This window comes from Tachypleus tridentatus, chromosome 1, assembly GCF_004210375.1.
Source record: "Tachypleus tridentatus isolate NWPU-2018 chromosome 1, ASM421037v1, whole genome shotgun sequence".
In the NCBI taxonomy this organism is placed as follows: domain Eukaryota; kingdom Metazoa; phylum Arthropoda; class Merostomata; order Xiphosura; family Limulidae; genus Tachypleus; species Tachypleus tridentatus.
In genome coordinates, this window is record NC_134825.1 from 111,574,809 (window position 1) to 111,646,897 (window position 72,089).

The following is a 72,089-nucleotide window of genomic DNA, read 5'->3' on the forward strand; positions in this document are numbered from 1 at the left end:
TTGGCTTTTAACATTTTGTTGTTGTTGTTGTGCTCAACACAGGGATCGAACCCCGAATTGTATCCGAACAATAGGCACAACCTCTGGTTGCAAATAAATAAACATAGCTGTAATTACTAATAATCACCAACACAACATTCTAGGGTACTATCACTCTTTGCCCCCCAGTGGCTCAGCGGTATGTCTGCGGACTTACAACGCTAAAAACCGGATTCGATACCCGTGGTTTGCAGAGCACAGATAGCCCATTGTGTAGCTTTGTGCTTAATTCAAAACAAATACAATCACGTCTTTGTGTTCAATAACTTTTTTTTACTCAGCGGATGTACTTGTATGGTGACCCTAGAAATGTTTGTCCTTTCTCGTGTGCCCCTTATTTCAGATATAAACTGGAAAACTTGTAACACTAAAACCTGTGGTTTGATTCCTGTATTGGGCGTAGCATAAACAACCCACTGTACGACTTTGTGATTCAGAACAAACAAATAAAACCTTTGATCTGTGAAAGAACAAAGTAATGTTTAGTTTATGAGTTGAAAGTGAACAAACATATAAACATTAAGTCTGTTTAACGAACATTATCAATACCAAAATAAAATATTATATTATACACCGAACTTTGCAGGGTTTCCTTATTCATAACTCATTTCAAACAAACACGGGTTCGAATCCCGGTCACACCAAACATGTTCGCCCTTTCAACCGTGGGGGCATTATAATGTGACAGTCAATCCTACTATTCGTTGGTAAAAGAGTAGTCCAAGAGTTGGCGGTGAGTGGTGATGACTAGCTACCTTCCCTCTAGTCTTACACTGCTAAATTAGGGACGGCTAGCGCAGATAGCCCTCGAGTAGCTTTGTGCAAAATTCAAAACAAACAAACAATCAAACAAACATAAATATATAGTGAGTTGACGGATTGGCCTACAGATGGCGAGCTTGTACACTACCAAGTAATAGAGATTTCACAAGCACGTGTCCGCGCGGTTTGGTTAGGCTTAGTATATGTATTTACACATATCGTAATATTCTCTTTAGAAAAACAAAAACAATTTTCCGGACACCAGACAAATCATTATTTTCGGCGATAGACTTATTATATTCAGTATTATTCCACTATAACGCAACGTTATGTTTCTTTCGAATTTCGCGCAAAACTACATGAGGATTATCCACGCTAGCAATAAAAGACGAGAGGGAAGGTAAGTGGTTATTACTACTAACTCTTGAACCAACGAATAGTGGAACTGACCACCACTTATAACGCTCCCATCACCTAAAGAACAAACCCGATGGTGCGACGGGGATTCGAACACACGACCCTAAGAGGATGAGGTAAGCGCTCTAACCACCCGGGCACAACCGTTATTCATATACATCTTACATATATAACTTATATATATATATATATAACATTTATTTTTCCAACGAACAAACGAAATGAAATTTATCTCAGAGTGACTACGATTTGAAATTTATATAAAATCATTCAGTTCGTGCATTCAAAAAGTGTATCACAGGCCTCGAAAAGTTCTAAATACCTTCTAATGTACCCTGTGAATCTATAAAATGCTCTAAAAATTTGTTAATTAGGTCTGATACATGACGGTTGTATAGAAATGTCACTTATAATATTTTGTTCATTTCTATGATACATGTTTTTTTACATTTTTACATATATATATGTATTCGTAATTAAAGCCACTTGTAATAACGGACTAACAAAACATGGCTGTATATAAAAGTTTTAACTTTCGATTTTGATGCAAAGCAACAGAAAACATTAGATGCGCGTAACTAAGCCTAGTTTTGAACTGTAATGAATGTAATTACTGAACTCGCTCAAAATCGAGTACTCAGCTGCAGACTCCTCCTTCACAATTTCTGTTTTTGTGCGTTGTTTTGTTTGTTTATTGTCGTTGTTGTTTTTTGGTTAATATAATTTATTTTCCTGAATGCGACCGCATTACGCATACACGAATGAAGTTTCAGACGACAATGCGTTCCAACTCAAATTCACTTTCCTCGAGCTCCGCTCGTGTCGCTTCATGAGTTACCATGACAACATACACTATTTCTCTGGCAATCCTCCGCAGCCACAGAGCTTGGGGCACCGCCGACTACCGCACTTGTTTAGCGCACGTTCGTGGTATTTATCGGTTCGATTACGCGAACACCTGAGGCCCGTTCCTAATTCATCTCGAGCTTTGTGTTACCCCAAAGGCCTCTTTTTTCTTTTCTTTTTTTCTCTCAGGTGGATGTCAGAAGACAGGTGTACTCTGGTTTATCCAAGTCTGAGAAACTCACGAACGAAATCAGCTCGTGTAAGCGACATCTGGAAATAAATGACGTATCAGTACTGCGTACAGAGAAGCTTAGGACAGCCAACCGACATAAAAACTCTGAAACAACTGGTGCTTTGAAGCACGTGCACTGCGAGAAACTAAATATATTGGAGCATAACCCAAGAACTGGTAATGCTGGCAGGTAGGGTATTCTATATTAAACATTTTATGTTAATTTACTGGTCTTTTGAATCTTGTTTCGCTCCTCTACATACAATTTTCTCAATACATACCAGCAGTTTTTACATATATATTTTTCTCTACGAGTGGGTTTTCTCGTCATCATGAAGTGTTGTTGTTTTTTGCGCATTGTAGAAAGAACCTCCAAGTGAACAAAAGTGATGTTTTTACTGCACATATGAAAGAAGTCTTGGATTGGGTTCATAGCTTAAAAGCAACTCAGATAATGTTTATAAATAATTATGTTTAATGTTCACTACGTGTAAGCTGATATTTAATACAGTCGCAGAAAAAAGTCACTTGGAAGTAAAAGTAAATGATGTTCGTACATGGAGGCACACTGTGTTCTCCAAGATAAAAACGGTCCACTACATTTGTAAATAGTCATCTGTTCGTTTACTACTGATGAAACAATATATTTAAAAATTGTTTAATTTTTAATTCGAGAAACAAGAACAAAACAGCTACTAAAAGTTTTTCTTAAAGTAAAACCACATCGAGTTCTCTGCTTTGTCCACCGAGGGAAATCGAACCCTTAATCTTAGCGTTGTAAATCTGTAGACTTACCGCTGCCAAAGAGACGGACCTCTTATACTGAAGAGAAATAGCCCCCCCCCCGCTAGTACAGCGGTATGTCTACGGATTTACAACGCTAAAATCAGGGTTTCGATTCCCCTCGGTGGGCTCAGCAGATAGCCCGATGTGGTTTTGCAATAAGAAAACACACACACAAGTACACCTGAAGGAAACCCCTGGAGGCTTTAGCGGTAACTATGAGGGATTTTCATGATAAACATCAGGTTTCGATAACCGCGAAGGACAGATCGGATAGCTTTCCACTTAAGCAACAAATAGATGTATAATGGATTGAATTTTTTTTTAAATCAACCCACAACAAACATACTGATACATCGGCATTAGAAATAACATAATCACACTGTTAGCTCCACAATCGGTTGTTTTCCTTTTCCTTTTTTTTTTGGCTGCACTCAATATTTGAAGACGTAATGCCTAGATATATGTATAACAAGTTTGTTTTTGAATTTCGCGCAAAGCTACGCGAGAGCTATCTGCGCTAGCCGTTCCTAATTTTGCAATGTAAGACTACAGGGAAGGCAGCTAGTCATCACCACCAACCCTTGAGCTACTCTTTTATCAACGAATAGTGGGATTGACTGACGCATTATAACACCCCCACGGCTGGAAAGGCGAGCATGTTTGGTGTGACGGGATTCGAACCTGCGACTCTCAGATTATGAGTTGAGTGCCTAAACCACCTGGCCATGCCGAGCTTCCGGTAGGATTCGCGTAGTCTATCATATTGAGAGTTGGATGTTTGCGCTTATTACAACTCAGCATTCAAAACTAACGAAACAAAACGGGTGAAACCACTCAATTTTTATGACCTAATTAATATTAACTGAATTAGTTAATCGGTTACATTATTGCAGCTTTGTTTGTGTTTGGACTAATTTGCTACTAGGAATCCTGCATTTAACAAAGTCGTGTACCAAATAGTTTATAAGAATGTAATTCAAAACTGGTAGGAAGCTGGTACCCTATGATGATCCATTGTAGCCGCAACCTGTTGCTTGATTTAACCCTTTTGTACCGTATTTTTTATATTTGAATAGTAAACACCTTAATGGAAGTTCAAAACAGGTATTAAATTTACGAAGTTATAAATTCGATATATTATTGATGGTTAATGGTTAAATGCAAGCCTGCGAATCGGAAAATTTAAGATTCGAGCCGTAATATTCCGCTAGATGCAGTCCACACTTCATCTATGAGAGCCAATATTTCTATTGAATTAAGAGTAGCCTTATAGGCGTTAGGTGTTTCTGACTGGTTGCCCTTCCTATGATAAATTTTACAAAAGGGGTGGCTGTGCCAGAATCTTTGGTCTCTATCTGTTTGAATTGATATTAAAGCAAAACTACTCGAAGGTTATATGCTCCAGCCGTCTCTAATTTTGAAGTGATAGACTAGAGTAAATGTAAGTAGTCAACACCACCAACCGTCAACTGTTGGACTACTCTTTGGATAATGGAATTAATCGTCACCCCAGAACGCCCCCATGACTGAAAAGGCGAGCATGTTCGGGTGCAGGATTCGAATCCGTAACCCTCAGATCGCGAGTTTAGGGCTCTAGCCACCAGGATCCTGGGTCTCTTGAGCTGGCTGTTTCGATGTCGTTCAAGTTAAATAGCAATAGTAAACTTTGTTGGCCCCGAAAACAAGAAACACCCACGTGCCTCAGTCCACGTGGCTAGATTTAATTTTCAACTTTTATTACTGGAGAAAAACATGTTTGATCTCAATAGGGTGGGTCTGATTATGTTATAAATGTATAAAACAAGGGTGGAAATAGAATTACGTGTAACGTTAGTTTCAAATAGATTTTCCAGAACCTTCGAACACCAATGACAGAGCACTGAAGTTTCTGAAATGATATTCGCTCCCTTCCTGTTTCTTTGTAAAACTGAAACTGATTTGATTATGAGTAAACCACGTGTCGCGTTTGTACACCGTTCTCTAGTACATTGCCTGATGTTATTTACAGGTGCAATTTAGCAAAAATACATAATCCATTTTGTTCTTTCAAGGGCCCTCAAAAGTGAAATTGACAGCTCTTCCATATTTCAGTTGGATGGTACACTACAGGCCCAAACTGAAGACAAGAAAAATGATTGACACCTATTAAAGTGGCCTCAACTTTGGTGGATTAACAATTTCGTACGATTAAAGCCCGTTAGTTGGATTTGTCTCACAATTCATCCACCAATCTGTTAGGGTTAGCAACTGATAGGTGTTTGAAAGGTCTGGCTGTTTTATATATATATATATAATTGAACCTGCATTGTTATCACATTAAATGATGGTACCTACAGCTAAAATATTCTGTTCAAATTACTTCAGTGTTTCTACTTCGCCAGTTTAAAACTATAACCGATACAAAATATATCTGTTGTGTTTGAGGTTCAGAATATGCTGCTGTTATAGTACGTTAGTATGGTGTGTTATCATGCACATCTGAAACAGTCCGTCAGTTCACTGATTAAAGTGAGGAATGCCATCTGGTGGTTAGGAGGGTAGTGAATATAAAAGATCTTGGGATTAAACACCTGTTTCTAGGATTTTCAACCATAGTTTCATGTTTTCTGTCCAAGACTAGTTTAAAACTATACTTAAAGGGAGTTAATAATAATATGGTGTTTCACTTTTACCACCACCAGGGTGCAAACCATAAATGTGGCCGTTTTTGAAGAGGTCGCTCTGTAAACATCCTGTACTTCACCAGAGATTTCTAGGGAACACTTTTCTTCACCAGTTGTTAATATTTGAACCGACTAGTCCCTCAGAATACAAGTAATTATATGCGACCAGAATCTCTGAATTTTTCAGGCACGTGCTTTATTAGTTTTTGTTTTAATAGCGTTTTTGCTTTTACTTCTTGTCGGATTCAGAGGAAAACCTTTTGTAACAAGAAATTCAATTATTCTCTGAGGAAGAAAAGACACCCGAAACGACAACAAAAGCCCTACAGAATCTCAAAAGCCTGATTAATCGGATTTGAGGATTAGTTTGTTATATGTAGGACCTCAAACCAAGGTTTAATAAAGCAGAACATGGCGTAAAAAAATGATAAAACACGAGAAGAACAATTAACGAAACCAACCAATTAGAGTGAAGCTTCATAATGACATCGGCCTGATTGGTTAGATTTCACACACACACACACCCCTATCCGCTACTGCCACTGTGGCTCACTGTAGCTCCAACTTTGGGGTTGATTAAACCAAAGAAAACAACAGAAAACCGAAAACCTTAAATACGCCCAATTAACCAGATCACTTGGTCAGTATCGTAGAGTCGGCGGATTTCTGCAACTAGAGATGCCTGATTGTAAATCAGAAGATTTAACGCTGAACCACCAGAGTACGTGTAGGTAAAGAAATAGGAACTTCTCAAACCATTTTGATAGCATAAAAATAAAGATATTTGTAAAAATTACGATACACTCTTTAAAACCAAAAACTACATTTAGATATCGGTATTTATGTATTTATGGCAAAGGAATCTGCCCCGGTCAGTAACTCTGAATTACTGACCACAGGTGAGGCACCCAGCAACGCCCTACACCCAGCCATCCACGCGAAGGTACTGAATGTCACTGTTCTAACTCACCTACAGCTTAAGGTAGTGTGAGATTCATCACTTAGAGTTGGACCGCGAGGTCTATTCTCAACATTTTCTGTCAAGATGTGCGTACGAATACTTCTATTATTCAATATGGTTACAGTTATTTTACAAGATTTATACTGATACAGTTACAAATGGTCGCGGCAAGCGTAGAAAATAATATTTTTATACTGTTACAGGTTGGGTTTGAATTTCGAGCAAACCTACACGAGAGAAACCTGCGCTAGCCGACCCTAATTTAACAATAAAATACCAGAGATAAAACAGCTGGTCACCACCACCACTCGCCAACTCTCGTGCTGCCTGCTCTTTCACCAACAAATGACCCGGCATGGCGAGGTGGTTAAGGCACTCGACTCATAATCGGGTTCGAATCCCGTCACACCACACATGGCCAGAGCGCTTGACTCGTAATCTGAGGGTCACGGGTTCGAATCCCGTCACACCAAACATGTTCATCCTTTCAGCCGTGGGGGCGTTAAATAAACTACACTAAATTATACCGCAAGATGTCATCAATGGATTAATTCTTCATTTACTCAGATATTTAACTTACATCCGCTACGGGGCAGCACTACTGTACGATCATAAAATAGCAATCACACGAAATAGAGTGAACGCTGGTTTTCAGTCCGGCATGGCCATGTGGTTAAAGCAATTGATTTCTAATTTGAGTATGGCTGATTCGGATCCCCATCACACCAAACATGCTCGCCCTTTCAGCCGTGGGGGTGTTATTACGGTCAATCCCACTATTAGTTGATAAAAGAGTAGCCCAGAGTTGGCGGCAGGTGGTGATGACTAGCTGCCTTCCATCTTGTCTTACGCTGCTAAATTAGAGACGGTTAGCGCAGATAACCCTGGTGCAGCTTTGCACCAAATTCAAAAACAAACAAACACCATAGCAGATATTAAAATAAACCAAAATGGTTCGATATAATATTTTACTGACAGACCGGCTCTATTTATATATTTATTTTGGAAACTTGTATTGTCGTTGGTTAAGACTTGCACGTGGGAATATACGTTGCTCAATAGGAAACTAAACAGTATCCAACATGCACGTGGGTTTCAAAGTACAGACTGTACACTGTCTCCGCTGCAACAATCGAACCTCGAGCTTTTGGTATTATAAACCCTTAAGATTGCTACTAAGCAACTTTGCTCAGCATGGCTTAGTGATTAGAACGTTATACTCAAGGGCTGGGTATTCCCACCACGAAACATACCTTCGCTGTCTGCCACGATGATGTTATAATGTTATGGCCAATCCACATATTTGGTATGACAGGGATTCGAACCCGCGGCCCTGAGATTAGGAGTCGAGCACCCTAACTACTTGGCCATGCCGGGCTTCTTTATTCCTCGGTAATAGAGTAACTCAAAAGTTGGCGGTGGATGATGCTAACTATTTGCCGTCCCTCTAGTATATAACTGCTAAAGTAGGGACGACTGTAGGAGATATCTTTCGAGTAGCTTTGCGCGAAAGTCAAAAACAAGCAAACTGAACCACCTTGGTGGAGATTACGAATAAACACATAACCTGGACTCTGTATAAAAATATAAGTTCATGGATTTTTTTTCCACATTTAAAATGACACCCAGTGCTTATTGATCTTTATAGATCTCAGAGTCCGCAATTCACGTTCCATTAATGAAAAAAAAAACAGCAACTGAGCTCCGCAATTTGAAGCCATAGGTGCGTTATAAGAGTGGCTGTCATATATCCTAGTATTCAGTAAGACAGGAGTTGGTGGTGAATGGTGTTAAGTAGCAGCCTTTCTACTAGTATACTGTGCTGATAAACACTGTGTAGCTATACATGAATGCCGTAAAACAAACCAATAAACAATGCAACTGAACAACATGGTAATAATACGGTTTTCGAAATCTGCATAACCGTTAAACAGTTGGTCGCCCTATAACATCTAATAATAAATTAGGCGCAATGCCATAATATTATTCATACACCTAAATTAACTTAGGTCACTATATGATTATTTAAATAAAGGGCTAAAAAACCCTAAAATATTATGTACATTTCACCATTATAAGAGGCCTAGCCGTATTTATTTGTTTGATGAAACAAGCTATGCTACATCCACAGCAAAGGGTGCGGTCAATCTATTGATGTATTCGGCCTTTACGTTACAGATTTTCTTTTAAATTTTATGTTTGATGAAAAATAAAATAAATCTTGAACATTTATATACATATATATATATAAGAGTTATGGGATTTCCCGAGTAAAAACTGGAACTATTTTTCGTCCATGCGGAGTAACACAGTAATAAACACTAAAAAAGAATACATTGCAGTATCACATTTTTACGCCTGCTAAATAATCTCGTATTTATTGTATTGCGTTTTATGACCACAGAGAAAGAACATTTGTTAAAAGCATCGTATATTTGGACCAATTCTGCATTGTTAAACACGCGTAACAATAAAAAAAAACTTTCTTTACAACAGTTTATTAACCTTGTGAAAGACTTGCCGTATTCCGCTGTTTCAAATAGTCTGTAAAAAATAGCTGAGGAAAGCTGTAAAATGAAACGCCCATCAATTCGTTTCGCTCGCACCCTTTTTTTCTGGGTGGTGAAAGTGTCGTGGAAAATCTAATCACTCCAACGAGTCCAATATTGTGTGAAACTTTGCAACGTGTTTGACTTTTGAAGGCGCATTTGTCAAAACCGTGTACAAAAAGAAATCCCCCTTTTCTTTCATTGCCAAATCGTATGTAGATTGAATGGTAGGAGATCCGAATAGTTTTAGACGTTCACATAAACCTGAGGTTCGTTTAACGTAAGAAAAATAGCTAAAACTAGATCTCATTGTGTAGATGTTTTATGATTTGGAAATACGTTAATAAAATGTACGAAGAGAAATTAATACCAAACATAACGAAGGTAGTCTTGTTAATTAGGACGAAAGTATTCGTGTTACTTAAAACGAACACATTTGTTTTAATGACGACGAGGATATTGTATTTAGTTTGGATAAAAGTATTTGTGTTGAATAAGACAGAATTATCTGTGTTAATTAGGAAGAAAATGTTCGTTTTAACTAGAAATATTAGTGTTAAAGGTTAATCACGTTAAAGTTGACTACAATAAAGATGTTAGTGTTAAGGTTAATGTTTAATCATATTAAAGGTTGGTTACAATAAAAATATTTGTGTTAATGGTTGCCCATGTTAAAGGTTCGTTACAACAGAAATATTAGTGTCAAGGGTTAACCATGATAAAGGTTGGTTACAATACAAATATTAAAGTTAAGAGTTAATTATGTTAATAGCTAACTACAACTCTACAGATTCTGTATATTTTCTAATATATTTAACTAAAAGGGAACGGTGACTCTTTAGATTCTGTATACGTTCCTCTGATATCTTCAGCTAAAAACATAATTATATAAACGCCAACGTGAGTAGAATGGTCAGTAAAAACCCAACATTTTCAAAAGCTACTGTTCAAATTTAATAACTGTGTAGATAGGAATGTGAAAAGTGATGTATTATCCCCTCCAAAAAACAAACAAGGATAGTGGGTACAATGTTATCCTATCACTTCTGTTTCCCTCAGGTATTTCAGACTGACATTTTTCTAGTGCTGTGTTTCAACAAGACCACTTTTCTAGACGTCTTGTCATTGGATAGCGGTACATTTTCATGGTTGGGAGAATTTAACAAACGAGTCACGTCACTATGATACTATTCCACAAATATTTATTCTTATGCTTTATATGTTTGTATGTACAAAAAACCGACACGCTCGGTTTTATAGACCAGATCTTAAGTGCAAAGAAATCAGTTGTTCTGTTGGTCCACGAACTATGAAACACACACACACAAAAAGGAACACCACCTTCTGTCCTTCTTGGCCAAAAGATTTCAGGAAGTCGAAGACTCGTGCAACAAACAAAAATAGAACAACTGTTAAACATAGATTATTCATCACCTGAATTAGAAAACTATTCCATGTAAGGTCGACATTAAACGTCATATTAAAAAAAGCATGCTAATACTTAATATAAAGACGCTGTCACGAGATAGTTATTTTTTAAAACAAAATTTTATTAAAGTATCAAACCGTTCTTACCTTTATTTAGCAGTGATTGAGGATTTGTCTTAAATTGTTTGTTTTTAGAAAACGTAACAATGGTCACGCGAGCGTACACGATTATTTTATCAGAAAACACGTCAACAATTTCAATTAATTTGTTCATCACTGATGCAGATTAAACGAGACATAAGACGAATATAGTTTTTACAGTAACAATATTTAAACAATATTGTTGTCATATAAGTACAATTTACAAAATAAAAGTAGGATAAGCATATATTATGGGAATATTTCGTTATATATTAACTTCTTTTTGTGAATCTGTTTGCATTTGTTAACAACGTTTGATCAAAAACAGTTTAACTATATTAACCAGATAGGTCAACACTTTAAAAGAAACTTGCAAGAACTACATTATGGCTTAATCAATGCACAATAAAGTCAAAATCTATAAACCTATAAGCAGGTGGCAGCACTTACAGCTTTAATATTGTATGCTATAATAATAAACAAATATCAAACGTTTCGACTCATCAGCTCAGAGATTAAGGTTAGGCCTAAATAAATTTATTAAGCCTAACACTGCAAAACAATCTACTTGCGTGTAATAATTTATATTCGAAAGCATTTTAAACACTGTAACCGATATCATTAACGAAAACAACCTTAAGAAGAGTGGGGGGGGAGGTAATTATGACATTTTATTTACAGACTGTGTTGAAATCCAGCATCACGTAAAAACAATACAGGCAAAATACCAATGTCAGATTAGGCTTGAGAAACATTTACCTTCAAGTGTTAGATTGTCCAAAAATTACACTAGGGTGCAGCTCTTGTGCTTACCTTTGATAAAGCACAGAGAAAAACTGGCGAGCGTACAAAAGGAAACGTCTTTGGTGAAAAAAAAAAAACAACACTTCGCAATTGTGTGGCACGTGACCCTACTTCTCCCAAGGTTGGATGGAGTCCCTGGACTGCACACATATTTTCTTCATTATTCTTTTAAGTCTATTACAGATGTCATGTAACAGAATTTTGTTAGGCCTCTTAGTTTTGTTGTTTCGTCAGTCCAGAAACGTTTAACACGAACAAAGAAACATTATTTTATGGAGTCATAGCTTCATACTAAACAAGTGTTACAAGCATGAGCTAATTACATCACCGGGAATTTTTTTTATAATGTAAAAAAAATGTTTAAAGCAGATTTAAAAAACGTTTTTATATTTGTGACTATAGATAAAAAGTGCAACAATTTTTGTTTTATTTTTTTTAATTTCACGCAAAGCTACTCGAGAGCTATCTACACTAGCCGTCCCTAATTTAGCAGTGTAAGACTAGAGGGAAGGCAGCTAGTCATCACCACCCATCGCCAACTCTTGGGCTACTCTTTTACCAACGAATAGTGGGATTGACTGTATCATTATAACACCCCCACGGCTGAAAGGGCGAGCATGTTTGGTGTGATCAGGATGCGAACCCGCGATCCCCAAATTACGAGTCGCACGCCTTCCCCCACCTGGCCATGCCGGGCCCAGTGCAACAAAGAATACTAATTAGAAAAACAACAAATGTACTGAACCACGACACTAGAAGTTACAAATACGATTTATTTATGTTTCTGAAACAAACCCGAATATTTCGAAATAACAAGACATGATGCTTATGTAATTAACATTTCTATACAACAATCACAAAATTAGTTAGTACTTTCAAATTAATTTGAATTAACGATTTTCGTGTTGTTGGCTTAGAATGGTCTTGTGGTTAGGGCGCTCAATCGTCTCTCAATGGGTCGTGGGTTCGAATCCCAGTTATCGAACATGTCGGTAAACGAGTAGACCAAGAGTTGGTGATGTTCACAATCGAGCGTCATTGCTAAATTAGGGATAGCAGAGAGCGCTCTAGTAGCTTTTCACGAAATTCAAAACAAACCAAGCCAGGCATGGCCAGGTGGTTTGGGCGATCGACTCGCAAACTGTGGATTTCGGGTTCGAATCCCTGTTCCACCAAATAAGCTCGCCCTTTCAGCCGTGGGGGCGTTATAAAGTTACAGTTAACCCAATATTCGTTGGTAAAAGAGTAGCCCAAACGTTGGAGGAAGGTAGTGATGACTAGCTCTGCCTTGTATCTAGTCTTACACTTCTAAATTAGGAACGGATAGCATAGATAGCCCTCGTGTAGCTTTGCGTGAAGTTCAAAACAAAACTATGTATTGTATTGATAGATAATCACTTCTGCTGCTCATTGTACAACAGTAAGTCTATGGCTTTACAACGCTAAAATCAGGGGTTTGAGTTCCCTCGATAGACACAGCAGATAGTTCGACGTGACTTTGCTATAAGAAAACACACATACTCATTGTTTGGATTATGGTTTTATAGTCTAGGAAAGGTCAGGCTCACTGGACATTTTCCTCCTGTCTGTGCTATTGTTTTGCTTTCTGTTTAATGTTCATCATACTATAACGAAACTCTTGCTTATATGATACTTGAAAAACGTTCTTATTACGCGATCTAAAATCTCCATTTTCGCGAATTTTTTATCTTTTGTGCATGTAGATTTGCATTAGGGGTCGCAAGATTCCAATTACTTGGAGAACTTTAATTTTTCCGTTCTTAAGGTGCAGACATGACGTCATAAATACGTAATACATACACGGATCTAATGCACTGGCGCCTCGGGAAATCGGCTACTGATTGTAATACACGATAGTTGAAGTAAACCGCTCTGACCTTTGTTTATTTTTGTTTTTAAATAATCACCCCATCACACTCCAATCAAAATAACTTTGAGGTTTGTAGATGTTGTCACGTGATGTAAAGAAGCTACTCAACTTCCCTAATCATTACTAAATTAAACCTACCGACGAGACCATGCTCATTTAACAAAACCTGTTTTTACCAATACTTGACTCAGTAATGACAAACGGCCCACCACGTGTGAAAAGCACGTATATCAAAGAGAATAAATCAATCCGTTTTCAAGCAAAGATGTCAACGACGATCGTATCCACTTGTTACCATAGTGAAAGCTCATGGATCATGTAATCCTGAAGGTTTGGTTTTGAATTTCGCGCAAAGATACATGAGGGCTATCTGCGCTAGCCGTCTGCAATTCAGCAGCGTAAGATTAGAGGGAAGGCAGCTAGTCATCAGCACCCACCGCCAATGTTTGGGCTACTCTTTTACCAACAAATATTGGGATTAACAATCACATTATAACGCCTCCACGGCTGAAAAGGCGAGCATGTTTGGCGTGACGGGGATTCGAACCTGCTACCCTCAGATTATGAGTCGAGTGCCTTAACCACCTGACCGTGACGAGCCAATCATGAAGGAACAAATGCAGCATGAACTAATTTTTATTCTAATCTCGTTCCAATCCAGCTAGTAACGACGTCACACAACATTATGTTGCTCTCTGGTACATTAATAGTAATATAAACAAAACAAGAACACGATAAAACTGGAAAAGAACACATTCGCACAGTGTACTTCAATCGTATTTCAGGGTGGAAAAATAAAGCATTTATTTGACAACGCGTGGCCTACTAGTTACTTTGCCGCACTGTTGGCCCGTGGTTCGAGTCCCGTTACCACACATACACATAAAACTCACGCTTCGTAATTCATATGTATTGTAAAAAAGATGCCTAAAACCCAGAATACGGTCTAAGAGTTGGTAGACGGTGCTGTTAACTAACTGTCTCAGTCTTATCTATTTCTTCACAATTAAAGACTATTAGCGCAGGTGGCTTTTCTATAGGTCAGTGCAAAAAAAAAGAAATCCTTAGAAATCACCAAATTAATTTTCTTTTATTAAAATTTCTAAACTTATTTAAACCTAGCATGACCAGGTAGTTAGGGCTCACGAATCGTAATCTGAGGATCGCGGGTTCGAATCCCCGTCACATCAAATATGCTCGCCCTTTCAGCAGTGGGGGCGTTATAATCTATGGTCAATCCCACTATTCGTTTGTAAAAGAGTAACCCAAGAATTGGTCGTGGGTGGTGATAACTATCTGCCTTCCCTCTAGTGAGTCTAGTCTAACACTGCTTAATTAGGGACGGCTAGCACAGACAGCCCTCGTGTAGCTTTGCGCGAAATTCAAAAAAACAAACACTCTACACTTTTTCTATTACTATTATATTTTTATAAGAATCTGAGTGAGAAATAATTTGTTTGTAATTAAACACAAAATGGGCTATCTGTGCTCTGCCCACTACGGGTATTGAAAACTGGATTCTAACGTTATAAGTCCACAGACATAACTCTGTACTACTGTGGGGGCCTTGGAAACTGATCAACCATTTGAATTGATTGCGTTACATTACAAGTGATGCTATTTCAATAAAACCCAAACTGTTGGTGATAATCCTTGAAGGGTTTCGATACTTGTCATAAGTTTAGTTGGTTTGTAGTATTACTGTGTTTTTAGTTATTTGAGTGCTTGGTATCACTAAACGTTAATTTCAGTATACTGTTCATGGTAGCCATTGTAACTGTGACATATCTAACAATGCATGGTGAGATACTTATTGAAAGTAAACATTCAATATAATATACTAAAAAAACCAAACACATTAATTAGCGACCACCGAACTCGGCATTTAGCGATTGAACAAATTGGACCGATTTGGAAGGTTAAATAAACCTTATTCTCAAAAACTGTGTCGAAATATTTGCCAGTTTTGGATGACTAAGTCTTATTTAAACAAAGCAGCCAATAACTTTGTCTAGACAGCGTTATCGGGCTTGGCGTTTCTATTACAAAAACTGGTCAACTAGTTTCTTATAATAGCCACTAGTTGTAACTAGTTGTAAATATTACATTATGGATAACACTGTCATTAGACTGAGTGAATATTACATTGTAGACAACACAGTTGTTAGCTTGAGTGAATATTACATTGTAGACAACACAGTTGTTAGCTTGAGTGAATATTAGGTTGTAGACAAAACAGTTGTTAGCTTGAGTGAATATTACATTGCAGACAACACAGTTGTTAGCTTGAGTGAATATTACATTGTAGACAACACAGTTGTTAGCTTGAGTGAATATTACATTGTTGACAACACAGTTGTTAAATTGCGTGAATATTACATTGTAGACAACACAGTTATTAGCTTGAGTGAATATTACATTGTTGACAACACAGTTGTTAGCTTGTGTGAATATTACATTGTAGACAACACAGTTATTAGCTTGAGTGAATATTACATTGTAGACAACACAGTTGTTAGCTTGAGTGAATACTACATTGGATACAACACAGTTGTTAGCTTGAGTGAATATTACATTGTAGACAACACAGTTGTTAGCTTAAGTGAATATTACATTGGATCAACACAGTTGTTAGCTTAAGTGAATATTACATTGTAGACTACACAGTTGTTATCTTGAGTAAATATTACATTGTAGACAACATAATAATGATGAAAAACTGTGCAATTCGACTCTCCTTAACAACCCAATAACACCCTTTATCTGAGATCATTGAACGTATACAAGTAAAACGAAGTAAGACAATTATGGAAGAAGAGACATGTGTCTTCATCGATTGTTGTTTATTTTTTAGATGACAGCTGGTAATTTAATGCATTGTTTTATGAAAGTGTTTTTGTTGTTTTTTGACCCGTCCCTCATCTCTCTTACTAATTTCTTCAGTACCAGATGGGTTGACTTGGATAAGAAACCTGACCATCAGTGTCTACCACCCTCATATAAAAATAAATAAATATCTGAACATTTTCTTGGTCTAACGTCAAAAACCTACAATATTTATCATCATATATAGCATTTCCGTCTGTGCAAAGTTGCACGTGGTGGTGGTAATCACTTTCTCGCTCAGGGGAAATCTCTTCCTGTATCATCTTCTGATAACATCTTCATCATATCTCGACTCAGTTTTCCTCATCTGTATAGCCTGCCATCGCAGTGTATTTGTGTAACGATCATTGAACCACAGTAAAACCTCTCATCCATGATGCTTCACTTGCCGAGTAAGGGATCAACTTCACTACAGCCACTTTGATAAATCACTTGTTTAGTCAGTATATTTAACGTGTAGTTTTCTTCGATTAATTAATTAAATAAATATGGCGATAGATGGAGACTGCAATGCGGAAGCTTTGAATTTTGTTTTTTCTTTGGTTGGTTTTTTTATGTTTATTTACTAATTGAAGAAGCGATGTAAAACGTTTGTCTGTACGTTTTAGAGCAAAGCTATAATTTAGCTATACGTTCTGTCCATCATTGGAAATCGAGCTTCGGATTTTAGCCTTTTAACTCCGTAAATTTACCAATGTCTCTGCGAATGGTGCATTATTAATCGGGGGAGTGTGTGTTTTTCTTATCGCAAAGCCACATCGGGCTATCTGCTCAGCCCACCGAGGGGAATCGAACCCCTTATTTAACAGTGTAAGAATACGGGGAAGGCAGCTAGTCATCATCATTCATCTCCAACTCTTGGGCTACTCTTTTACCAACGAACAGTGGGACTAACTGAAACATTAAATCTCCACCACGGCTGAAAGGGGATTCGAACCCGCGGCCGTCAGATTGCGGTAGAGCGTCTTAGCCACCTGACCATGTCGGGCTTTGTTACGAATCCTTTAATTTAGAGATATTGGCTCCCAATATTTTCTTTTTATTATTAGTGGTCCATCTAATTACAAAGAAAAAAATCTTCGGACCACAATGGGATATATATACTGTATGTTGCCGTTTTGCTTCTATAATTTCAGAACTGTTTCATCCACTGACCACAAGAAAACCTCTGCTAACGCTGTGGGAATCTCACAGTCTGTCTTTACATCTTTACATGTATTATTACTCTACTAATTACAAGGAAATTAATGTTATTTACGTATTACTTAAGTTTTGTTTAACGTTTACCATGTTCACAGGAATGTCTACGGTTTCTGCAACTATCTCACCTCTAACTCATTATCAGTATCTTTATCTTCTAAATCATTGTTAGAATGTTCTACTTCTAAATCATTGTTAGAATGTTTCACTTCTAAATCATTGTTTGAATGTTCTACTTCTAAATCATTGTTAGAATGTTCTACTTCTAAATCATTGTTAGAATGTTTTACTTCTAAATCATTGTTAGAATGTTCTACTTCTAAATCATTGTTTGAATGTTCTACTTTTAAATCATTGTTTGAATGTTCCACTTCCAAATCATTGTTAGAATGTTTTACTTCTAAATCATTGTTTGAATGATCTACTTCTAAATCATTGTTAGAATGTTCTACTTCTAAATCATTGTTAGAATGTTCTACTACTTAGTTGTTGTTAGTTTAACAGTGGAAAACTTCTTTTTACATTATCTCTGCCTCTTGAACCAATACTGTGTTATTTCATGGGTATTATTACATTGATAGCATGTTCGACAGTTCATTTAGTTGGATATTACTATAAACGTGTTCTGTTGTATTCTATTACCAATACTAGTCTATGTTATTCTATACTGCTGTTAACTTATTTTCTTCTGTTATCATTTTGAGATATTTCAAATTATTTTAACATTCACATAATATTGACAAAAACTGTTAATAATATAGAAACAGAATGCTCTCATTAAAACCTGGAATGCTATAGTCGCATCACACGCTGATATTCGTTCAGTGAGGTAATTGTGGACAGTGAATGAAATTCGCGGACAGTGTAGCCAAGCGGTTAGAACGGTGAACTATATTCACGTCCACTTACGACCAAAAAACAAAACCAATCACGCTCAGCATTTTGAGGTTATGGGTGTGTTATAATAAAGACAATCAAACCCCACTATTTAGTAGCCCAAGTGTAGGCGGAAAGAGCTGTTGATTAATTGTTTTCGCTCTGATCTGTCAGTTCAAACCAGAGTGTGCGGCTGGCGTAAATAGATCTCGAGTTACAATTCGCAAGTATTTAAAAACAAGTCATAAAATCTGCTACGATAAACGTTCTGAACCGAAACTGCATCGTTCATAGACGAAACGATCAGTTACTGTCAACCATAACAGCAGTATTATGGCTCAAGGATATTGATTTTTGTAGTACAACAGTTTCATCCCGCTGTTCATGTTCTCGAAGTATCTCAATAACATAAACAACAGCTAAAGTAACGCTTGAAACAGAAGAGTTTATAATCCACATAAAAATCGTTACTGTTGAAGGACCCGGGTTTGACTTTGTGTTTATCATGTACCAGACTTTGAGTGCGTTACAAGAATAACAATCAAATCCTACTATTCGAACAGACCAAGAGATGGCAGTTGTCGCTGACAACTAACTGCCCTCCTTCTAAACTATCCGGTCAAAATCAAAAAAGAGTTTGTGCAGATAGCCATTTGTGTATTTTGGGCAATGTGGGCAAAGTGTTTGCACAGTTCTGTCTTTAATGGGCTGTTCTTTCTGTTTCAAGAGCCTCGCTAACTAAAAAACAATATAAGAAAACTTTGAGCTTCGACCTGATGATTTCAGAAGCCTCGTAGTTCGATACAGATGGTTATCTTTCTAAACTTCTACCTTTATACAGAAGAAAAATAAAACAAAACAAATAAGGTTTTCCAAAACTAGTAACGTCTTCTTGAAGTTAGTCCGAGATAAAAAATAGCACACTTTTGAATTTATACAAAATAGTTGATATTAGCCATGCAGAAGTCGAGAATCGAGATCCAAGTAGTGTGATAATATATTGTAAATCGTTTCAAAAACAGTAAAATCTGAAATTAACTGGTTTCAAAGTCACAAGCTTCTATCTCTTGTCGATAAACACTGGAAGTTTAAAAGGTGTATTTTATTTTAATATCCTTTAACCCTAGAAACGAGGAGAACTTGTGGATTCTATTGGCTTTTTAAGCTTTTTTAGTTTTTAAATATTTATATGAAAAATTGCCCTGTTACAATATTATATAGGTCACATTGTTGGTTATAGCATTGTTACAATAGTATACGGACCACATTGTTGGTTATAGCATTGCTACAATAGTATACGGATCACATTGTTGGTTATAGCATTGCTACAATAGTATACGGATCACATTGTTGGTTATAGCATTGTTACAATAGTATACGGATCACATTGTTGGTTATAGCATTGTTACAGTAGTATACGGATCACATTGTTGGTTATAGCATTGTTACAATATTATATAGTTCACATTGTTGGTTATAGCATTGTTACAATATTATATAGGTCACATTGTTAGTTATAACATTGCTACAATAGTATACGGGTCACATTGTTGGTTATAGCATTGTTACAATATTATACAGATCACATTGTTGACTATCGCACTGTTACAGTAATATACGGATCACATTGTTGGTTATAGCATTGTAACAGTAGTATACACAGACACATTAAATAATTAACCAACAATACCACCAATATTTCTGCTAATACTGTTTAGGACTCCTTGTGTAATTTCTTCACACTGAGTGTTGTAACACACAAACACATTAATATTAACCAACACGTGGTCTCTGTTGACAATAAATTGTATGTAAACAAACAAATGTACGTGAAGCCTAATTTATCATTCGATTTATACCGGTTTCAGGGAATTCAAAACCTAATTAGCAACTCTTACCATCAATGTTATATATTCTCGAAATATTGTATAAATATAAGTTCACTGTGTTGAGTAAAAGACAGATACGTAACCCCCTGAATATGGTAACTTGAGGGTTGACGCCTAGCTAAACTTCTCTCCAGATGTCAGATTTTTGGGCCCTCTCTAAAAACCTATAAGAAACACAAACAGTATTTTTTTCTGACCACGACAATTTGTTGGTTCTGATGATTTCTCGAGACCTCCACCGTTTGATTCAGAGCTCTGTGTGGATTGTTTACTGTTCACACCACTAGCATCAGTTTCTTTTTATGGTCAGTTTGTTTCACAGTTTTGTTCACCAACCACATGACAGTGTGAGGTCTGTAACATTTTCTTTTTTCTAAGGCATCAAGGTATTCACCACCCACGTGACAGTGTGACGTATATTTCCCTATTCATCTTCGAAGTGACATTGCTTCACGATTACCAAATCATCAGTCTTATAATAAGACGACCATCGATCAAAGAAAAGTTAGGAGAGTGTAGGCTTGGTTCACTTTGCCACATACACATCACCAGCAGCTACATTAGGCGATACATTTACTCACGTGCTAATGTTCCTTCAGGTGTGTTTAGAGGACTCGAGTGATTATTATCCTTTCTTGTGTACTAATTGTACGCCCACAGTTACAGATTACCGTCTTTACCGTCCATGTATTCTGTTGAGTATTGTTATGGTGTAATCCGTCCTACCAGGTATCTCTGAGAAAACGTCAGCACAAAGTAACCTTTTCAGTAGATAAAAAGAAAACAGGCTGAAAGTGGATTAAAACATAGCACGTGGATATGCTTCACTGAATATGGAAGCATTATAAAGCAAAATAAAATGCAAATAAAATAGAGGTCCATCAACACATAGTATACCAGTATTAAGGTAGAATGTATGGTATAGAGTTATGGCAAGTAGTATACTGAGCCTTCGACAACCACATATAATTGATAATTAACTTTATCCATTGATTTTAAATCACGGCTTCTTTGTTTTAATACGTGATACCAGATATTTCTTCATGTGGTTGTTCTTACTTTTAGTGAAAAAAACTGACGACAAGCTATTTGTGATGAGTCCACCCTGGGGATAGAACTCTAAATCAGAGTAATTCAAGCCTTCAGATTTACCGTTAAACCACCCGCTGTTTCGTCACGTTCAAATTTCTGTGTAACTAGCTAACCTTTTAACGTGCCCCACCCTCTAAACAAATTCAAACTCATGCACGTTCCAAAACATCCACAAACACTTTTTTTTCCTCATTAAGAATTAATAGCCAACTTTGGAAATACACTTGTGTTAGGTTAATAATCCTTTGTGAAAATTCTTTCATAATGGCTGATATTACACGAATGGACCACAGACCCGACGTTTCTAGAAACAAATCACCTCTTCCTTCATCGTGCCACCAGTCTTTATAAATTATAAAAGATCTAGCTAGATTTGACAAATTTATCTTGAAATGTTACAATGTGATTTAAAGAAATGAAAACTTAGAGAACATGCGTGGCTGGAATACACTTGATAGATCTCAAGGATGCTGGTTTGGTTTGGTTTTGAATTTCGCGCAAAGCTACTCGAGGGCTATCTGCACTAGCCGTCCCTAATTATGCAATGTAGGACTAGACGGAAGGCAGCTAGTCATCACCACCCACCGCAAACTCTTGGGCTACTCTTTTTACGAACGAAAAGTGGGATTGACCGTCCCACATTATAGCGCCCCCACGGCTGAAAGGGCGAGCATGTTTGGTTCTATCAGGATTCGAACCCGCGACCCTCGGATTACGAGTCGAGTGCTTTAACCACCTGGCCATGCCGGGCCCAAGGAGATTGTTCAAGATTTTAACAGGTATTGGTTACTGTTTGACAAACAACCTTAAGGCTATAACTCAAGACAGGATCATTCGGACAACCCAACCAGTCTCTCTAATGGACCATATTACTTTTACGTAACTTACTGCAACTATTACTGTTGGACTACAAAGTATGAAATTACTGAAAGGATTTTTCGTTTTGTTTTTTAACTCCAAGTTCTCGGCAATCCTGTCCAATAAAGTTGCTGTTTTTTGCGATAAACTCTATTATTGATTTTCTAATTTGAGTTAAAGCATCACGTGATGATGACTGGCGTTTTTTTTTAATATTCTGAATCGAAGATAATATTGGTTTCTCAATGGGAGTTGTGTGTTTCTCAGTTTCTTGCTAACACCATCGTGCAGTCCACTATGATCAATCAATAATTCCGAGTGTAGGTTTTTGGTTATTGTTAACTTGCTTTATGTGCCATAAATTAACAGCCAGATAACTAAGAATTATAAAATGTGGTACTTTGTATTTATCATTAGCTACTTTTAAAGGGTTCTTTTATTGTGATTATTTTTTAATAGTGTTGGCGGATTATTCTTGTCGTGTTAGAAACTCTTTAACAGGATTAAACATGTTTCATTTCTGACGTGAGAAAACAAAAATACACAACTTTAGCTCTTACAAAGAGGTTTAAAGTGTTAAAGTTTGTTCAACCAAGGTTTGTTAGCTGTATTCTGATTGGCCCAGTGGGTAATGTTACGTGAAAACTTTTTCAGAAGTTTAGCTGTTACAAGAAAGATTAAAGGGCCAAAGTTTGTTCTGCTCAACCAAAGTCTATTTATTCTGTGATTTTATTGGCCCCAACGCTGGCCTGGAGTTCGAAAGATCCGGGATTCCAGACAAGGTGCTACTGAATACGTTTCTCACTTTGAGCTGCGAACACATTATAAAAGTGGCACTGAATTACGTTATTCGGCTTAAAAAACCAGATAAAGCCTTGGTGATAAAGCTATTAACTAACTGCCTTCCCTCTAGTACCAGTCAAATAGAAATTCCCATACAATGTAAAAACAGGTTAAATAAAAGTAACAAATGAAGGAGCCATGACGTGGCCTGGTGGTTAAGAGGCGTTATAAGGTTGGGTGTGTTTTTGAACTTATGATATTTCAAAACATTAAAGTCCATGGTCAGAATCTCCGCTGTGACCAGAGACCATTAAGTAGTTTTGTGTTAAAAACACCAGCAACAAACTTTTAAATGCAATAAAAGTTTATGCCTGGCATAGCCAGGGGGTTAATGCACTAGACTCGTAATCCGGGGGTCACGGGTTCGAATCCCCATCACCCCATACCTGCTCGCCCTTTCAGCCATGGGGGCGTTATAATGTGACGTTCAATCCCACTATTCGTTGGTAAAAGAGTAGTCCAAGAGTTGGCGGTGGGTGGTGATGACTAACTGCCTTACACTGCTAAATCAGGGACGGCTAGCGCAGATAGCCCTCGAGTAGCTTTGCGCGAAATTCAGAAACAAACAATAACACTTTGTAGGCTTGGTTGGCATACCTTGTATATGATACTACACCTACACTAAAACAGAATGCTTTTGCGCGTGAATTACTGCCAATATTTTGCTTTTAAATTTTTAGATTCTCGCAAAAAATAACTTAAAGTCAGCTTTAAAAGTTTTTTGTTTTGTTTTTTTAGTTGCAAAAACTGTTTCTGGAAAGCGAATCTGAGAACTAAATAAAACCGTTCACGTGTTTCAGACCAACAGGTGTCACTACAAACGTAATCCCTCTTTATTAATCACTTTATAAGACACTAATCCGTCTGTGACACCTTCTGTGACCAGTATCTGGTGTGAATCCCCTTTCTCTATCCGTTATTATTTCAACCTCAGTATCAAAACAGCGAAATAAAAATCAGTAAACCATTCTTTTTCCGAAATCAAATCGAATCTGTTTTATTTAACTTTATCGTTTAGGTGAGCTCAAACAGCGAACTTAAAACATTCATCACGTAATCTATTATAAATGTGTTTTTCAGGGTGGGTCGTTGCCATGACGACAAAACACTGATGATAGTCCGGCTGCCTGTTTGATCAGTGTGTCGCTAATGTCAGTTCAACAGTAAATCTGTCCAACGCACAGGTTTCTAGATTTCACTGGTGTCTATTCACGTATAGATTAGGGGTTCTCTAAACCTCAACAGAAGAGTTTTTTTTTTTTTCAGTCATTCTACTGAGCGTTCATTGCGTTTTGCAAGAAGACATCCAGTTCCCATGATGCCTTTGGAGCATCGATCACAATTCGTTTGATAATTGGGCATCATTCTCTCCCAGATCTCAAGTTTTGTGGTCACAAAACTTAGGAGTCACGAACAGACTTCATACCATAACAAACTTAAGTAGAGGTGTCGCTGACAACCTATCAGTCTCCGTTCACTTCGAGTTCTCATACTATCTTGTTAGCGATACCTCAACATATACTTACTTGTGTTTGTTTGTTTTGAAATTTCGCACAAAACTACAAGAGGGCTATCTGCGCTAGCCGTCCCTAATTTAACAGTGTAAGACTAGAGGGAAGGCAGCTAGTCATCACCACCCACCACCAGCTCTTGGGCTATTCTTTTACCAACGAATAGTGAGATTGACAATCACGTAGTAACGCCCCTCAGCTAAGCATGTATGGTGCGACGGGGATTCAAACTCGCGACCTTCAGATTACGAGTCGAACGCCTTAACCCACCTCGCCCTGCCGGGCCACATATACTTACTTTTACCTTCGTCTTTTGTATTGTTTTGTTTGTTTGCTTGAGTTAGAGGATTCTATTTCGAAACTATACCCTCATCTTTGTGATTTTATTCATTGATTGGTTCAAGGTACGATTTCGGAGACTACTGATTTTCTAACTATTGCTGTATACGTTTTGCACTACGTATTTTTATAATTATTTATTTGAGTTAAAAGATTCTTTTTCGTAACTCTACTATCCGTTTTTACTGAATTTGATCACTGCTCAGGTTTGGTTTAGGAGCCTGCTTATGTTCTAAACACTGCTGTATAAGGTTCTATTTCAACCATTTATTTATAATTATTTATTTGAGTTAAAAGATTCTCATTCGTAGCTGTACCCTCATCTTTGTGATTTTAGTCACTATTTTGGAATGGTTTAGGGTATGGTTTTGGTTTGTTTGTTTGTTTGTTTTTTGAATTTCGCAATAAGCTACTCGAGGGCTATCTGCGCTAGCCATCCCTAATTTAGCAGTGTAAGACTAGAGGGAAGGCAGCTAGTCATCACCACCCACCGCTAACTCTTGGGCTACTCTTTTCCAACGAATACTGGGATTGACCGTAACATTATAACATCCCCACGGCTGGGAGGGCGAGCATGTTTGGTGCGACCGGGATTCGAACCCGCGACCCTAAAATTACGAGTTGCACGCCTTAACACGTTTGGCCATGCCGGGCCGGTATGGTTTTGGAGGCTACTGATGTATTGTACATTGCTATGCGAGATTTTGTGCTTTTTTAAACACCATTCAAGGGGTCCTTCACAGAAACGTTATATTATTTTAATATATATCATTCAACAAATACGCTACATAAATACACTTCCTCAGAAAAGGCTGTGACATAGTCCACCTGGTGGTACGACACTGTCAAGTAGTTAAGCTTTTTTTTTTTCTGGAATATATACATATGGGTATCAAACATTTCACAAGACACTCAACTGAAATTATTCGAACGAAATGAGATTACTTAAGTTCATTATAACTTTGAGGAAACAGGTGCCATAAGCATCCTGTTCAGTCCTGAGGTCAAACCTGAGATAAATGACCCAGCACCACTTCTTCATCTTGACTTCCCTTTAACCTCTGGTCAGTAACAATGTTACAAGACGGATGAGGAATGAATAGCACGTTCATTACAAATCATACGACACAGTGTTCATTAACTTAGTGTCTTTATCAGTGTGGTTCTTTATTCACCGAACACTGTGTATCATACTTCAGAAAGAACACGCGCTTGTTCTGATAACGCATTTCGACATATCGTACGAAATTACATCGCGTGAAATGTTACCATGACGACCATCTTCAGGAACCTGTAAAGTGCTCCCTGGTAACTACTTCTTTAAATTATTTGTTTTAATCAAATCCATTCGGGTCACGAGATTTACGTGATTAGAGAATGTAATATTTTTCTAAATACGTCATGACTTCTCCCTTAAAACGACATAAACATAAAAAATAATGGCGCTATCTTGTTTTATTTTCTTTCTTTTTTACTTATTTGAGATCGCACTCTTGTCTGTCAGACAGAGAACTTCACTAGATCGCCGGAAGCACTTTGAACCACCTGTGCGATATTGTGCTTTCATGTAAATTCTTGGCATGAGTGTCGAATAGAAAATGTTCTTCCTTTGCACGGCACTTGGCTTTTCTTACTCTCGACAACAATGGTCACTCGGTATGCTGTTATTGAGCTAAACTCGTGATTGGTGTGCTGAGTTTCCAAAGCGAGGAAGCCGAATTTATGAGAAGAAATCGAACACGCGAACTGAATAGTAATACCCTATCACCTCACCCAAAAAAGAATACTAAGAAATACAACAGTCTAGTGGACTGTGCCGAACTATGGATCCAAGAGTTTACTGTTGCCAAAGGTGTGTGATAAGAATAAAAGTTAAATCTCGCTATTTGATGGTGTTAACAGCGGATATTATTCATGAATATTTAGGGGTCTAGCATAAGTAGTTCTTGTGTATCTTTGGGGAAATATCAGAATATAATTCATAAGCATCTAAAGCATTACAACAAAATTCAATTACAGCTTCTCTTATCAGTTTCCAGAGGGCGATAATATGAAAAGGTAAACACGACTGACGAAATTGAAACATGTTGATTTGCTTCCGAGAATTATGGGTATTTATTGGTTAACAGTATAATATAAAGAATGTTAACAGGTTCTGTCTAGAGCGATAGTATATGTGAAAATGTATATATATTATTTAACAGGGTAAGTAGTTTACCACCGTATATGCATTACGTATAGCACACCATTTTGAATGAACACACACACACACACACACACATATATATATGGCCCGGCATGGCCAAGTGTGTTAAGGCGTTCGACTCGTAATCCGAGGGTCGCAGGTTCGAATCCCAGTCGCACCAAAAATGCTCGCCCTTTCAGCTGTGGGGGCGTTATAATGTGACGGTCAATCCCACTATTCGTTGATAAAAGAGTAGCCCAAGAGTTAGCGGTGAGTGGTGATGAGTAGCTGCCTTCCCTCTAGTCTTACACTGCTAAATTAGGGACGGCTAGTGCAGATAGCCCTCGAGTAGCTTTGCGCGAAATTCAAAATCTTCTCGGTTGTAGTTGTATTTTTAAGTTATATTATATATAACACTGCATTTTAAATGTCAACTTCGCAATTTTAGGGTCCATAAACCTTGTTCTGGATTTCCAAACTGCCACTCCATCACTTTCGGAAGCCGAGTTATTGCCCTTTACTTAAAAAGTTTTGGCAGCCATTTTGGACGCCATCTTGAATACTTCAAAACCTTCTGGGATGCCATGGTGGGATCCTCAGAATTCGAAACCAACGCCCTCTAATTACGTAAAAAACTATTTTAAAAAACATTACACACGCATGCGCGTGCCGTAAGGTTCACTTCAAAATTTGACTGGAAACCCTTTTTTACTTCCTTCTCTTTTGTTATTTATCACCAGGGGGAGTTACTTGACCACTTGGCAAACTCCTCCCAATCACCGCCTTAATTAAAATGTAGACAACTCATCTTTATGCCTTAATTAAAATGCAAAGAACTCACCTTTATAAAATATGTTTTTTTCTTAAAAATTGATTTGTTTGTTGAAAAGGTTAGCTATAACATAATTTACTTTGTAACCTGAGTTTTTTCGGAAATCTTAAAAACATAAAATTTGAAAAATAAATCGAACATTTAGATGCATATCGTACGTACAGTTTAAACTTAAACTTATTACTTTAAAAAAAGTTTATTTATTTTCTGTTTGCACACCATTTATACTGACGAGTTGTCTACGATGGTATGAAACCAGTTAAATTAAAAAGTATAAACAAAAGGAGAGAACCTAATTTTCATAGCCCCCCAGTGGCACAGCGGAATATATATCTGCGAAAATAAGACGCTGTGTACTAAGCAACAAATACAATTCCTAGACGGATATTTGTATATATTGTTTTGATACCGTGAAAAATTCTAGACATCAACACATTCTTTGACCAACTGATAAGAATACCAAAGCATTACCATAATAAAATGTTGTGAGGTCAAAGTTCGGGAAACGACCCTGTCTTTGAAAAATTTAACAGTACAAATGCAAGTATGCTGTAACAGTAAGTTTGTGTTAAAACTGTTGGTTTCCTTCGGAATTTTCGCGCAAAGTTACACAAGAGGGCTGTTTGCACCTAGCCGTCCATAATTTTAGAATGATATATCAGAGAGAAGAGAGACGGTCAATAGCGCCCACCGTCAATTCTTGGGCTACTACTGACTATTTATTTGTTTGTTTTTGGACTTCGCGCAAAGCCACACGAGGGATATCTGCGCTAGGCGTCCATAATTTAGCAGTTCAAGACTAGATGGAAGACAGAGAGCTTAATGCTTGTGGCATATAGAGGGCAGCACTGTACGAGAATAGCAATGGCTTTAGTAGGACAGAAAAGGCTATCGTTAAGTATGGTGATGAAACAAAACATAATTCCAGAGTAAACGAAGCTAGCTTTTTTATATTAGCTGATTGTAACTCAATGCTTTGTACACTATACAGTGTGGGTTTTTAGGGATCTAGCCCTACGTAATAAGTGAAAGAATACAAAAAAAAATAAATACACGTAGTATTAACTTTCGTTACACACATTCACAGAATACACTAACTTTCAGTCAGGGGTTGGAGGGTTGGGGGGAAAATGTCACTAAACAAGTATTTAGTGTGTGTTTTCTTATAGCAAAGCCACATCAGGCTATCTGCTGAGTCCACCGAGGGAAATCTAACCCCTGATTTTAGCGTTTTAAGCCTGTAGACTTACCGCTGTAACAGCGGGGGACTACTAAACAAATAAGAAAGAGCATTTTGGAAATGTAACATGATGTAGAGATGGCAGTGCCAGAGAAAATGTAAACTTAAACACATGGATGATACACTTTTTCCATAGGTTCTGTCCCTATTATAGGTTTCTCAACACTGACTCCTGAGAAGTTATAACCAGTGATAATAACTTTATTTCAACCAACTTTAAGATGTAATATCAGTATCTCAGGTCATTCTACAAATGCAATAAATAATTTGTTTGTTTTTGAATTTCGCACAAAGCTACTCGAGGGCTATCTGTGCTTGTTTGTTTGTTTGTTTTTTACTTTCACACAAAGCTACTCGAGGGCTATCTGTGATAGCCGTCCCTAATTTAGCAGTGTAAGAGTAGAGGGAAGGCAGCTAGTCATCATCACCCACCGCCAACTCTTGGGCTACTCTTTTACCAACGAATAGTGGGGTTGACCGTAACTTTATAACGCCCCCACTGCTGAAAGGGCGAGCAATAAAGAAACCGACCAAACTGATATAATATTAACAACACATGTTATCACTGTGTTATGAAAACAAAACAAACGTTGTTTTTTTGTTGTTGTTATTTTTAATACAAAATTACAAAAAAAATATGTATAACGTACAGATGGCAGAAATTACAGGAACAAAGGGGTAGTGATGAATACACAAATATCACTATATAAGCTGCCGAACTTTTCCAGGAATCGCTTTTCTATACAACTATTTTTTTTTTAAATTTCTGATCGATGTATAAATTCAGGTTTAGTCAAAGCATTAAAAATGAATAGTGCTGTACAGTCTTACAATGGCTAATTACCATAAACGTGTAAGACTTAATCAGTAACTAGTGGCTACGTAAGGTTTGTATGGTTTCGTGTTGTTGTGATTTCTGGCGCCATCGTTATTAATTTTATTAGTTACTTGTAGTTTGTAAACCGGTCGTAGAGATGTCTTAGTGCCAAATATCGAATGATAAAGATACATTAGTGATGCACAATTTATTGGTTTATCGGTTTTTCAAGTTCGTTTTTGTCATATTATGTGTCTATTGACAGGAGTCCCCATGAAAGGTTCCTCAGTCCTCCAGTTTATCTCCATGCGAGAAATGTAACAGACAGGAAAAGCCTCAACACTGAACGTTAAAGACACCATGACATCTGACATCAACGAAGAATACCATATCTGCCGTTCTGAGCTCGTGTTCACTCCTTCCTCAATCAAGTCACGCAGACAAGACATTCTCGCGCATCGCGAGCCTAGCACGTGGGAACTTCCCAGACTCGCAGTCGATGCATGCTAAGCGCTTCAACACGTAAAACAGAGCCACAGAACCTTAATCTCATGGAAACGCCCCTAATTTTAGAAATTTCCTTCCCAGTTCTCTCTGTTGAAATGGTTTCTTCATTTCTGCCACTAAGTGAATATTTTCTGCTTACATCTATGTGGCTGAGACGAATATTTCAGGGTAAGTTTAACTTTTAGAATTTCAGTTGTTTGTATCATTTAATTAAACTTTTTTTTTTTTCATTACTTATAGAATCCACTTCGGTTGGCAAAATTTCCAACAATTTAAATGACCACTACAGTTGTTACGTTGTCTATAGTCCGAGAAATCCACCTGGGCTACTAAAATTTCTAAAAACCCAGAAATCCACTTAGTTTGGTAACATTTGTATAAACTCAGAAATCCACTTAGTTTGGTAATATTTTTATAAACTCAGAAATGCACTTAGGTTAATAACGACACTTCTACAAATCCATGAATTCATTTGGACTGGTAAAATTTCTATAGATCCAGAAATTAATTTGGCCTCGAAAGGTTTTTATAAATTCAGCCAATTGTGAAAACTATGACAATATTTTAAAGTAATAAAACTGGTGTGATACCGACACAATAAACTACTAAAATACATAGAAAAATGCTACTAAAATACATAGAAAAAAACTACTAAAATACATAGAAATATTACACAACAAACAAGAAACTGGGCCATTCGCAACATGATGGTTCTTTAAGCTTCCTGCTCCCCATTGGCACAGCGGCATGTCTGCGGGATCACATTGCTAGAAACGGGGTTTTGATACCTGAGGTGGGCAGAGCACAGATAGCCCATTGTGTAGTTTTGTACTTAATTCTAAACAAACAAAATATTTAAACTTCCTAAGTCAGTCTGTTTCAAATATCTCAGTATGGGCTTTTTAGGTTTATCTGTTTATTAAACAGAAAGCTACACAAAGGGCGGCTATCTGTGTTCGGTGTCATATAATAGGATTTTTTGGTGTTGTAAGACCCCGGACTTGCCACTGAGTCACCGAGAATAGGCAGGTATGCTTTTCTACGGTTGTTGTTTAACACAAAGCTACACAATGGGTCATCTGTGTTCTGCCAACCTCGGATATAGAAAACCGATTTTTGGGGTTGTTAAGCCTGTAGGCTTACCGCTGAGCTACTCGGGTGGGCAGTAATAAAGTACAGATCGTATGTTTCAATAATTATTATTTATTGCACTTGTTTTGAAATTTTTGTTCATGTTGGTATGTATATATAGCGGTACGTTTGTTATAAAATATAATTTAAAATGGCCACACCTCCCTTTTATTTTTTCCCCAAAGTTTTGTTTATTTTTAAATTTTACGTAACTTATACAAAAAAGGGCTTTTTTCGCGTTCTGTCTCTAGTTTTAAAGTGATAAAATAGCAGAAAGGTAGCTGGTCAATAGCACCTACCGCCAACTCATGACCTACTCTTTCGAATAATTGTATGTGATTGTCCCTCTTATAAATGTATCCAAGGTCACAAGAAATGAAACGTTTTATGTGTGTTTCTCTCTTTCGGTAGCATGGAGTCAACCATAAATACTCGGATTCACAGTTCGGGGACGCTGAACCTTGAACCACGAAACAAAATGAACAAACTAAGCTGAACGCGCTTTTATTGTACTTCTTAAGTTCATTCAAAAATTAGGCTTAAGTAAAAACACTGTGTAACTGAATTACGTTGTCACGTCGGGTTGGATGACTGGTCTTAGATAAACTACTGAATTACGTTGTCACGTCGGGTTGGATGACTAGTCTTAGATAAACTGATAATGTTATTTTACCCAAGAGCATGACCCATCACTGTGTCTCCTTGGTAGGGCTGGGGGCTTAGAACATTTAGAATCTGAGGCCCGATCCCCATAGTTTGCACGGCGCCAAAAGTCCACTGTGCAGTTCTACGCTAAACGAAATAAATACAGCCAACAGTTTCTGATGTAAAATAACCAAACCAAAGATAAGCAAGGTTAACCTGAAGATGACCCAAGAAGGACGAAACGTTGTTCTCTGCCTTATTAATAAAAGTGTTAATACCCATACCAGCCATTATGAGATATATTTTTACTTCAAGTAGGTTTCTCGTCATCACAAAACTGTTTCGATTTTTCTGAGGGTCATCTTCAGGTTAACCTTGTTAATTTTTGTTGACCTGAAGATGTCCTAAAAGTGTTAACACCCATACCAGCCGTCCTGAGATGCAATTTTACTTCAAGTGGGTTTCTCACCGTCACAAACCTGTTTCGGTTGACTGACCTCTGACCTTACGTCATTTGTCTTGCAGCAAGAAGAAACCACTGAATAATGTTTTAACGGTTAACGTTAAAGATTTGTTTGGAAAACAGAATTAAGTCAGTGTTAACAAAAAATTGATGCAAACATTTAAAAAAATGCCTCGATAATTTTCACACGTAAATCCCATTGGGAAGGAATTCTGGGTTGAAAATCCAGTTCAACTTGAACGTAACCCAGTGGCTAATGTGCTGGGTGTTGGAGTTGGAAAGTTCCAAGGATGACTGGTTGTCCTCTTCTGATTGGCTGTTCCCAAATCTTGAAGTTCCTGACCTGGTGTCGAATCAGACATCTTTTAAACCGAACACACCGAAAAACAGACAATCTAGTTATGAAATGTTAGTTTTAAAGACCACGATCCTAGAATTTGCTTATTGTCACGATGTCAAAACATACTGTAAGGATTCCTAAACACGCTTATGGCCATGATCCCAAACTTGTTTACTGTCATCATGTCAAAACTTGCTTACTGTCACGATCCCAAAACGTTGCCACAACCAGGATCGTAAAACTTGTTTACCGTCATCATGTCAAAACTTGCTTACTGTCATGATCCCAAAACGTTGTCACAGCCAGGATCGTAAAACTTGTTTACTGTCATCATGTCAAAACTTGCAACTTACTAACAGCTAAAACAATACATTTTTCAAAATGTACTAATAAGTAAAACTGCTAATTCGTTGAAGTTTCACTTATCGTAAACAGTACTATATGAAATTTACCTAACCCTAAAATGTGGTCCAATAGGGTTCTGAAAGTCTTAAACGCCATCTACCGTCACGACTTAATACTCACATAAGCCTTTTCTTTCGTTCAGTTTAATATCGTCTTCAAACACAATTTAATTACATGAAACCTTTCTCGACTAATACTGCTTAAAGGTGAATTTTACAGAATAAGTAAAACTTTGCAGTAAAAAGAACTACTCATACTAATTAATTTTGCAGGTTCACATTTTTTTATAAAAAAAAATATGCTAATAAATGAAACATAGAACTTGGTGCAGAAAGAGCTCTTTCCGAGCGGCAATCCGAACGTTTTAGATTTTAAGTTTGCCGCTAGGATAAGTAGTGTGACGTAATAGTTGCCAAACAAACCACCAACGCCAGCGCGTTGAATACAAATAAACATGGCCAGTGCATACGGAGAAACAGAGGCGGAGTCTGTTTTGACTTTGTGTTCTGAACAGTGTTGAGTAGCGCCATATCAATTCGAACCTACTCTGAACGAACCTAGAACAGTTACTTTTGACACAGATCTGATAAGTTCTAATGATGAGGACAGTTCCACGAGAGTAGCGGCACTGTGAGTGATACTGATAGCGCCCAGGCCGGTTGCGAGTCGGTCATACCTCCAGTGGAAGAATAGTAAGCCTACGTCATGACAACAAATATGGTCTGTTTTATTTCACGTGCAATTTTAAGCATCTCGAAACCTGTCTGGTGTTTATACATTATTGGTATCACAGACTGGGTTTTTATTTGTACTTTGCTGATAATGGTAACTAATACTCGGGCCTTCCACAATCATTGTACCAGGTATTTATGTCTCGTAACAAAATGAATTTCAATTATACGTCATAATTCTGTCTATAAAATCAAACTAGAAGTAGCAGTCTGAATAGTTAATTTATCTTGAAATGTTAAATTTGAAAAATGGAATTCTTCAAACTTTTCCATATTTAAAAATGATACAAAAACCAGCTTTTAAACTTGAAATATACTCTATTTGGGATAGATTTGTCTACTGTCTAGACTAGGAAATCAAGGTTTCACTGACTTTCAGGTGCCACAAATGCAAAACACGCTCATGAATGTGAAATGTGTATGTCTAGTTACATTCTTCAAAAACTTGTACTTTTTAAATTATTATATTATACCAGTTATTGTTTATCGCTTTATACTGCACATATACCTTTAAGTTTGTTCTTTTCGTGATGGCAACGGATGGCTTCAGAGGGGTGGAACCTGTACGCTGCAGTCTAAGATAAGTCCTCAGCTCTACATGAGGAAAGATGGTGGGGACGATCCTGTCTACTGCCGATGGTTTTTTCGGTCTCAACCAGCCTGGCTTGAAACCCACGGAATCCAAAACAGTGGGATCTGACACAAAACATGAGCGTTCAAAGTGATCTTGACGAAGTTTTGCATGGTGTGAAGGAGTCCAGTTCTTCCTATTGACCATCCGCACCCACTGTCGCTACCTTGCCGGTTCCTTCTCCTTGTACGGAAACGAAAAGAAACTTTTGCCCGATGCCGAACCGTTTTTACAACCGTAAGCAACACAGTAAACCATGTTATCATAAAACAAACATAAAGTAGCAATATCAAGACAAACAATGGTCTCACAAAGTATGTAATCTGAAAAAAAAGCACCGATAGACTTACATAAAACATACGCAACGAAGCGTATTTGGCAACTGTTACGCCATAGTTGTAATGTGTCACGGAAACAGCCGAACGACCGAGAGGAACTTGAGTTCGAAGACCCGCATATTTTGTTCCATCCTTTACTCAAAAACTAAAGTGTTTAAATATGGTAACCACACAGGAATTATACCTAACCAAAGTACAGTTTCTAAGGCAATTATTAAATTTGTTGAAAATTCACCTTTAAAGTATTTATTGTCTACGTTACTCAGTCGAAGAGATATAAGTCTAAAAAGTAGGAAACAAAGTTTATTTTGATAACCTCTTGCGTGAGTTTTCCTGTAAAACACGTGCTTCACAACCAGTAATAAAATATCGTGAAATGGCTTCAAAAGGTAGACTTTTATCTCATTAAATTTTGAAGCTTATCTAATTCACTTTAAGATAATTTTTCAAGTAGAAATATCGATGTTAGATCCCTGTGGCGACTTCAACGAAGATAGTTCGTTCTGCATATTTCCAAAACGGAATTTAAGCATATTTAATCTTTATACATTTAAAACACCAAAGTTGAAATAAATACGCCCTCAGTAAATCAGGCTTATAATGGTAAGATTCGGTACTCAATACCAGTAAGTAATAGAGTGAAGATAACTTCACCGTGTACCCTTGCGTTTCAACAAACTAAATTAAAGCTTTACACACGGTAAGCACCCTAGTCAGAACAATGAGGTCAGGCTTATGAGTTTATAATTCATAATCCTAGATCGATCCCTGCGGTGAGCATTGTACAACGTATATCACTACTAGTTAGTTTCAACTGCAAAACTCGTGCTATCATACGTATGTTTATTCACGTAATCTGAGGGTCGCGGGTTCGAATCCCCGTCGCGCCAAACATGCTCGCCCTTTCAGCCGTGGGGGCGTTGTAATGTGATCGTCAATCCCACTATTCGTTAGTAAAAGAGTAGCCCAAGAGTTGGCGGTGGGTGGTGATGACTAGCTACCTTCCCTCTAGTCTTACACTGCTACATTAGCGACGGCTAGCGCTGATAGCCCTCGAGTAGCTTTGCGCGAAATTCAAAAACGAAAACAAATGTTTATTCACAACTCAACTCCGAGCCTCTACTTGGCCAATGCCAAACAAAATATGAATGCAAACGCTGTGAATTTTGGGGAATATTCTGAAGGAGTCAAAATTACACTTAACACTATTTTGCAAACTCTGGTGGTTAATTACAATAAGCCTACTGAGTTAATACCAAACAGTCATGGGAAGTTGACGCTTTAAACAATCTGGAATGTTCTAAAGGCATTCAGGGTCAAAGTATGAAGGTTGTTGGATTGTCTCTCAAACAACCATTTTTTTCTCATGGTCAATGAGAGGTCATGTGATATCACCATAAAATCTTTATTTGAGGTAGATGAAAAATAAACAGGGCTATCTGCGCTAGCTGTCCCTAATTTAGCAGTGTAAGACTAGAAGGAAGGCAGCTAGTCATTACCATCCACCGCCTACTCTTTTATCAACGAAAAGTGGGATTAAACGTCACATTATAACGCCACCACGGCTGAAAGGGCGAACATGTTTGGTGCGATGGGGATTGGAACCGCGACTCTCAGATTACGAGTCGAACGCCTTAACCCACCTGGTCATGCCGGGACCAGAACGTTCTCTATAACTTTGATTATAATATGTCGAATTCTATCACATTCTGCAAAGTTGGGGTTCGGAGGCAAACCAGAGTCTGGTACAATATTGCTCCATATAAAATAAAATCCGTGATACGTTCGTTCGTTTGTTTGAAGTTACACAACGGGCTATCCGTGCTCTGCCAACTACGGGTATCGAAACGCGATTCCTAGCGTTGTAAGTTCGCGGACGTGCCGCTAAACCACTGTGGGTCTAGTGATATTTTCACGTCTACTTGTTGAGTATAGCACGTGCTTTGTTGAAATGTTCTTCATCAACTTGCCTATTTTCAACTATTTTATAGATTTACAAGTGCATGCAATGTGTCAGTTCTAGAAACGATACAATTAGTATTGTAATTCTAAGTCAAAAATGTGTTGATACAAAATAAGCCACATTTATACGAAACAGGTTATAGGATCTTACCATTGTATGGAATGTCTACAAAGGTTCTGATGAAAAGACGTAACGAAAAAGACCAGAAGTTTCACGATACATGGTAAACCAATAAAAGAGTTTATATTACCCACCTAACTCTCCCACAAAAACTTCTAAGAAATTTATAAAACTTAAACAATAAAATAAAATCGTGAAGTGATTGTTGATTGTAAAACATGTAAACCGATCTCGTGCATATTTAGTTTAACTACCAAGAATACAGTGTGCACAATTTTATTTGTAGATGATCACAGAATTACACAATGGGCTGTCTTTGATCTGCCCATCAAGGCTATCGGAACATCTTTTCTAGCGTTGTAAGTCAACGGACACAGCGCTGTATCGCTGAAGTTCGTAAAGTTTAGAGAATTTGACACAACTATTAACACTACATGTGTGTACAGTTTTAAAACATTCATTTAACTGTTAATAATACGACTTAAGTAGTTTGGTGAGTTTAGGTCGAACTGTTGATAATATGGTGTGTAAATCTCAAAGCATGGAGTACACACACATAATTTGGTTTGGTTTGTTTTGAATTTCGCACAAAGCTACTCGAGGGCTATCGGTGCTAGCCGTCCCTAATTTAGCAGTGTAAGACTAGAGGGAAGGCAGCTAGTCATCACCACTCACACACACAGAACAAAGAAGTAATAAATTATCATAGTCCACTCCATGTGTGTGTGTGTGACTTCGATGGCATTTTAAATAAAAACTAGTGTTACTGACAGAAAATTCTTTTAACATTACCGGCTGTTAAGTTTAGTACAGGCCAGCTACAACTTTACCGTACATACAGAGATTTACACACCATATCATCAACATTTTCCACATTAATATAAAAATTTTAATACAGTATTATCAACAGATTCACAGCAATATAAAAACTACACACCGTATTATCAACAGTTTCCACAGTAATATAAAAACTTTAATACCGTATTATCAACAGTTTCACAGCAATATAAAAATTTTACACACCGTATTATCAACAGTTTCCGCAGCAACACAAAACTTTAATACCGTATTATCAAGTTTCACAGCAATATAAAAACTACACACCGTATTATCAACAGTTTTCACAGCAATATAAAACTTTAATACCGTATTATCAACAGTTTCCACAGCAACACAAAACTTTAATACCGTATTATCAAGTTTCACAGCAATATAAAACTTTAACACCGTATTATCAACAGTTTCCACAGCAATATAAAACTTTAATACCGTATTATCAACAGTTTCCACAGCAATATAAAACTTTAATACCGTATTATCAACAGTTTCCACAGCAATATAAAACTTTAATACCGTATTATCAACAGTTTCACACAGCAATATAAAAGCAATTTTAATACCGTATTATCAACAGTTTCCACAGCAATATAAAAACTTTAATACCATATTATCAACAGTTTCCACAGCAACACAAAACTTTAATACCGTATTATCAAGTTTCACAGCAATATAAAACTACACACCGTATTATCAACAGTTTCCACAGCAATATAAAACTTTAATACCGTATTATCAACAGTTTCACAGCAACACAAAACTTTAATACCGTATTATCAAGTTTCACAGCAATATAAAAAATTTAATACCGTATTATCAACAGTTTCCACAGCAATATAAAAACTTTAATACCGTATTATCAACAGTTTCCACAGCAATATAAAAACTTTAATACCGTATTATCAACAGTTTCCACAGCAATATAAAACTTTAATACCGTATTATCAACAGTTTCCACAGCAATATAAAACTTTAATACCGTATTATCAACCGTATTATCAACAGTTTCCACAGCAATATATAAAACTTTAATACCGTATTATCAACAGTTTCCACAGCAATACAAAACTTTAATACCGTATTATCAAGGTACACAGCAATATAAAAACTTTAATACCGTATTATCAACAGTTTCCACAGCAATATAAAAACTTTAATACCGTATTATCAACAGTTTCCACAGCAATATAAAAACTTTAATACCGTATTATCAACAGTTTCACAGCAATATAAAACTTTAATACCGTATTATCAACAGTTTCCACAGCAACACAAAACTTTAATACCGTATTATCAAGTTTCACAGCAATATAAAAGCTTTAATACCGTATTATCAACAGTTTCCACAGCAATATAAAACTTTAATACCGTATTATCAACAGTTTCCACAGCAACACAAAACTTTAATACCGTATTATCAAGTTTCACAGCAATATAAAACTTTAATACCGTATTATCAACAGTTTCCACAGCAATATAAAACTTTAATACCGTATTATCAACAGTTTCCACAGCAATATAAAACTTTAATACCGTATTATCAAGTTTCACAGCAATATAAAAACTTTAATACCGTATTATCAACAGTTTCCACAGCAATATAAAACTTTAATACCGTATTATCAAGTTTCACAGCAATATAAAAACTTTAATACCGTATTATCAACAGTTTCCACAGCAACACAAAACTTTAATACCGTATTATCAAGTTTCACAGCAATATAAAAACTTTAATACCGTATTATCAACAGTTTCCACAGCAATATAAAAACTTTAATACCGTATTATCAACAGTTTCACAGCAATATAAAACTTTAATACCGTATTATCAACAGTTTCCACAGCAATATAAAACTTTAATACCGTATTATCAACAGTTTCCACAGCAATATAAAACTTTAATACCGTATTATCAACAGTTTCACAGCAATATAAAATTTTAATACCGTATTATCAACAGTTTCCACAGCAACACAAAACTTTAATACCGTATTATCAAGTTTCACAGCAATATAAAAACTTTAATACCGTATTATCAACAGTTTCCACAGCAATATAAAACTTTAATACCGTATTATCAACAGTTTCCACAGCAATATAAAACTTTAATACCGTATTATCAACAGTTTCACAGCAATATAAAACTTTAATACCGTATTATCAACAGTTTCCACAGCAATATAAAAACTTTAATACCGTATTATCAACAGTTTCCACAGCAATATAAAAACTTTAATACCGTATTATCAACAGTTTCACAGCAATATTAATATTTTACACACCGTATTATCAAAAGTTTCCGCAGCAACACAAAACTTTAATACCGTATTATCAAGTTTCACAGCAATATAAAAACTACACACCGTATTATCAACAGTTTCCACAGCAATATAAAAACTTTAATACCGTATTATCAACAGTTTCCACAGCAACACAAAACTTTAATACCGTATTATCAAGGTACACAGCAATATAAAACTTTAATACCGTATTATCAACAGTTTCCACAGCAATATAAAACTTTAATACCGTATTATCAACAGTTTCACAGCAATATAAAACTTTACCGTACCGTATTATCAACAGTTTCCACAGCAATATTCCACACCGTATTATCAACAGTTTCCACAGCAATAAAAACTTTAATACCGTATTATCAACAGTTTCACAGCAATATAAAAACTATAAAAACTTTAAATACCGTATTATCAACAGTTTCCACAGCAATATAAAACTTTAATACCGTATTATCAACAGTTTCACAGCAATATAAAACTTTAATACCGTATTATCAACAGTTTCCACAGCAATTTTAATACCGTATTATCAACAGTTTCACAGCAATAAAAACTTTAATACCGTATTATCAACAGTTTCACAATATAAAACTTTAATACCGTATTATCAACAGTTTCACAGCAATATAAAACTTTAATACCGTATTATCAACAGTTTCCACAGCAATATAAAACTTTCCACAGCAATACCGTATTATCAACAGTTTCCACAGCAATATAAAACTTTAATACCGTATTATCAACAGTTTCACAGCAATATAAAACTTTAATACCGTATTATCAACAGTTTCCACAGCAATTAAAACTTTAATACCGTATTATCAAGTTTCACAGCAATATAAAACTTTAATACCGTATTATCAACAGTTTCCACAGCAATATAAAACTTTAATACCGTATTATCAACAGTTTCCACAGCAATATAAAACTTTAATACCGTATTATCAACAGTTTCCACAGCAATATAAAACTTTAATACCGTATTATCAACAGTTTCACAGCAATATAAAACTTTAATACCGTATTATCAAGCAACACAAAACTTTAATACCGTAGTTTATAAAACTTTACACCGTATTATCAACAGTTTCCACAGCAATATAAAAAACTTTAATACCGTATTATCAACAGTTTCCACAGCAATACAAAACTTTAATACCGTATTATCAACAGTTTCACAGCAATATAAAAACTTTACAATACCGTATTATCAACAGTTTCCACAGCAATATAAAAACTTTAATACCGTATTATCAACAGTTTCACAGCAATATAAAAACTTTAATACCGTATTATCAATCAACAGTTCCACAGCAATATAAAACTTTAATACCGTATTATCAACAGTTTCACAGCAATATAAAACTTTAATACCGTATTATCAACAGTTTCCACAGCAATATAAAACTTTAATACCGTATTATCAACAGTTTCAGCAATATAAAACTTTAATACCGTATTATCAACAGTTTCCACAGCAATATAAAACTTTAATACCCGTATTATCAAGTTTCCACAGCAATATAAAACTTTAATACCGTATTATCAACAGTTTCCACAGCAATATAAAAACTTTAATACCGTATTATCAACAGTTTCCACAGCAATATAAAACTTTAATACCGTATTATCAACAGTTTCACAGCAATATAAAACTTTAATACCGTATTATCAACAGTTTCCACAGCAATATAAAACTTTAATACCGTATTATCAACAGTTTCCACAGCAATATAAAACTTTAATACCGTATTATCAACAGTTTCACAGCAATATAAAAACTTTAATACCGTATTATCAACAGTTTCCACAGCAATATAAAACTTTAATACCGTATTATCAACAGTTTCACAGCAATATAAAACTTCAATAATACCGTATTATCAACAGTTTCCACAGCAATATAAAACTTTAATACCGTATTATCAACAGTTTCACAGCAATATAAAACTTTAATACCGTATTATCAACAGTTTCACAGCAATATAAAAACTTTAATACCGTATTATCAACAGTTTCACAGCAATATAAAACTTTAATACCGTATTATCAACAGTTTCACAGCAATATAAAACTTTAATACCGTATTATCAACAGTTTCCACAGCAACACAAAACTTTAATACCGTATTATCAAGTTTCACAGCAATATAAAACTTTAATACCGTATTATCAACAGTTTCCACAGCAATATAAAAACTTTAATACCGTATTATCAACAGTTTCACAGCAATATAAAACTTTAATACCGTATTATCAACAGTTTCACAGCAATATAAAACTTTAATACCGTATTATCAACAGTTTCCACAGCAATATAAAACTTTAATACCGTATTATCAACAGTTTCACAGCAATATAAAACTTTAATACCGTATTATCAACAGTTTCCACAGCAATATAAAACTTTAATACCGTATTATCAACAGTTTCCACAGCAATATAAAAACTTTAATACCGTATTATCAAGTTTCACAGCAATATAAAAACTTTAATACCGTATTATCAACAGTTTCCACAGCAATATAAAACTTTAATACCGTATTATCAACAGTTTCACAGTTTCACAGCAATATAAAACTTTAATACCGTATTATCAACAGTTTCCACAGCAATATAAAAACTTTAATACCGTATTATCAAGTTTCACAGCAATATAAAACTTTAATACCGTATTATCAACAGTTTCCACAGCAATATAAAACTTTAATACCGTATTATCAACAGTTTCCACAGCAATATAAAACTTTAATACCGTATTATCAACAGTTTCCACAGCAATATAAAACTTTAATACCGTATTATCAACAGTTTCCACAGCAATATAAAACTTTAATACCGTATTATCAACAGTTTCACAGCAATATAAAAACTTTAATACCGTATTATCAACAGTTTCACAGCAATATAAAACTTTAATACCGTATTATCAACAGTTTCACAGCAATATAAAACTTTAATACCGTATTATCAACAATATAAAACTTTAATACCGTATTATCAGCACAGCAATATAAAATCTTTAATACCGTATTATCAACAGTTTCCACAGCAATATAAAACTTTAATACCGTATTATCAACAGTTTCACAGCAATATAAAACTTTAATACCGTATTATCAACAGTTTCCACAGCAATATAAAACTTTAATACCGTATTATCAAGTTTCACAGCAATATAAAACTTTAATACCGTATTATCAACAGTTTCCACAGCAATATAAAACTTTAATACCGTATTATCAACAGTTTCACAGCAATATAAAACTTTAATACCGTATTATCAACAGTTTCCACAGCAATATAAAACTTTAATACCGTATTATCAACAGTTTCCACAGCAATATAAAAACTTTAATACCGTATTATCAACAGTTTCCACAGCAATTTATAAAAAGTTTCACAGCAATATAAAACTTTACCGTATTATCAACAGTTTCCACAGCAATATAAAACTTTAATACCGTATTATCAACAGTTTCACAGCAATATAAAACTTTAATACCGTATTATCAACAGTTTCACAGCAATATAAAACTTTAATACCGTATTATCAACAGTTTCACAGCAATATAAAACTTTTAATACCGTATTATCAACAGTTTCACAGCAATATTTAAAACCGTATTATCAACAGTTTTCACAGCAATATAAAACTTTAACCGTATTATCAACAGTTTCCACAGCAATATAAAACTTTAATACCGTATTATCAACAGTTTCACAGCAATATAAAACTTTAATACCGTATTATCAACAGTTTCCACAGCAATATAAAACTTTAATACCGTATTATCAACAGTTTCACAGCAATATAAAACTTTAATACCGTATTATCAACAGTTTCCACAGCAATATAAAACTTTAATACCGTATTATCAACAGTTTCACAGCAATATAAAAACTTTAATACCGTATTATCAACAGTTTCCACAGCAATATAAAACCGTATTATCAACAGTTTCCACAGCAATATAAAACTTTAATACCGTATTATCAACAGTTTCCACAGCAATATAAAACTTTAATACCGTATTATCAACAGTTTCCACAGCAATATAAAACTTTAATACCGTATTATCAACAGTTTCACAGCAATATAAAACTTTAATACCGTATTATCAACAGTTTCCACAGCAATATAAAACTTTAATACCGTAAAACTTTCACAGCAATATAAAAAACTTTAATACCGTATTATCAACAGTTTCCACAGCAATATAAAACTTTAATACCGTATTATCAACAGTTTCCACAGCAATATAAAACTTTAATACCGTATTATCAACAGTTTCACAGCAATATAAAACTTTAATACCGTATTATCAACAGTTTCACAGCAATATAAAACTTTAATACCGTATTATCAACAGTTTCACAGCAATATAAAACTTTAATACCGTATTATCAACAGTTTCACAGCAATATAAAAACTTTAATACCGTATTATCAACAGTTTCCACAGCAATATAAAACTTTAATACCGTATTATCAACAGTTTCACAGCAATATAAAACTTTAATACCGTATTATCAACAGTTTCCACAGCAATATAAAAACTTTAAAACTTTAATACCGTATTATCAACAGTTTCACAGCAATATAAAAACTTTAATACCGTATTATCAACAGTTTCCACAGCAATATAAAACTTTAATACCGTATTATCAACAGTTTCCACAGCAATATAAAACTTTAATACCGTATTATCAACAGTTTCCACAGCAATATAAAAACTTTAATACCGTATTATCAACAGTTTCCACAGCAACACAAAACTTTAATACCGTATTATCAAGTTACACAGCAATATAAAAACTTTAATACCGTATTATCAACAGTTTCCACAGCAATATAAAACTTTAATACCGTATTATCAACAGTTTCCACAGCAACACAAAACTTTAATACCGTATTATCAACAGTTTCACAGCAATATAAAACTTTAATACCGTATTATCAACAGTTTCCATTATAAAACTTTAATACCGTATTATCAACAGTTTCACAGCAATATAAAACTTTAATACCGTATTATCAACAGTTTCACAGCAATATAAAACTTTAATACCGTATTATCAACAGTTTCCACAGCAATATAAAACTTTAATACCGTATTATCAACAGTTTCACAGCAATATAAAACTTTAATACCGTATTATCAACAGTTTCCACAGCAATATAAAACTTTAATACCGTATTATCAACAGTTTCACAGCAATATAAAAACTTTAATACCGTATTATCAACAGTTTCCACAGCAATATAAAACTTTAATACCGTATTATCAACAGTTTCCACAGCAATATAAAACTTTAATACCGTATTATCAACAGTTTCACAGCAATATAATACCCGTATTATCAACAGTTTCCACAGCAATATAAAACTTTAATACCGTATTATCAACAGTTTCCACAGCAATATAAAACTTTAATACCGTATTATCAACACAGCGTATTATCAAAAGCAATATAAAACTTTAATACCGTATTATCAACAGTTTCCACAGCAATATAAAACTTTAATACCGTATTATCAACAGTTTCCACAGCAATATAAAACTTTAATACCGTATTATCAACAGTTTCCACAGCAATATAAAAACTTTAATACCGTATTATCAACAGTTTCCACAGCAATATAAAACTTTAATACCGTATTATCAACAGTTTCACAGCAATATAAAACTTTAATACCGTATTATCAACAGTTTCACAGCAATATAAAAACTTTAATACCGTATTATCAACAGTTTCCACAGCAATATAAAAAAAACTTTAATACCGTATTATCAACAGTTTCACAGCAATATAAAACTTTAATACCGTATTATCAACAGTTTCACAGCAATATAAAACTTTAATACCGTATTATCAACAGTTTCCACAGCAATATAAAACTTTAATACCGTATTATCAACAGTTTCACAGCAATATAAAACTTTAATACCGTATTATCAACAGTTTCCACAGCAATATAAAACTTTAATACCGTATTATCAAGTTTCAGTTTTATCACAGCAATATAAAACTTTAATACCGTATTATCAACAGTTTCCACAGCAATATAAAAACTTTAATACCGTATTATCAACAGTTTCACAGCAATATAAAACTTTAATACCGTATTATCAACAGTTTCCACAGCAATATAAAAACTTTAATACCGTATTATCAACAGTTTCCACAGCAATATAAAACTTTAATACCGTATTATCAACAGTTTCACAGCAATATAAAACTTTAATACCGTATTATCAACAGTTTCCACAGCAATATAAAACTTTAATACCGTATTATCAACAGTTTCCACAGCAATATAAAACTTTAATACCGTATTATCAACAGTTTCACAGCAATATAAAACTTTAATACCGTATTATCAACAGTTTCCACAGCAATATAAAACTTTAATACCGTATTATCAACAGTTTCCACAGCAATATAAAACTTTAATACCGTATTATCAAGTTTCACAGCAATATAAAAACTTTAATACCGTATTATCAACAGTTTCCACAGCAATATAAAACTTTAATACCGTATTATCAACAGTTTCACAGCAATATAAAAACTTTAATACCGTATTATCAACAGTTTCCACAGCAATATAAAACTTTAATACCGTATTATCAACAGTTTCACAGCAATATAAAACTTTAATACCGTATTATCAACAGTTTCACAGCAATATAAAACTTTAATACCGTATTATCAACAGTTTCACAGCAATATAAAACTTTAATACCGTATTATCAACAGTTTCACAGCAATATAAAACTTTAATACCGTATTATCAACAGTTTCCACAGCAATATAAAACTTTAATACCGTATTATCAACAGTTTCACAGCAATATAAAACTTTAATACCGTATTATCAACAGTTTCACAGCAATATAAAACTTTAATACCGTATTATCAACAGTTTCACAGCAATATAAAAACTTTAATACCGTATTATCAACAGTTTCCACAGCAATAAAAAATTATCAACAGTTTCACAGCAATACCGTATTATCAACAGTTTCCACAGCAATATAAAACTTTAATACCGTATTATCAACAGTTTCACAGCAATATAAAACTTTAATACCGTATTATCAACAGTTTCCACAGCAATATAAAACTTTAATACCGTATTATCAAGTTTCACAGCACAGCAACATAAAACTTTAATACCGTATTATCAACAGTTTCCACAGCAATACAAAACTTTAATACCGTATTATCAACAGTTTCCACAGCAATATAAAACTTTAATACCGTATTATCAACAGTTTCCACAGCAATATAAAACTTTAATACCGTATTATCAACAGTTTCCACAGCAATATAAAACTTTAATACCGTATTATCAACAGTTTCACAGCAATATAAAAACTTAATACCGTATTATCAACAGTTTCCACAGCAATATAAAACTTTAATACCGTATTATCAACAGTTTCACAGCAATATAAAACAATTTAATACCGTATTATCAAAGTTTCCACAGCAATATAAAACTTTAATACCGTATTATCAAGTTTCACAGCAATATAAAACTTAATACCGTATTATCAACAGTTTCCACAGCAATATAAAACTTTAATACCGTATTATCAACAGTTTCCACAGCAATATAAAACTTTAATACCGTATTATCAACAGTTTCCACAGCAATATAAAACTTTAATACCGTATTATCAACAGTTTCACAGCAATATAAAAACTTTAATACCGTATTATCAACAGTTTCCACAGCAATATAAAACTTTAATACCGTATTATCAACAGTTTCCACAGCAATATAAAACTTTAATACCGTATTATCAACAGTTTCACAGCAATATTAAACTTTAATACCGTATTATCAACAGTTTCCACAGCAATATAAAAACTTTAATACCGTATTATCAACAGTTTCCACAGCAATATAAAACTTTAATACCGTATTATCAACAGTTTCCACAGCAATATAAAAACTTTAATACCGTATTATCAACAGTTTCACAGCAACCGTATTATCAAAATATAAAACTTTAATACCGTATTATCAACAGTTTCACAGCAATATAAAACTTTAATACCGTATTATCAACAGTTTCCACAGCAATAAAAACTTTAATACCGTATTATCAACAGTTTCCACAGCAACATAAAACTTTAATACCGTATTATCAAGTTTCACAGCAATATAAAACTTTAATACCGTATTATCAACAGTTTCCACAGCAATATAAAAACTTTAATACCGTATTATCAACAGTTTCCACAGCAATATAAAAACTTTAATACCGTATTATCAACAGTTTCACAGCAATATAAAACTTTACACACCGTATTATCAACAGTTTCCACAGCAATATAAAACTTTAATACCGTATTATCAACAGTTTCACAGCAATATAAAACTTTTAATACCGTATTATCAACAGTTTCACAGCAATATAAAAACTTTAATACCGTATTATCAACAGTTTCCACAGCAATATAAAACTTTAATACCGTATTATCAACAGTTTCACAGCAATATAAAACTTTAATACCGTATTATCAACAGTTTCCACAGCAATATAAAACTTTAATACCGTATTATCAACAGTTTCACAGCAATATAAAACTTTAATACCGTATTATCAACAGTTTCCACAGCAATATAAAAACTTTAATACCGTATTATCAACAGTTTCACAGCAATATAAAACTTTAATACCGTATTATCAACAGTTTCACAGCAATATAAAAAACTAATACCGTATTATCAACAGTTTCCACAGCAACACAAAACTTTAATACCGTATTATCAAGGTTCACAGCAATATAAAACTTTAATACCGTATTATCAACAGTTTCCACAGCAATATAAAACTTTAATACCGTATTATCAACAGTTTCCACAGCAATATAAAACTTTAATACCGTATTATCAACAGTTTCACAGCAATATAAAAAACTTTAATACCGTATTATCAACAGTTTCACAGCAATATAAAACTTTAATACCGTATTATCAAGTTTCACAGCAATATAAAACTTTAATACCGTATTATCAACAGTTTCCACAGCAATATAAAACTTTAATACCGTATTATCAACTTTCACAGCAATATAAAACTTTAATACCGTATTATCAACAGTTTCCACAGCAATATAAAACTTTAATACCGTATTATCAAGTTTCACAGCAATATAAAAACTTTAATACCGTATTATCAACAGTTTCACAGCAATATAAAAACTTTAATACCGTATTATCAACAGTTTCCACAGCAACACAAAACTTTAATACCGTATTATCAAGTTTCACAGCAATATAAAACTTTAATACCGTATTATCAACAGTTTCCACAGCAATATAAAACTTTAATACCGTATTATCAACAGTTTCCACAGCAATATAAAACTTTAATACCGTATTATCAACAGTTTCCACAGCAATATAAAACTTTAATACCGTATTATCAACAGCACAGCAATATAAAACTTTAATACCGTATTATCAACAGTTTCCACAGCAATATAAAACTTTAATACCGTATTATCAACAGTTTCACAGCAATATAAAAAAACTTTAATACCGTATTATCAACAGTTTCCACAGCAATATAAAACTTTAATACCGTATTATCAACAGTTTCACAGCAATATAAAACTTTAATACCGTATTATCAACAGTTTCACAGCAATATAAAACTTTAATACCGTATTATCAACAGTTTCACAGCAATATAAAACTTTAATACCGTATTATCAACAGTTTCCACAGCAATATAAAAACTTTAATACCGTATTATCAACAGTTTCACAGCAATATAAAAACTTTAATACCGTATTATCAACAGTTTCACAGCAACACAAAACTTTAATACCGTATTATCAAGTTTCACAGCAATATAAAAACTTTAATACCGTATTATCAACAGTTTCCACAGCAATATAAAACTTTAATACCGTATTATCAACAGTTTCACAGCAATATAAAACTTTAATACCGTATTATCAACAGTTTCACAGCAATATAAAACTTTAATACCGTATTATCAACAGTTTCACAGCAATATAAAACTTTAATACCGTATTATCAACAGTTTCACAGCAATATAAAACTTTAATACCGTATTATCAACAGTTTCCACAGCAATATAAAACTTTAATACCGTATTATCAACAGTTTCCACAGCAATATAAAAACTTTAATACCGTATTATCAACAGTTTCACAGCAATATAAAACTTTAATACCGTATTATCAACAGTTTCACAGCAATATAAAACTTTAATACCGTATTATCAACAGTTTCACACAATATAAAACTTTAATACCGTATTATCAACAGTATAAAAAAAACTTTAATACCGTATTATCAACAGTTTCACAGCAATATAAAACTTTAATACCGTATTATCAACAGTTTCCACAGCAATATAAAACTTTAATACCGTATTATCAACAGTTTCCACAGCAATACAAAACTTTAATACCGTATTATCAACAGCAATATAAAAAACTTTAATACCGTATTATCAACAGTTTCCACAGCAATAAAAACTTTAATACCGTATTATCAACAGTTTCACAGCAATATAAAACTTTAATACCGTATTATCAACAGTTTCACAGCAATATAAAAACTTTAATTATTATCAACAGTTTCCACAGCAACATTATCATTATCAAGTTTCACAGCAATATAAAACTTTAATACCGTATTATCAACAGTTTCCACAGCAATACAAAACTTTAATACTTTATCATACCGTATTATCAACAGTTTCCACAGCAATATAAAACTTTAATACCGTAAAACAGTTTCACAGCTTTAATACCGTATTATCAACAGTTTCCACAGCAATATAAAACTTTAATACCGTATTATCAACAGTTTCACAGCAATATAAAACTTTAATACCGTATTATCAACAGTTTCCACAGCAATATAAAACTTTAATACCGTATTATCAACAGTTTCCACAGCAATATAAAACTTTAATACCGTATTATCAACAGTTTCACAGCAATATAAAACTTTAATACCGTATTATCAACAGTTTCACAGCAATATAAAAACTTTAATACCGTATTATCAACAGTTTCCACAGCAATATAAAACTTTAATACCGTATTATCAACCGTATTATCAATCAACAGTTTCCACAGCAATATAAAACTTTAATACCGTATTATCAACAGTTTCCACAGCAATATAAAAACTTTAATACCGTATTATCAACAGTTTCCACAGCAATATAAAAACTTTAATACCGTATTATCAACAGTTTCCACAGCAATATAAAAACTTTAATACCGTATTATCAAGGTTTCACAGCAATATAAAACTTTAATACCGTATTATCAACAGTTTCACAGCAATATAAAAACTTTAATACCGTATTATCAACAGTTTCCACAGCAATATAAAACTTTAATACCGTATTAAAACAGCTTTAATACCGTATTATCAACAGTTTCCACAGCAATATAAAACTTTAATACCGTATTATCAACAGTACAGCAATATAAAACTTTAATACCGTATTATCAACACAGCAATATAAAAACTTTAATACCGTATTATCAACAGTTTCCACAGCAATATAAAACTTTAATACCGTATTATCAACAGTTTCACAGCAATATAAAACTTTAATACCGTATTATCAACAGTTTCCACAGCAATATAAAACTTTAATACCGTATTATCAAGTTTCACAGCAATATAAAACTTTAATACCGTATTATCAACAGTTTCCACAGCAATATAAAACTTTAATACCGTATTATCAACAGTTTCACAGCAATATAAAACTTTAATACCGTATTATCAACAGTTTCACAGCAATATAAAACTTTAATACCGTATTATCAACAGTTTCACAGCAATTTAATACCGTATTATCAAGTTTCACAGCAATATAAAACTACCGTATTATCAACAGTTTCCACAGCAATATAAAACTTTAATACCGTATTATCAACAGTTTCCACAGCAATATAAAAACAGTTTCTTTAATACCGTATTATCAACAGTTTCACAGCAATATAAAAACTTTAATACCGTATTATCAACAGTTTCCACAGCAATATAAAACTTTAATACCGTATTATCAACAGTTTCACAGCAATATAAAACTTTAATACCGTATTATCAACAGTTTCCACAGCAATATAAAACTTTAATACCGTATTATCAACAGTTTCCACAGCAATATAAAACTTTAATACCGTATTATCAACAGTTTCACAGCAATATAAAACTTTAATACCGTATTATCAACAGTTTCCACAGCAATTCTTTAATACCGTATTATCAAGTTTCACAGCAATATAAAAACTTAATACCGTATTATACCGTATTATCAACAGTTTCACAGCAATATAAAAACTTTAATACCGTATTATCAACAATATAAAACTTTAATACCGTATTATCAACAGTTTCCACAGCAATATAAAACTTTAATACCGTATTATCAACAGTTTCACAGCAATATAAAACTTTAATACCGTATTATCAACAGTTTCCACAGCAATATAAAACTTTAATACCGTATTATCAACACAGTTTCACAGCAATATAAAAACTTTAATACCGTATTATCAACAGTTTCCACAGCAATATAAAACTTTAATACCGTATTATCAACAGTTTCACAGCAATATAAAACTTTAATACCGTATTATCAACAGTTTCCACAGCAATATAAAACTTTAATACCGTATTATCAACAGTTTCCACAGCAATATAAAACTTTAATACCGTATTATCAAGTTTCACAGCAATATAAAAACTTTAATACCGTATTATCAACAGTTTCCACAGCAATATAAAACTTTAATACCGTATTATCAACAGTTTCACAGCAATATAAAACTTTAATACCGTATTATCAACAGTTTCCACAGCAATATAAAACTTTAATACCGTATTATCAACAGTTTCACAGCAATATAAAAAATACCGTTTAATACCGTATTATCAACAGTTTCCAGCAGCAATATATTATCAACAGTTTCAAAACTTTAATACCGTATTATCAACAGTTTCCACAGCAATATAAAACTTTAATACCGTATTATCAACAGTTTCACAGCAATATAAAAACTTTAATACCGTATTATCAACAGTTTCCACAGCAATATAAAACTTTAATACCGTATTATCAACAGTTTCACAGCAATATAAAACTTTAATACCGTATTATCAACAGTTTCCACAGCAATATAAAACTTTAATACCGTATTATCAACAGTTTCCACAGCAATATAAAACTTTAATACCGTATTATCAACAGTTTCACAGCAATATAAAAACTTTAATACCGTATTATCAACAGTTTCCACAGCAACACAAAACTTTAATACCGTATTATCAACAGTTTCACAGCAATATAAAACTTTAATACCGTATTATCAACAGTTTCCACAGCAATATAAAACTTTAATACCGTATTATCAAGTTTCACAGCAATATAAAACTTTAATACCGTATTATCAACAGTTTCCACAGCAATATAAAAACTTTAATACCGTATTATCAACAGTTTCACAGCAATATAAAACTTTAATACCGTATTATCAACAGTTTCACAGCAATATAAAACTTTAATACCGTATTATCAACAGTTTCACAGCAATATAAAACTTTAATACCGTATTATCAACAGTTTCACAGCAATATAAAACTTTAATACCGTATTATCAACAGTTTCACAGCAATATAAAACTTTAATACCGTATTATCAACAGTTTCCACAGCAAGATAAAAACTTTAATACCGTATTATCAACAGTTTCCACAGCAATATAAAAACTACACACCGTATTATCAACAGTTTCTACAGCAATATAAAAACTTTAATACCGTATTATCAACAGTTTCCACAGCAACACAAAACTTTAATACCGTATTATCAAGTTTCACAGCAATATAACTTTAATACCGTATTATCAACAGTTTCACAGCAATATAAAACTTTAATACCGTATTATCAACAGTTTCCACAGCAATATAAAACTTTAATACCGTATTATCAACAGTTTCCACAGCAATATAAAACTTTAATACCGTATTATCAACAGTTTCACAGCAATATAAAACTTTTAATACCGTATTATCAACAGTTTCCACAGCAATATAAAACTTTAATACCGTATTATCAACAGTTTCACAGCAATATAAAACTTTAATACCGTATTATCAACAGTTTCCACAGCAATATAAAAACTTTAATACCGTATTATCAACAGTTTCCACAGCAATATAAAAACTTTAATACCGTATTATCAACAGTTTCACAGCAATATAAAACTTTACACACCGTATTATCAACAGTTTCCACAGCAATATAAAACTTTAATACCGTATTATCAACAGTTTCACAGCAATATAAAACTTTAATACCGTATTATCAACAGTTTCCACAGCAATATAAAAACTTTAATACCGTATTATCAACAGTTTCCACAGCAATATAAAAACTTTAATACCGTATTATCAACAGTTTCCACAGCAATATAAAACTTTAATACCGTATTATCAAGTTTCACAGCAATATAAAAACTTTAATACCGTATTATCAACAGTTTCCACAGCAACACAAAACTTTAATACCGTATTATCAAGTTTCACAGCAATATAAAACTTTAATACCGTATTATCAACAGTTTCCACAGCAATATAAAACTTTAATACCGTATTATCAACAGTTTCACAGCAATATAAAACTTTAATACCGTATTATCAACAGTTTCACAGCAATATAAAAACTTTAATACCGTATTATCAACAGTTTCCACAGCAATATAAAACTTTAATACCGTATTATCAAGTTTCACAGCAATATAAAACTTTAATACCGTATTATCAACAGTTTCACAGCAATATAAAAAACTTTAATACCGTATTATCAACAGTTTCACAGCAATATAAAACTTTAATACCGTATTATCAACAGTTTCCACAGCAATATAAAAACTTTAATACCGTATTATCAACAGTTTCCACAGCAATATAAAAACTTTAATACCGTATTATCAACAGTTTCACAGCAATATAAAAAAACTTTAATACCGTATTATCAACAGTTTCACAGCAATATAAAACTTTAATACCGTATTATCAACAGTTTCACAGCAATATAAAAACTTTAATACCGTATTATCAACAGTTTCCACAGCAATATAAAACTTTAATACCGTATTATCAACAGTTTCCACAGCAATATAAAACTTTAATACCGTATTATCAACCCACAGCAATATAAAACTTTAATACCGTATTATCAACAGTTTCCACAGCAATATAAAAACTTTAATACCGTATTATCAACAGTTTCCACAGCAATATAAAACTTTAATACCGTATTATCAACAGTTTCCACAGCAATATAAAAGCAATATAAAAACTTTAATACCGTATTATCAACAGTTTCACAGCAATATAAAACTTTAATACCGTATTATCAACAGTTTCCACAGCAACACAAAACTTTAATACCGTATTATCAAGTTTCACAGCAATATAAAAACTTTAATACCGTATTATCAACAGTTTCCACAGCAATATAAAAACTTTAATACCGTATTATCAACAGTTTCCACAGCAACATTTCCACAGCAAAAAAACTTTAATACCGTATTATCAACAGTTTCACAGCAATATAAAAACTTTAATACCGTATTATCAACAGTTTCACAGCAATATAAAACTTTAATACCGTATTATCAACAGTTTCCACAGCAATATAAAAACTTAATACCGTATTATCAACAGTTTCACAGCAATATAAAACTTTAATACCGTATTATCAACAGTTTCCACAGCAATATTAATACCGTATTATCAAGTTTCACAGCAATATAAAACTTTAATACCGTATTATCAACAGTTTCCACAGCAATATAAAACTTTAATACCGTATTATCAACAGTTTCCACAGCAATATAAAACTTTAATACCGTATTATCAACAGTTTCACAGCAATATAAAACTTTAATACCGTATTATCAACAGTTTCACAGCAATATAAAACTTTAATACCGTATTATCAAGTTTCACAGCAATATAAAAGCTTTAATACCGTATTATCAACAGTTTCCACAGCAATATAAAAACTTTAATACCGTATTATCAAGTTTCACAGCAATATAAAAACTACACACCGTATTATCAACAGTTTCCACAGCAATATAAAAACTTTAATACCGTATTATCAACAGTTTCACAGCAATATAAAACTTTAATACCGTATTATCAACAGTTTCACAGCAATATAAAACTTTAATACCGTATTATCAACAGTTTCCACAGCAATATAAAAACTTTAATACCGTATTATCAACAGTTTCCACAGCAATATAAAAACTTTAATACCGTATTATCAACAGTTTCCACAGCAATATAAAAACTTTAATACCGTATTATCAACAGTTTCACAGCAATATAAAAACTTTAATACCGTATTATCAACAGTTTCCACAGCAATATAAAACTTTAATACCGTATTATCAACAGTTTCACAGCAATATAAAAACTTTAATACCGTATTATCAACAGTTTCACAGCAATATAAAAACTTTAATACCGTATTATCAACAGTTTCACAGCAATATAAAAACTTTAATACCGTATTATCAACAGTTTCCACAGCAATATAAAAACTTTAATACCGTATTATCAACAGTTTCCACAGCAATATAAAAACTTTAATACCGTATTATCAACAGTTTCCACAGCAATATAAAACTTTAATACCGTATTATCAACAGTTTCCACAGCAATATAAAACTTTAATACCGTATTATCAACAGTTTCCACAGCAATATAAAAACTTTAATACCGTATTATCAACAGTTTCCACAGCAACACAAAACTTTAATACCGTATTATCAAGTTTCACAGCAATATAAAACTTTAATACCGTATTATCAACAGTTTCCACAGCAATATAAAACTTTAATACCGTATTATCAACAGTTTCACAGCAATATAAAACTTTAATACCGTATTATCAACAGTTTCCACAGCAATATAAAACTTTAATACCGTATTATCAACAGCAATATTTCACAGCACAGCAATATAAAACTTTAAAAACAGTTTCCACAGCAATATAAAACTTTAATACCGTATTATCAACAGTTTCACAGCAATATAAAACTTTAATACCGTATTATCAACAGTTTCACAGCAATATAAAACTTTAATACCGTATTATCAACAGTTTCACAGCAATATAAAACTTTAATACCGTATTATCAACAGTTTCCACAGCAATATAAAACTTTAATACCGTATTATCAACAGTTTCCACAGCACCGTATTATCAAAACAGCAATATAAAACTTTAATACCGTATTATCAACAGTTTCCACAGCAATATAAAACTTTAATACCGTATTATCAACAGTTTCAAATATAAAACTTTAATACCGTATTATCAACAGTTTCACAGCAATATAAAAACTTTAATACCGTATTATCAACTGTTTCACAGCAATATAAAAATTTTACACACCGTATTATCAACAGTTTCCACAGCAATATAAAACTTTAATACCGTATTATCAACAGTTTCCACAGCAATATAAAAACTTTAATACCGTATTATCAACAGTTTCCACAGCAATATAAAACTTTAATACCGTATTATCAACAGTTTCCACAGCAACACAAAACTTTAATACCGTATTATCAAGTTTCACAGCAATATAAAAACTTTAATACCGTATTATCAACAGTTTCCACAGCAATATAAAAACTTTAATACCGTATTATCAACAGTTTCCACAGCAATATAAAACTTTAATACCGTATTATCAAGTTTCACAGCAATATAAAAACTTTAATACCGTATTATCAACAGTTTCCACAGCAACACAAAACTTTAATACCGTATTATCAAGTTTCACAGCAATATAAAACTTTAATACCGTATTATCAACAGTTTCCACAGCAATATAAAAACTACACACCGTATTATCAACAGTTTCCACAGCAATATAAAAACTTTAATACCGTATTATCAACAGTTTCCACAGCAATATTTAATACCGTATTATCAACAGTTTCACAGCAATATAAAATTTTAATACCGTATTATCAACAGTTTCCACAGCAATATAAAAACTTTAATACCGTATTATCAACAGTTTCACAGCAATATAAAACTTTAATACCGTATTATCAACAGTTTCACAGCAATATAAAACTTTTAATACCGTATTATCAACAGTTTCCACAGCAATATAAAAACTTTAATACCGTATTATCAAGTTTCACAGCAATATAAAAACTTTAATACCGTATTATCAACAGTTTCCACAGCAATATAAAACTTTAATACCGTATTATCAACAGTTTATCACAGCAATATAAAAACTTTAATACCGTATTATCAACAGTTTCCACAGCAATATAAAACTTTAATACCGTATTATCAACAGTTTCCGTAATATAAAACTTTAATACCGTATTATCAAGGTTCACAGCAATATAAAAACTTTAATACCGTATTATCAACAGTTTCCACAGCAACACAAAACTTTAATACCGTATTATCAAGTTTCACAGCAATATAAAACTTTAATACCGTATTATCAACAGTTTCCACAGCAATATAAAACTTTAATACCGTATTATCAACAGTTTCACAGCAATATAAAACTTTAATACCGTATTATCAACAGTTTCCACAGCAATATAAAACTTTAATACCGTATTATCAACAGTTTCCACAGCAATATAAAACTTTAATACCGTATTATCAAGGTTTCACAGCAATATAAAACTTTAATACCGTATTATCAACAGTTTCCACAGCAATATAAAACTTTAATACCGTATTATCAACAGTTTCCACAGCAATATAAAACTTTAATACCGTATTATCAATTTCACAGCAATAAAAAACACAGCAATATAAAACTTTAATACCGTATTATCAACAGTTTCCACAGCAACACAAAACTTTAATACCGTATTATCAAGTTTCACAGCAATATAAAACTTTAATACCGTATTATCAACAGTTTCCACAGCAATATAAAAACTTTAATACCGTATTATCAACAGTTTCACAGCAATATAAAACTTTAATACCGTATTATCAACAGTTTCCACAGCAATATAAAAACTTTAATACCGTATTATCAACAGTTTCACAGCAATATAAAAACTTTAATACCGTATTATCAACAGTTTCCACAGCAATATAAAAACTTTAATACCGTATTATCAACAGTTTCCACAGCAATATAAAACTTTAATACCGTATTATCAAGTTTCACAGCAATATAAAAGCTTTAATACCGTATTATCAACAGTTTCCACAGCAATATAAAAACTTTAATACCGTATTATCAACAGTTTCCACAGCAATATAAAACTTTAATACCGTATTATCAAGTTTCACAGCAATATAAAAACTTTAATACCGTATTATCAACAGTTTCCACAGCAACACAAAACTTTAATACCGTATTATCAAGTTTCACAGCAATATAAAACTTTAATACCGTATTATCAACAGTTTCCACAGCAATATAAAACTTTAATACCGTATTATCAAGTTTCACAGCAATATAAAAACTTTAATACCGTATTATCAACAGTTTCACAGCAATATAAAACTTTAATACCGTATTATCAACAGTTTCACAGCAATATAAAAACTTTAATACCGTATTATCAACCACAGCAATATAAAACTTTAATACCGTATTATCAACAGTTTCCACAGCAATATAAAACTTTAATACCGTATTATCAACAGTTTCCACAGCAATATAAAACTTTAATACCGTATTATCAACAGTTTCCACAGCAATTTAATACCGTATTATCAAGTTTCACAGCAATATAAAAACTTTAATACCGTATTATCAACAGTTTCCACAGCAATATAAAACTTTAATACCGTATTATCAACAGTTTCACAGCAATATAAAACTTTAATACCGTATTATCAACAGTTTCCACAGCAATATAAAACTTTAATACCGTATTATCAACAGTTTCCACAGCAATTATAAAAACTTTAATACCGTATTATCAACAGTTTCACAGCAATATAAAACTTTAATACCGTATTATCAACAGTTTCCACAGCAATATAAAACTTTAATACCGTATTATCAACAGTTTCAAGCAATATAAAACTTTAATACCGTATTATCAACAGTTTCCACAGCAATATAAAACTTTAATACCGTATTATCAACAGTTTCACAGCAATATAAAAACTTTAATACCGTATTATCAACAGTTTCCACAGCAATATAAAACTTTAATACCGTATTATCAACAGTTTCACAGCAATATAAAACTTTAATACCGTATTATCAACAGTTTCAGTTTCCACAGCAATATAAAAACTTAATACCGTATTATCAACAGTTTCACAGCAATATAAAACTTTAATACCGTATTATCAACAGTTTCACAGCAATATAAAACTTTAATACCGTATTATCAACAGTTTCCACAGCAATATAAAACTTTAATACCGTATTATCAACAGTTTCACAGCAATATAAAAACTTTAATACCGTATTATCAACAGTTTCCACAGCAATATAAAACTTTAATACCGTATTATCAACAGTTTCCACAGCAATATAAAACTTTAATACCGTATTATCAACAGTTTCACAGCAATATAAAACTTTAATACCGTATTATCAACAGTTTCCACAGCAATATAAAACTTTAATACCGTATTATCAACAGTTTCACAGCAATATAAAACTTTAATACCGTATTATCAACAGTTTCCACAGCAATATAAAACTTTAATACCGTATTATCAACAGTTTCCACAGCAATATAAAACTTTAATACCGTATTATCAACAGTTTCACAGCAATATAAAACTTTAATACCGTATTATCAACAGTTTCACAGCAATATTTAAAACTTTAATACCGTATTATCAACAGTTTCCACAGCAATATAAAACTTTAATACCGTATTATCAACAGTTTCCACAGCAATATAAAAACTTTAATACCGTATTATCAAGTTTCACAGCAATATAAAACTTTAATACCGTATTATCAACAGTTTCCACAGCAATATAAAAACTTTAATACCGTATTATCAACAGTTTCCACAGCAATATAAAACTTTAATACCGTATTATCAACAGTTTCACAGCAATATAAAACTTTAATACCGTATTATCAACAGTTTCCACAGCAATATAAAACTTTAATACCGTATTATCAACAGTTTCCACAGCAATATAAAACTTTAATACCGTATTATCAACAGTTTCCACAGCAATATAAAAACTTTAATACTTTAATACCGTATTATCAACAGTTTCACAGCAATATAAAAACTTTAATACCGTATTATCAACAGTTTCCACAGCAACACAAAACTTTAATACCGTATTATCAAGTTTCACAGCAATATAAAACTTTAATACCGTATTATCAACAGTTTCCACAGCAATATAAAACTTTAATACCGTATTATCAACAGTTTCCACAGCAATAATACCGTATTATCAACTTTCACAGCAATAAAAACTAATACCGTATTATCAACAGTTTCACACAGCAATATAAAAACTTTAATACCGTATTATCAACAGTTTCACAGCAATATAAAAACTTTAATACCGTATTATCAACAGTTTCACAGCAATATAAAAACTTTAATACCGCAACAGTTTCACAGCAACTTTAATACCGTATTATCAACAGTTTCACAGCAATATAAAACTTTAATACCGTATTATCAACAGTTTCACAGCAATATAAAAACTTTAATACCGTATTATCAACAGTTTCCACAGCAAAAAAACTAATAAAAACAGTTTCCACAGCAATAAATACCGTACCGTATTATCAACAGTTTCACAGCAATATAAAACTTTAATACCGTATTATCAACAGTTTCCACAGCAATATAAAACTTTAATACCGTATTATCAACAGTTTCCACAGCAATATAAAACTTTAATACCGTATTATCAACAGTTTCCACAGCAATATAAAAACTTTAATACCGTATTATCACCGTATTATCAATCAGTTTCCACAGCAATATAAAAACTTTAATACCGTATTATCAACAGTTTCCACAGCAACAATAAAAACTTTAATACCGTATTATCAACAGTTTCACAGCAATATAAAACTTTAATACCGTATTATCAACAGTTTCACAGCAATATAAAACTTTAATACCGTATTATCAACAGTTTCACAGCAATACAGCAATATAAAACCGTATTATCTTTAATACCGTATTATCAACAGTTTCCACAGCAATATAAAACTTTAATACCGTATTATCAACAGTTTCACAGCAATATAAAAACTTTTCCACAGCACTTTAATACCGTATTATCAACAGTTTCCACAGCAATATAAAACTTTAATACCGTATTATCAACAGTTTCACAGCAATATAAAACTTTAATACCGTATTATCAACAGTTTCCACAGCAATATAAAACTTTAATACCGTATTATCAACAGTTTCACAGCAATATAAAAACTTTAATACCGTATTATCAACAGTTTCCACAGCAATATAAAACTTTAATACCGTATTATCAAGTTTCACAGCAATATAAAAGCTTTAATACCGTATTATCAACAGTTTCCACAGCAATATAAAAACTTTAATACCGTATTATCAACAGTTTCCACAGCAACACAAAACTTTAATACCGTATTATCAAGTTTCACAGCAATATAAAACTTTAATACCGTATTATCAACAGTTTCCACAGCAATATAAAAACTTTAATACCGTATTATCAACAGTTTCACAGCAATATAAAAACTATTTATCAACAGTTTCACAGCAATATAAAACTTTAATACCGTATTATCAACAGTTTCCACAGCAATAAAAACTTTAATACCGTATTATCAACAGTTTCCACAGCAATATAAAACTTTAATACCGTATTATCAACAGTTTCCACAGCAATATAAAACTTTAATACCGTATTATCAACAGTTTCACAGCAATATAAAACTTTAATACCGTATTATCAACAGTTTCCACAGCAATATAAAACTTTAATACCGTATTATCAAGTTTCCCAGCAATATAAAAACTTTAATACCGTATTATCAACAGTTTCCACAGCAATATAAAAACTTTAATACCGTATTATCAACAGTTTCCACAGCAATATAAAAACTTTAATACCGTATTATCAACAGTTTCACAGCAATATAAAAATTTTACACACCGTATTATCAACAGTTTCCACAGCAATATAAAACTTTAATACCGTATTATCAAACAGCAACACAAAACTTTAATACCGTATTATCAAGTTTCACAGCAATATAAAACTTTAATACCGTATTATCAACAGTTTCCACAGCAATATAAAACTTTAATACCGTATTATCAACAGTTTCCACAGCAATATAAAACTTTAATACCGTATTATCAACAGTTTCACAGCAATATAAAACTTTAATACCGTATTATAACAGTTTCCACAGCAATATAAAAACTTTAATACCGTATTATCAACAGTTTCACAGCAATATAAAACTTTAATACCGTATTATCAACAGTTTCACAGCAATATAAAACTTTAATACCGTATTATCAACAGTTTCACAGCAATATAAAAACTTTAATACCGTATTATCAACAGTTTCACAGCAATATAAAAACTTTAATACCGTATTATCAATACAGCAATATAAAACTTTAATACCGTATTATCAACAGTTTCCACAGCAATATAAAACTTTAATACCGTTTATCAACAGTTTCCGTACAAGTTTCACAGCAATATAAAACTTTAATACCGTATTATCAACAGTTTCCACAGCAATATAAAACTTTAATACCGTATTATCAACAGTTTCACAGCAATATAAAAAACTTTAATACCGTATTATCAACAGTTTCACAGCAATATAAAACTTTAATACCGTATTATCAACAGTTTCACAGCAATATAAAACTTTAATACCGTATTATCAACAGTTTCACAGCAATATAAAAACTTTAATACCGTATTATCAACAGTTTCCACAGCAACACAAAACTTTAATACCGTATTATCAATACAGCAATAAAAACTTTAATACCGTATTATCAACAGTTTCCACAGCAATATAAAACTTTAATACCGTATTATCAAGTTTCACAGCAATATAAAACTTTAATACCGTATTATCATAGTTTCCGCAATATAAAAACTTTAATACCGTATTATCAACAGTTTCCACAGCAATATAAAACTTTAAACCGTATTATCTTTAATACCGTATTATCAACAGTTTCCACAGCAATATAAAAACTTTAATACCGTATTATCAACAGTTTCACAGCAATATAAAAAATACCGTTTAATACCGTATTATCAACAGTTTCACAGCAATATAAAAACTTTAATACCGTATTATCAACAGTTTCCACAGCAACACAAAACTTTAATACCGTATTATCAAGTTTCACAGCAATATAAAAACTTTAATACCGTAGTTTCCACAGCAATATAAAACAACATTATCAACAGTTTCCACAGCAATATAAAACTTTAATACCGTATTATCAACAGTTTCACAGCAATATAAAACTTTAATACCGTATTATCAACAGTTTCACAGCAATATAAAAACTTAATACCGTATTATCAACAGTTTCACAGCAATAAAAACTTTAATACCGTATTATCAACAGTTTCACAGCAATATAAAAACTTTAATACCGTATTATCAACAGTTTCACAGCAATATAAAAACTTTAATACCGTATTATCAACAGTTTCCACAGCAATATAAAACTTTAATACCGTATTATCAACAGTTTCCACAGCAATATAAAACTTTAAACCGTATTATCAACAGTTTACAGCAATACCGTATTATCAACAGTTTCACAGCAATATAAAAATTTTAATACCGTATTATCAACAGTTTCCACAGCAACATAAAACTTTAATACCGTATTATCAAGTTTCACAGCAATATAAAAACTTTAATACCGTATTATCAACAGTTTCACAGCAATATAAAAACTTTAATACCGTATTATCAACAGTTTCCACAGCAATATAAAACTTTAATACCGTATTATCAACAGTTTCACAGCAATATAAAAACTAAATACCGTATTATCAACAGTTTCCACAGCAATATAAAACTTTAATACCGTATTATCAACAGTTTCCACAGCAATATAAAAACTTTAATACCGTATTATCAACAGTTTCCACAGCAATATAAAAACTTTAATACCGTATTATCAACAGTTTCCACAGCAATATAAAAACTTTAATACCGTATTATCAACAGTTTCACAGCAATATAAAAACTTTAATACCGTATTATCAACAGTTTCACAGCAATATAAAAATTTTAATACCGTATTATCAACAGTTTCCACAGCAACACAAAACTTTAATACCAAGTTTCACAGCAATATAAAAACCTTAATACCGTATTATCAACAGTTTCCACAGCAATATAAAAACTTTAATACCGTATTATCAACAGTTTCCACAGCAACACAAAACTTTAATACCGTATTATCAAGTTTCACAGCAATATAAAAACTTTAATACCGTATTATCAACAGTTTCCACAGCAATATAAAAACTTTAATACCGTATTATCAACAGTTTCCACAGCAATATAAAAAACTTTAATACCGTATTATCAACAGTTTCACAGTTATCCCGTATTATCAACAGTTTCACAGCAATATAAAACTTTAATAATTATCTTTAATACCGTATTATCAACAGTTTCACAGCAATATAAAACTTTAATACCGTATTATCAACAGTTTCACAGCAATATAAAACTTTAATACCGTATTATCAACAGTTTCCACAGCAATATAAAACTTTAATACCGTATTATCAACAGTTTCACAGCAATATAAAACTTTAATACCGTATTATCACCGTATTATCAACAGTTTCCACAGCAATATAAAAAACTTAATACCGTATTATCAACAGTTTCCACAGCAATATAAAACTTTAATACCGTATTATCAACAGTTTCACAGCAATATAAAAACTTTAATACCGTATTATCAACAGTTTCACAGCAATAAAAACTTTAATACCGTATTATCAACAGTTTCACAGCAATATAAAACTTTAATACCGTATTATCAACAGTTTCCACAGCAATATAAAAACTTTAATACCGTATTATCAAGTTTCACAGCAATATAAAAACTACACAACGTATTATCAACAGTTTCCACAGCAATATAAAAACTTTAATACCGTATTATCAACAGTTTCCACAGCAATATAAAACTTTAATACCGTATTATCAACAGTTTCACAGCAATATAAAACTTTAATACCGTATTATCAACAGTTTCCACAGCAATATAAAACTTTAATACCGTATTATCAAGTTTCACAGCAATATAAAACTTTAATACCGTATTATCAACAGTTTCCACAGCAATATAAAAATACTTTAATACCGTATTATCAACAGTTTCACAGCAATATAAAACTTTAATACCGTATTATCAACAGTTTCACAGCAATATAAAAACTTTAATACCGTATTATCAACAGTTTCACAGCAATATAAAACTTTAATACCGTATTATCAACAGTTTCACAGCAATATAAAACTTTAATACCGTATTATCAACAGTTTCCACAGCAACACAAAACTTTAATACCGTATTATCAAGTTTCACAGCAATATAAAAACTTTAATACCGTATTATCAACAGTTTCCACAGCAACATAAAACTTTAATACCGTATTATCAACAGTTTCCACAGCAATATAAAACTTTAATACCGTATTATCAACAGTTTCCACAGCAATATAAAACTTTAATACCGTATTATCAACAGTTTCCACAGCAAGCAATATAAAAACTTTAATACCGTATTATCAACAGTTTCCACAGCAATATAAAACTTTAATACCGTATTATCAACAGTTTCACAGCAATATAAAAACTTTAATACCGTATTATCAACAGTTTCCACAGCAATATAAAACTTTAATACCGTATTATCAACAGTTTCACAGCAATATAAAACTTTAATACCGTATTATCAACAGTTTCCACAGCAATATAAAACTTTAATACCGTATTATCAACAGTTTCACAGCAATACCTTTAATACCGTATTATCAACAGTTTCCACAGCAATATAAAACTTTAATACCGTATTATCAACAGTTTCCACAGCAATATAAAACTTTAATACCGTATTATCAACAGTTTCCACAGCAATACATTTATTATCAACAGTTTCACAGCAATATAAAACTTTAATACCGTATTATCAACAGTTTCACAGCAATATAAAAACTTTAATACCGTATTATCAACAGTTTCCACAGCAATATAAAACTTTAATACCGTATTATCAACAGTTTCACAGCAATATAAAACTTTAATACCGTATTATCAACAGTTTCCACAGCAATATAAAACTTTAATACCGTATTATCAACAGTTTCACAGCAATATAAAAAACTTTAATACCGTATTATCAACAGTTTCCACAGCAATATAAAAATTTAATACCGTATTATCAACAGTTTCCACAGCAATAAAAACTTTAATACCGTATTATCAAGTTTCACAGCAATATAAAAACTTTAATACCGTATTATCAACAGTTTCACAGCAATATAAAACTTTAATACCGTATTATCAACAGTTTCAAGCAATACCCGTATTATCAACAGTTTCCACAGCAATATAAAAACTTTAATACCGTATTATCAACAGTTTCACAGCAATTAAAACTTTAATACCGTATTATCAACAGTTTCCACAGCAATATAAAACTTTAATACCGTATTATCAACAGTTTCACAGCAATATAAAAACTTTAATACCGTATTATCAACAGTTTCCACAGCAATATAAAAACTTTAATACCGTATTATCAACAGTTTCACAGCAATATAAAAACTTTAATACCGTATTATCAAGTTTCCACAGCAATATAAAACTTTAATACCGTATTATCAACAGTTTCACAGCAATATAAAAATACCGTATTATCAAGTTTCACAGCAATATAAAACTTTAATACCGTATTATCAACAGTTTCACAGCAATATAAAAACTTTAATACCGTATTATCAACAGTTTCCACAGCAATATAAAACTTTAATACCGTATTATCAACAGTTTCCACAGCAATTTCACAGCAAATAAAACTTTAATACCGTATTATCAACAGTTTCACAGCAATATAAAACTTTAATACCGTATTATCAACAGTTTCACAGCAATATAAAAACTTTAATACCGTATTATCAACAGTTTCCACAGCAATATAAAAACTTTAATACCGTATTATCAACAGTTTCCACAGCAATATAAAACTTTAATACCGTATTATCAACAGTTTCCACAGCAATATAAAACTTTAATACTTTAATACCGTATTATCAACAGTTTCACAGCAATATAAATAATTATCTTTAATAAAAACTTTAATACCGTATTATCAACAGTTTCACAGCAATATAAAAACTTTAATACCGTATTATCAACAGTTTCACAGCAATATAAAACTTTAATACCGTATTATCAACAGTTTCACAGCAATATAAAACTTTAATACCGTATTATCAACAGTTTCACAGCAATATAAAACTTTAATACCGTATTATCAACAGTTTCCACAGCAATATAAAACTTTAATACCGTATTATCAACAGTTTCCACAGCAATATAAAAACTTTAATACCGTATTATCAACAGTTTCACAGCAATATAAAACTTTAATACCGTATTATCAACAGTTTCCACAGCAATATAAAACTTTAATACCGTATTATCAACAGTTTCCACAGCAATATAAAACTTTAATACCGTATTATCAAGTTTCACAGCAATATAAAAACTTTAATACCGTATTATCAACAGTTTCCACAGCAATATAAAAACTTTAATACCGTATTATCAAGTTTCACAGCAATATAAAACTTTAATACCGTATTATCAACAGTTTCCACAGCAATATAAAACTTTAATACCGTATTATCAACAGTTTCCACAGCAATATAAAACTTTAATACCGTATTATCAACAGTTTCACAGCAATATAAAAACTTTACATACCGTATTATCAACAGTTTCCACAGCAATATAAAACTTTAATACCGTATTATCAACAGTTTCCACAGCAATATAAAAACTTTAATACCGTATTATCAACAGTTTCACAGCAATATAAAACTAATACCGTATTATCAACAGTTTCACAGCAATATAAAAAACTTTAATACCGTATTATCAACAGTTTCCACAGCAATATAAAACTTTAATACCGTATTATCAACAGTTTCCACAGCAATATAAAACTTTAATACCGTATTATCAACAGTTTCCACAGCAATATAAAACTTTAATACCGTATTATCAACAGTTTCCACAGCAATATAAAACTTTAATACCGTATTATCAACAGTTTCACAGCAATATAAAAACTTTAATACCGTATTATCAACAGTTTCCACAGCAATATAAAACTTTAATACCGTATTATCAACAGTTTCACAGCAATATAAAAACTTTAATACCGTATTATCAACAGTTTCCGTACAGCAATATAAAACTTTAATACCGTATTATCAACAGTTTCCACAGCAATATAAAAACTTTAATACCGTATTATCAACAGTTTCACAGCAATATAAAAACTTTAATACCGTATTATCAACAGTTTCCACAGCAATATAAAACTTTAATACCGTATTATCAACAGTTTCACAGCAATATAAAACTTTAATACCGTATTATCAACAGTTTCCACAGCAATATAAAAACTTTAATACCGTATTATCAACAGTTTCCACAGCAATATAAAACTTTAATACCGTATTATCAACAGTTTCACAGCAATATAAAACTTTAATACCGTATTATCAACAGTTTCCACAGCAATATAAAACTTTAATACCGTATTATCAAGTTTCACAGCAATAAAAATTATCAACTTTCACAGCAATATAAAAACTTTAATACCGTATTATCAACAGTTTCCACAGCAATATAAAATTATCAAGGTTTACAGCAATATAAAAACTTTAATACCGTATTATCAACAGTTTCCACAGCAATATAAAACTTTAATACCGTATTATCAACAGTTTCACAGCAATATAAAAAACTTAATACCGTATTATCAACAGTTTCCACAGCAATATAAAACTTTAATTATTATCATTATCAACAGTTTCCACAGCAACACAAAACTTTAATACCGTATTATCAAGTTTCACAGCAATATAAAAGCTTTAATACCGTATTATCAACAGTTTCCACAGCAATATAAAACTTTAATACCGTATTATCAACAGTTTCACAGCAATATAAAAACTTTAATACCGTATTATCAACAGTTTCACAGCAATATAAAAACTTTAATACCGTATTATCAACAGTTTCACAGCAATATAAAACTTTAATACCGTATTATCAACAGTTTCCACAGCAATATAAAACTTTAATACCGTATTATCAACAGTTTCCACAGCAATATAAAAGCTTTAATACCGTATTATCAACAGTTTCCACAGCAAGATAAAAACTTTAATACCGTATTATCAACAGTTTCCACAGCAATATAAAAACTACACACCGTATTATCAACAGTTTCTACAGCAATATAAAAACTTTAATACCGTATTATCAACAGTTTCACAGCAATATAAAACTTTAATACCGTATTATCAACAGTTTCACAGCAATATAAAACTTTAATACCGTATTATCAACAGTTTCCACAGCAATATAAAAACTATTATCAACACCACCGTAATATAAAACTTAATACCGTATTATCAACAGTTTCACAGCAATATAAAACTTTAATACCGTATTATCAACAGTTTCCACAGCAATATAAAAACTTTAATACCGTATTATCAACAGTTTCACAGCAATATAAAACTTTAATACCGTATTATCAACAGTTTCCACAGCAATATAAAACTTTAATACCGTATTATCAACAGTTTCCACAGCAATATAAAAAACTTAATACCGTATTATCAACAGTTTCCACAGCAATATAAAACTTTAATACCGTATTATCAACAGTTTCCACAGCAATATAAAAAACTTTAATACCGTATTATCAACAGTTTCACAGCAATATAAAACTTTAATACCGTATTATCAACAGTTTCCACAGCAATATAAAACTTTAATACCGTATTATCAACAGTTTCACAGCAATATAAAACTTTAATACCGTATTATCAACAGTTTCCACAGCAATATAAAAACTTTAATACCGTATTATCAACAGTTTCCACAGCAATATAAAAAAAAACTTTAATACCGTATTATCAACAGTTTCCACAGCAATATAAAACTTTAATACCGTATTATCAAGTTTCACAGCAATATAAAAACTTTATCAACAGTACCGTATTATCAATCAACAGTTTCCACAGCAATATAAAACTTTAATACCGTATTATCAACAGTTTCACAGCAGCAATATAAAAACTTTAATACCGTATTATCAACAGTTTCCACAGCAATATAAAAAAGTTTCACAGCTTATAAAAACTAATACCGTATTATCAACAGTTTCCACAGCAATATTATCAATCAAGTTTCCACAGCAATATAAAACTTTAATACCG

The 72,089-nt window shown here is 32.9% G+C and overlaps 1 long non-coding RNA gene across 1 annotated transcript; it reads left to right on the top strand.

Annotated features, from left to right (window-relative positions):
* The first annotated feature begins 2,104 nt into the window (after positions 1 to 2,104).
* Positions 2,105 to 32,290, top strand: LOC143253677 (uncharacterized). Its single transcript, XR_013029776.1, has 3 exons — positions 2,105 to 2,486; positions 30,353 to 30,762; positions 32,137 to 32,290. It is a non-coding gene; the product is annotated as an uncharacterized LOC143253677 (long non-coding RNA).
* Positions 32,291 to 72,089: the final 39,799 nt, after the last annotated feature.